This window comes from Microchirus variegatus, assembly GCF_963457635.1.
Source record: "Microchirus variegatus genome assembly, chromosome: 12".
NCBI lineage: Eukaryota > Metazoa > Chordata > Actinopteri > Pleuronectiformes > Soleidae > Microchirus > Microchirus variegatus.
This window is the reverse complement of record NC_139813.1, coordinates 3802947-3862038: the sequence shown is the minus strand read 5'-3', so window position 1 is coordinate 3862038 and position 59092 is coordinate 3802947. Positions and strand designations below refer to the sequence as shown.

At 40.5% G+C, this 59092-nt stretch overlaps 1 protein-coding gene across 1 annotated transcript; it reads left to right on the top strand.

Annotated features, from left to right (window-relative positions):
• The first annotated feature begins 1560 nt into the window (after positions 1-1560).
• Positions 1561-24823, top strand: stxbp6l (syntaxin binding protein 6 (amisyn), like). Its single transcript, XM_083899130.1, has 6 exons — positions 1561-1717; positions 15346-15476; positions 16281-16608; positions 16693-16791; positions 24544-24701; positions 24790-24823. Exons 1-6 carry the CDS (start codon positions 1564-1566, stop codon positions 24808-24810), a joined length of 891 nt encoding a protein of 296 aa, XP_083755256.1. The 5' UTR covers positions 1561-1563; the 3' UTR covers positions 24811-24823.
• The last annotated feature ends 34269 nt before the right edge of the window (positions 24824-59092 follow it).

The window sequence follows — 59092 nt, the reverse complement described above, 5'->3', positions numbered from 1 at the left end:
TCAGGCTGAAAGACAAGCATGAACATGTCAAATAAACATGGTTACGCTGTGAACTCTTAATCCTATAGAAACCCTAATACATCTCACTTTGCAGCCATGCTACAATCATATCATAATTTTATGCAGTATAATCTAATGTCTAGATTAAACCAGCCAGATGAATATTAAGTACTTAAATCTGAGCCCAAACTAATAAAGATAAAAGATAAAAGGATAAAAAGATAAAACATTAAAATTATAAAAAGAGACAGGACAAAAAGACATTCCATAAAGGCCAGTCTATAAAAATAGAAGTTCCAATTAACGCCGTTTTTAGTGTGTATCTGCGTCATTACCTTGTTTACAAAGCCCTGAAGTTTCGAAACAAACAGTTCAGCCACTGCTGAGAACGCTGTGTTTTATTGTAATCTCGGGCTCAGCGAGATCACGCTCCGAACCCGGTCCGGTTACGTAAACACCGGTTCTCCGGAACAGCAGATCCTCCTGCTCTGGGCACTAGTCCGGGCACATCCGGTTGCGTACATTGAACCGCAGAAGAATAATAACGTCCGTTGTGGAGGTGTTCTGACTCCGGGTCAAAGTCATTAAAAGGGACTGCGGCTGGGAGTCGTGACGAAGCTATTTTCAAACACTGTTAAAACAATGTTTTGATAATGAGGAGCAGTGCATCCACAGTTCCAGAGGGGGAGCTGCGCTTCTGAGAGCGGGTTAGCCGAATGTCACTTCCAGGGTACTGGCCAATCCCAACACAGTCTGTCTTCTCGGGCGAGATTTATGTCTGAAATAGCGCGGCTGACAAGTGCTTCAAAAAGGACAGATTTCTATCGGCTCATTTCCAGCAACTAGGAGGTTTTTGACCATAAAAACAAGTTAATGTATGTAAGTAGACCTCCATAATATAATATATATATACATATTATGTGCAACAGGACCACTCTATGTGAGCTTTAAAAGAAGACACTGATTCAGCAAGCCTTATGCCCGCTGGGAACAGGCTCATGTGGGGTCAGCATGTCTGAGATGTACTTAGGGGCCAGACCTTGGAACTAAGAACTGATGCCTGTGAGCATTGATCCTTTATGCACATTAGGAAGCTGTGTGAGAGGTGATGGTAGTCAGTGGTAGAGCTAGTCTTATTTTAATTCAAAGGTTGTGGATTGGATTACCAGCTCCGCTATATGAAAGTGTGAGTGAATGGATTAATGGTCATCAAGAAAAGCGCTATATAATTACAAACCATTTTAACTCTGTGGTCATTGTTAAGCAACTTGTAACATTGGCAACTTTTAAATATATAGTTTATTATTCCATTGTTATTCCATTCATCCTGTTGGTTTACAGGGACATAACATGAACAACAATGTGACATTAGCTCAGTGGTAGAGTGAGTCATCTTTCAAACTGGAGGTTGTGGGTTTGATTCCCATGTCTGGTTGTTTGCCTGATCAGCTGTTTTCATCAGCGTCTCAGTGGCTCAATTCAGGCACTGACACTGTGTGAACATTAGCTCAGTGTCTAAACAGATTGTGTCCATCCATTGCTTGTGTAGGTCACAGGACCACAATGAACATTCAGTCTGCCATCAACAAAGAAATCTTCATTCCTCATGATGAGCGGATGCTGGTGGCAGTTGAGGTGTGGAGGAGGAAAAAGAAGAGGATGTCCTTCCTGCTGAGTGGAAATAAAGCAGACTATGCAACGTTCATCTGTGTGTCAGGTAATGTCTGACCTCCAATTTTGGCCAAGCATCCATGGAATGTAATATACACAACCCATAGTTTTTTTAAATTTTTTATTTAACCTTTATTTAACCAGGAAGGTCCCATTGAGATTAAGAACCTCTTTTTCAAGGGAGTCCTGGACAAGAGGCAGCAAAAGTTACATAAAGTTACAGTAAAATTACATTTACAAAATTACATAAAATTACAGATTATAAAAAACAGTTACATGTCAAGGAGGATGTCTCAAATGCTCTCAATCTGGATTTAAACGCATCCAATGAAATAAGTTCAGGTAATTTCCAGTCTTTTTGCAACGCGTTCCATGCAGCAGGAGCAGAGTATACAAAAGCCTTTTTACTCAGCTCTGTGCGGGCAAATGGAACAGAGAGCAACAAATGGTCATTTGACCACAAACAATAAGAATCAACATTTCTCCTTGTGATTAAATTACAGATGTAAGAAGGCAGGAGACCAAGCATCACCTTATAGATAAAAGTGTACCAATGTCCTAACCTCCTGGTGGACAAAGAAAAACAAAATTTATTTCTAAAGAAGAAGCCCAATCTAAGTTTAAGCTTCTTCACAAGATTGTCAATATGGAGTTACATGAGTCATTTATGAATATTATCTTGACAGCTGACCAAATCAAGCTTATTTTACTGCCCCTACTGGTCAACATAGAGTGCAGGCTTCATGTTATGGAAATTATTGCTAAATAATTGTCTGAAAGCACTGAGAGTGGTTTTTGGGAGAGCTACACAAACATTTTTCATGAGAACATATGCCATTACACTACGTCAACTTGTTATTTTATTTAATAATGTTTGTAAAGCAAATGCTGAAGGTTAACTATGGCGTGGAAACTGAAAACCATCTCTCTCCAGTATCACATTGTGTCTAAAAATATGGCCTGCTGATGCATCAGAGCCATATATCCTCAGATGCTGTAACAATATCAAAACCCTCAACATTCCTTATCAGTTCCTTACGCATTCACTCAAGAGTACTTGCACTTACATTTCTGCTTTTGGTTTGCTTGTTAGTTGAGAGGAAATATCAGTGATTGTTTTAATGCTTGAAGATAGACAAAATATTAGAGGTATAAAATCCACATTTTGTATTGGATATATCAGTGATACATTTTAATGGTTTTCATCCACATTAAGATAACCCTTCTAACCCTTCTAGATCACATTGATGGCTAACTGACTTGTAATGAAGAGACTGGACATTAGTCACAGAGAGCACTGCTACAGTTAAATACGGAGATGAATTAAACCCAGTTTCATTCATCATTCTCACCTCTCACTTGAGTTGGCAGTTTGCCGTGTGAGATCATGTACTGTGTAACCTCTGTTGCTCGTGTAGTATACACTCACAGTAGCTCTGCACTCTTCAATTCAGCACATAGCGTGCTCTGATATTAGCACATTGTCAACTTGGTTTAACACTACACGTATTATATATATATACATATACATATATACATAAATATATATGTATATATATATATATATACATATATACATATATATATGTTAAGACCAGAAAGAATTGTAGATGATAATAACTGTTTCTTAGCATGCTACCTTCACATTGGAGATGCAGACAGGCAGTGGCGTGGCCACCGGGTGGCTGGGGGTGGCACTGGCTACCCCTGAAATATGATTGGCCACCCTGCCTGTCCCCACAGCAGAGCTGGCAATCAAGTTTGTCCGATCGACATTCAAAAAATCCAGAGTTGGTGGACAGAATCAGGTAATCAGCTATATAAGCACGTTTATAACCTGGTTCTGGTCTCTTACAGTAGGCTGGGTCCGGAGACGGAGGGAGACGGAGACTGAGATAGTGATAGAGACACAGAGAGTGAGAGATTGACAGAGAGACATTGAGAGAGAGAGGGAAAAGCAGAGAGGAGCACAGACGCAGCAAATGTGGGACTTGCTGTGAACTTTTCCCTGTGAATAAAAACTATTTTCCACAAAGCCACACCGTCACCTTGCTTCCGAAACAAGCTCTGGGCGGTAATCGCCACAAAGTCGTTAGCACAGTGCGCTAGCTTAGCATAATCAATCAATCAATCAATCAATCTTTATTTATATAGCCCACAGTTTACAAAACATAGTTTGTCTCACGGGACTTCACAGGGTTGGTAATATCCTCTGTCCTTAGACCTTCGACAAGGGTAAGGAAAAACTACCAGGACTACTGGACCGACAGACGTGCAGTAGATGTTACCCAAAACATACAATACACAATGACAAGAATAAAAAGTGAAAAAGTCTTTAAATGCCAGGATCCATCTGGATCACTGGGTTTGTCACAGCCTGTAGTGAAGACTGTTGTGGTCAGAGACTTGGGGATGACGGGGTCCTCTTTCCTGTCCTGACCTCATGTCGTTCACTGGTGTCAGCAGAACTGTAAGAGATTAAAAATCAGTTAGAGATGTGCTACATGTAGATTTATGTGCTACATCTCATGGGGGTACATCGGGTAAGTGGTGAGGGAAGAAAAATTCGAGGACGGGGTAGAGAAAGTGCGGCTCGTGCAAAGTCTGTGTGCTCATTCTAGGTGCATGATGGGAAATTCCCCCAGCAGTCTAAGCCTATGGCAGCATAAGATAAGATAAGACATACCTGATCTAGCTTCGACTATAGGCTATGTTAAAAAGGTAGGTTTTCAGTCTCACCTTAAAGGCAGAGACCGAGTCAGACTGTCTGACTGAAAGCGGAAGTTGGTTCCACAGGAGAGGAGCCTGGTAGCTAAATGTTCTACCACCGATTCTACTTCTAGTTATTTTAGTAATAACCAGTAGACCTGAGTTCAAGGAGTGCAGCGGTCTATTCGGTTGATATAAAGTGATTAAGTCACAAATGTAAGAAGGTGCCTGATTATTCAGGGCCCTGTATGTAAGTAGAAGTATTTTAAAATCGATTCTACTTTTCACTGGGAGCCAGTGAAGAGAATCCAAGACAGGAGTTATATGATCACGTCGTCTGGTTCCAGTCAGTATACGTGCTGCTGCGTTCTGGACAAGTTGAAGGCTTCTCAAGGACTTACTAGGACATCCAGACAGTAAGGAGTTACAGTAATCCAGCCTAGAGGTTATAAAGGCGTGGATAAGTTTCTCAGAGTCTTGTCTTGATATAATGTTTCTAATTGTCTTGATGTTGCGAAGGTGGAAGAAGGCTGTTCTACATATATGCTTAATGTGTTCATCCAGTGATAAATCCTGGTCAAACAGGACTCCTAGGTTCCTTACTGTAGTGCAAGGGACTGAAGTGTTACTGCCTAGGTTTAGAGCTCCAAGTGCTGCTCTTATTTCTTTTGGCCCAAGGACCATTACCTCAGTTTTTTCTGTGTTAAGCATCAGAAAGTTACGAGTCATCCACGTCTGTATGTCTATGAGACAATCCTGGAGTTTAATAGATGGGTTTGGGTCGTCCGGTCGTACAGATACATAGAGCTGGGTGTCGTCTGCATAACAATGAAAATCTATGTTGTGTTTCCTGAGAATGTTGCCTAATGGCAGCATGTACAGGGTAAAAAGAATAGGTCCAAGCACAGAACCCTGAGGGACTTCGTAGTTGACCTTAGTGAGTATGGAGGATTCCTCGTTTACACAAACTGAAATCTGTCCGATAAATAGGACTTGAACCAGACAAGTGCCGATCCTCTAATCCCAACGTCTTGTTCTAGTCTATGTAGCAGGATCTCATGATCTATCGTATCAAATGCTGCACTGAGATCCAACAGAACCAGTATAGAAGCCAGTCCTTTTTCAGAGGCCATAAGAATATCATATTTTACTCTAAGTAGTGCAGTCTCTGTACTATGGTGGGTTCTAAACCCAGACTGGAACTTTTCAAATACATTATTGCTACACAGGTGATCACACAACTGGATGGCTACAGCTTTTTCTAAAATCTTTGAAATAAAAAGAAGGTTCGAGATCGGTCTATAGTTACTCAGAATGCTGCTGTCGAGAGAAGGCTTTTTAAGTAATGGCTTAATTACTGCCATCTTAAAGGCCTTTGGGACGCAGCCGCTCAGTAAAGACATATTTACTTGATCTAGTAAAATATTACCAACTTGTGGTAGAGCTTCTCTAAGGAGTCTAGCTGGTACAGGGTCCAACTGACATGTAGTAAGTCTAGAGGAGGAGACCAGTGAGGTCAGCTCCGGGAGGCTTATAGGAATAAAATGATTCAGTACATGTAAAGCTGGAGCCGCGATTAAGTCTAGGCTCGCTGTACTAAACTGGTTGTTAATTCTATCTCTGATCATTGCTATCTTATCGTTAAAAAATGTTATAAAGTCATTACTACTCAGCGATCGAGGGATCGATGGATTCGTTGCATCGTGGCTCTCCGTCAGCCTGGCTACAGTGCTGAAAAGGAACTCTTATTTTTCTCAAGAAGTTCTTGCATGTCTAAGAGCTTTTTTATATATATCAAAACTGTTCTTCCACAAGACATAGTGACTGTCATTATGTGTGGAACGCCACATTCTTTCTAACTTCAATGAATTGAAGTCTATGGGAAACATTAGCCTGCGCCAGCAAAGGTGGAAAAAAACAAACGTGTGGTGTGTGCGTCTCCTCGCCTTTCAAACAAAAGTTACAAGCTGCTTCATAAAATAGTATGTATGGAGGTAAAGTATGGAGGCTTTTGTAGGAAGCACAGCAACGGCTGTATTTTCTGAGGAGGCTGAAGAAGTTTGGCATGTCGACAAAGATCCTCAGCAACTTCTACAGCTGTGTCGTGGAGAGCAGTCTGACCAACTGCATCACCGCGTGGTACGACAGCACTACGGCCATGGACCGCAAACGCCTGCAGAGAGTGGTAAAGACAGCAGAGAGGATCACCAGGTCTCCACTGCCCTCTCTGCACAGCATCTACCACCGCAGAGTCCACAGGAGAGCTGCCACCATCATAAAGGACAGCACCCACCCACAACATGGACTGTTTACACTCCTGCCCTCAGGACGGAGGTACAGGAGTGCCAAATGCAGGACAACCCGTCTAAAGAACTCGTTCTACCCCACTGCCATCAGAATCCTGAACAGCTGAGCAGGACTACAAGTGTCACTTTAAACCTGACACGTCACTTTAAAACTGTTGCACAACATCGTGCACAACCAGTGTGCACTTTATGTACAGTTCTTCTTACTCATGCACATGTTTATACTTATTTCATGCATATATATTATTTTAGTTTTTTGATAATATTTATTTACTATTTTTTCTTATGTATATTATACTTTTTGAAACATTTCTTTCTACTTTATGCTGGTGGACAGCAAAGTAAGAATTTCATTGTACAGGGAAACGTGTTTCTTTACTGTGCATATGACAAACATTTTGAATCTTGAATCTAGAGTGGAGGATAGCCATTTAGTGTTGGCTTCAAAAAGATTATTTCATACACATGTCAAAATATTGAGACCTTTTTCACAATCAAGAATCTATCTATCTATCTATCTATCTATCTATCTATCTATCTATCTATCTATCTATCTATCTATCTATCTATCTATCTATCTATCTATCTATCAAATAGGAAGGAGTAGCCTACAGCATAAGAAGTTTAAATGAACTGAACAGGATATGTCCACAATGTCAAGAAAGGCAGCAGGATGTCTTTAAAATTAATCACATTTCTGTCTCTGTAAGTTAACAAAGAAGTAGTCTTAGATACACATAGTGAAACCGTGAAACACATACCTCAACCTACTGTTTATTATGATCTATGACTGTGGGGCATTTAAAAAAAGAAGAAAAAAAAAAAAGTAATTTTAGTGTGCCACGCTTCCACAGTCTGTGCCCCTTGTTTGCCCCCCCAAGAAAACAATTCTAGACACACCCGTGCAGACAGGGAACAAAGTAGTGTTCATGGAAAAAGTGTATTTAATAAATTTTTTGTTCAAAGAACAGGTTATTCATCTTCTGTGTTTCATACCAGCCATCAGTACACATTACTTTTGTAAACCTAAGTCAGTTATGGATGGCTGAGCTGTCAATGACCATGTAAGAAGAAGTGTGGCACAAAATGTACATTGTAACAATAAATCTAACTGTGTACCAAGACCACTGCATTAGAGTGACAGTTCAAAAACATTAGTGATGGGATCGGCAGTTCATTTGAGCATATTGAATCACTAGAATCCGTTCATTAAAATGATTTGTTCAAAAGATTTGTTCACCGAATCGTTCAGTGCTAAGCAGGAGCCCAGTGTCCTGCTACATGACTCACCTCCTCCCTGAGTGCAGTACGTTCGCGCCGCGGGTCATTGAGTGAGTGACAGCGCGAACGGGATTCATGTCCTCATCCACAGTTCTCCAGTTCTCTGTGTGTCAGTTTGTTTGCTAATCATGACGGAGTCAGTGACTGACAGCACAAACGACTCACAGCAGCACGGCAGACACAGTTCTTCTTACTAGTCACTCTCTCCCCGCTCGGCGCACGTTGGCTGGCGTCGCTTGCTGATGATTCACAAGTGAGTGACGGTTTCGGCGAACGACTTCACGAGTGATTCACAGAACGTGGCAGTTCCACTCCCGGCCGCCACGATCGCTGCTGAGCTCAACTGAACTGAGAAAGGAACTAATCAGTTCATGAAGTGATCCCAGTCAGTTCGTTCACTCAAATGATTCGTTCGAAAGAAGGGTTAGCTACCTTATCAAAATATGAGAGGCCATGTAGGTAGAATTTGCTAGTCGACCCTCTAAGCAAAAATTTTATCTAGCTTAAGGAATGACATTAATTCATTTAACCAAGACTTATCTGCTGGGGGTTAAGGTGATTTCCAGTGTAGAAGTATACATCTGCGGGCAATCAGAGATGCAAATGCTAAAACATTTAATTTCTCTTAAAGGGACAATGTGTAGTATTTATGGGTTTATATAACCCAAAATCCACTTTTTTATACATATTATGTGCTCCTGGATTGTCTAGTCGCTGTATAATAGTTTTTGTTTCATTTTCGTAGTGTTTCAAAAAGTCATGTAAAATAACATGGTCGCGGGCCACGGTTGCATAGCCACTGTTAGCAGCGAGATGCCATGTACCTACTGGAGCCTGTAAGGACAAACGCGAGAGAACAAATCAAGCGTCTCTTTACTTGTAGCGGAAGTCCCGCCTCCACTCTCTCCGCTTCGTCTGCTACGGCCGCGGTAGCTCGCCCTCTACCTCGCCTCACGAACCTCACCTGCTGACACGGAGAAAGACAACGAGGACGACATTTGACCAGCTGCGGATACCGTAGCGCTCAGGGAAGGGAGGGGGTGAGCAGAGCAGCAGTTCTTTGTTGTAAATTTCAGCCTCTCCTCTAGATGGCACTATAAACTACTTACTTCACCTTTAAGTAAATTCAGAGTAGTTTAGGGCAATTCCAAATATAGCAATACTTGGACAAGGAGCGATATTTGTATCTAAAACCTCAGATATAATCTTAAAAAAGTTCCTCCCGAATCCTATTAGACTTGAGCACAGCCAGAAGGTATGGGCTAGGTCAGATGGAACACGGGCACATTTATTACAAGCCTGGGAAAAATCTAGCTAATTTGGCTTTACTGAAATGCATTCTATGTAGTTCTTTATACTGTATTAGACTAAGAAAGGCAGTATTTAAAGCGGACCTAGAACGGAAGTTCAAATTAACGCTGTTTTTTTTGGTGTGTATATGGTTCGAAAAAAACAGTTCAGCCACTGCTGAGAACACTGTGTTGTATTGTAATCTCGGGCTCAGCGAGATTTCTGAAAAAGCCCGGTCAAGTTACGTAAACAGCATTTCTCCTGAACAGCAGATCCTCCTGGTCCGGGCACTACTGTGGGCATATCCGGTTGCGTACATTGTACTGCAGAAGAAGAAGAACGTCCGTTGTGGAGGTTTCACTTGCGAAAGTGTCTTCTAACTCTGGGTCTGACTCCAGGTCAAAGGCGTAAAAGGGACTGCGGCGAGGAGTCGTGACAAAGCCATTTTTAATCATCCTTTTAATTTTGAAATCATCCTTGTCAGGCTTTGAGGCCTGTCAAGAATTGTTGGCAAGTCAGCAGGCAGAGATGGGAATGTGCTGCAATGGTCTTTCACAAAACTGCATACTTGAAGATAGCGGAAAAAGTTGCTTTGAGGCAATCCATGCTAATTCCAGAGGAATGGCAAGATAATTTGAGTGATTTGGCTTTAGAGTTTAATGGGAAACACATTGTTTTTTGGAAATTGATTTTGTAGCCTGAATATTTACCAAATTCCTCTAGTACCTTTATGATTTTATTAGCACAGTTGACAGGATCTGTTATATAAATGAGTACGTCATCTGCATACAGGGAGACACGATGCTCAATATATTACCGTCAAATACCCTGCAGATGTGGTATTTTTCTCAGCAGTATGGCTAACGGTTCGATAGCAAGGGTGAACAGAATGGGTGACAGTGGACACCCTTGGTGGGTTCCATGGGACAGGGGAAAGTATGTTGAGCACTGTCTATTTGTGTTAACACGGGCAAGGGGTGAAGAATAAAGCAGGCATATCCATGTTATAAATGTTTCCCCAAACCCAAACTACCATCCCACCCTGTCAAAGGCCTTTTCCGCATCCAATGAAAGCACTACTTCAGGCTTCATAGCATTGGATGGGGAAGAGATAATGTTTACTAAACGTCTTATAATTGATGACAGCTGACAACCTCTAATGATGCCAGTTTGGTCCTCAGAAATTATTCAAGGGAGAGAGGTTTTCCAATCTTCTCGCCAATGTTTTTCGCTAGTATTTTAACATCAACATTTAGCAGTGATATAGGTCGATAGGAACTGTACTCAGCAGGATTCTTATCAGGATAACTGAGATAGATGGCTCCATCAGAGTTTTTGGCAGTGTTCCTATAGACAGGGAATGGTTAAACACATCTAGTAATAAAGGGGCTACAATAATGGAGAATTCTTTTTAAAACAAAGGGCCAATTTCTATCTTAACCCTCAAGCTCAACCCTTAATCTTAACTGGCCCTCAAAACCAAGTGTTGAGGGTTATTTTGTCACTTAGAAATGGGACACCCCGTAAATGCAGATACGTCTTCAGACTGTAGGGGGCAGAATAACGCCAAAGCTGCGTCTGTCAACAGCAGTCTGTCAACTCCAAAAAAGAAGAAGAACACATTTACGTCAGGATTATTTATTACGATCCGTTTTTCAGTCAAGTTATTAGGTTGTCAGTTAGTTATAAGATGATACTCATACAAATACTACAACCACGGACATATTCAGCTGACAGTTACCACACACCACGGCTTATTGAAGGGTAAACCATAGCAAACCATCGCTTGTCCGCACCGGCCGGCTATTGACAAAAGTTACGCAACAATGACGTCAGTAATCCATAATATGGGGATAAACTAAGATAATAGAATGGTTTTCATATTTTTTATATCTCTATTAACAAAGAAAATACCTAATTTGTATCACACTCTCTTCACTGCTTTCGACGCCATCTTTCTTATGTGAAAACACGCAATGCATTCTGGGTAGCCCTAGCTCCCAAGGGTGGTCTTGGAAAATCTCAATATTGAGGGCGATACAGCCCTTAAACTTGCCCCTCAACTTAATTTTTCTGAGAATCGGGACAGCACTTGCACTAGAGGGAGCGCGCATTTTTGAGATTGAGGGTTAAGCAAGGAATTGGAATTCACCCTAAGACGGCAGCTGAGCTGAAGATGTCGTGAGAAACGCTTTGAGTTCTGCGGCCAAGCTTACTTTGTGTTTGTCAAGTTCCTGCACCAAGCTAGCAACGGTTTGCGACTCCGCCATCTCAGCTGCTGCAGATCCTTGAGTTGAAGCAGAATCCTTCTTTTCTCGCGGTTATCTCGATTATTCCAATTGAAGATTTACTTTTTTAACTAACAAATCCAATCAAATAGGGTAAATGTTATATCCACGTAAATTATGAAATATTTGAGAGCAGTCCCAAAGTGTTTCTGACTTCCTACATTGCAAAACCACAAGCCCTAATTTCAGCCTCTTAACTAAAGGTTTGTCTAATAAAATCAAAACCTGCCTAAAGGTAAAAGTGAGTTATGAGGTTAACTCACACACAATTGCTTGTGTTTATGGTCACAAATCTCTAAACCATTCTACTGCTCCTCTCACCCCCAAAATACACTGGTTGCGGAAACGGTTGTGTTGCATCTCAGATAAAGTAAAGTGGTTGCGAACGTCTGTGTAACGACTGCGTGTCTGGTCCGCTCAGTTGTGGAAGGTCAGAGTGGATACGCAGTATTTCTATTTCTGACGGATGACATATTATGTTAAAAAATACAACAAACGGATCATGAAAAAACACGCAAGAAGTACCGTGAGAATCCAGCTGTCCAGCCATGCAGAAGCGAGACGCAAGCAGCAATTTTAAAATATAATTAAAAACTCACTAGCTGGGTACCTTAAAGTTCAGTTCCCCTGTTCCAAATAAGTCAGTCTAGATAGAATGTCCAGGCAAAAGTCTTAAACGTTTCACTTTCCTGGTGGAAAAGTAGATTGAAAGTTCAGTAATTTGTTTTCTTCCGGGTGCAACCCAATACGTCAACAATGTAAATTGTGTGTATTTACATAACACACACCCTAACCCTAACCTTTCTAGTCTTCATGACCACTCAACGTTGCTTTATACTACAGTTTTGCCATTCACCTATTCACTCACACTTTCATACAGTGCATCTATTGTGCAGCATATTTTTTATCACTCCTCTTCACACGCACGTCTAGAGCAACATGAGATGAAGTGTCTCATCTAAACTAGCAGTTGAAGCCCCACTGTGGAACAGGAGGAGGAGCTGCTGTTGTGGGAGTATTGAATGCAACTTGTAGCTGGCTGTTGTAGCAGCTGCTGATTACAAAGTTCAGAGCGTTGTGCTGAGTGACGCTGTTTCAGATGGAGCCATTTTCAGTGTTGCGCATCCAAACAGTTCCGAAATCGAACTACAAGTAGAACATGCTGACACAGAAGAACTTGGACAAACGTTCAACATTGTTACCTAAAATGAAGCATCACTCCTTTTAAATTTAATAGTTCACCAGAGTGAGTTTACATCATCTCTACAGTGTACATAGTTGACTCTAGCTGTGTAAGTTTAAATGTGGTTGTGTTGAATGAGACTGCGGGTTATAAAATGTTTCATCAAAAAACATAATCCACCCATTTAAAGAATACTTTTCTTCAACAGCATGAACAACCCTTTAAACAGAATCTGAGGCACAACAAATGGTCCTTTTTCATAATCAATGCCATATTTTAGTACGCATCATCCCGACCTAAAAAAAAAATACATATAATGCATAAAAAGAGATAAATAAGACAGACTGCAATAAAATATTGCAGCATAGCCACTCTTTGTAACCCAACATCAAATGTGTAAAATGTAAAAACTAACCATATTTGATTCACTTTTGTCGATGCCATTGTCCCTTTTGTTTCCAACAGTCCTAGAGCCATTGAAAGTCCATTATTCTTTTTAGAAGTGTAGAGACATGAGGGCGGACACAGTTGTTGTTCTTCTCATGTACCTTCCCACTTCTTTGCCTGTTCCACTTTGTTGTCTTCATTCCAGTGGTTGGGTTGATCCCGATGAAGCATCTGAAGTCACACATACAATGTTTACAAGAGACAGCAGAACTCATCAAGGTGTGGAGACAAACTTATCAGTTTTCCAAATATGCAAAACTATAAAACTAAAATGTGTCCATGCAAACTGAAGCAGAAAAGTGACTTTGCAATGCAATACAATGGAAATGCAGGAAGCTGAATAGAAGTAACACCTTATGTTATTCATTATGGAAAATGTAACAAAACAGTAATCCACTAGCATCACCTTCAAGCACATACCTTTGGATGAATTCCAGCGTGCTTGATGCCTCCTCTTGGTACACCAGATTGAACATATAGTAGCATGTGAAAAACGCTGCCATTCCTGCCAGAGTATTCTGGTGTGGACCCATGACCACTAGGCCCTCGATGCTCAGCATCCAATTTGTAAGAACATGACCTAAACATAAACAGACATATAGATAGAGGTGTGGATGAGAGACTGCAGAGAAGATTGAAATATGCCTGCAAGTTAGTGCTACTGTAACTGCATGACTGTGTTTGGTCATAATGCATGCCCTAAGATGAGTATCTGACACACAACACTACTTTCAAATGAGACGATCAGTGAAAGTCGCTTTTTTGCCAATTTCAAGCTGAAACATGGTTAGGTCTGCAGTATAAGTTACCATGATGTTCTAGCCCAAAAAAGATACACAGATTGGTCACGCAGAGTCTGTACATTCGCTCACGCGGTGTGTTGAGCTCACAGTCGGGCTCTCTCTCGTCATTCTGTCTCGGGGTCTCTCGTCCCAACTATTTCGCTGTGAAAGCGTCGCCACCAAATCCATTGTTTTCTTTTAGTTCAGTGTGCCCTCCTCTACTCTGCCGCACATCACATTTTTCCAGCGGTTTGAGATGCACATAAAAGTTATATTAGAAAATATTGGAAATATTGATCCAGTGATCCTATTGATACAGTGTAGGGATCACCACAGCAGATGAGTTTTAATTGTCTTTTTATTATTATTATTATTGATGTTTTTCCAACTGGGACAGTATATTGTTCAGCCTTATTAACATCCTTATAAATAAATATGGATATATTTAATGATATAAGTAATGCCAAAAAAATAGAGAAAATGTAGTGTCAGCCATACCTTCAGTGGCTTGCTGTGATTTGTCTCTGGGGCAGCCTAAAAAGAGGCTCTAGTTCTGCAACCAACAGTGCCTTTGCCTCCTCCATTGGTCTGCTTTTTGACAACACTACATTGAAAGCATCATATTTGATTGTCCAAAAGGCATGGACAGAACTTTGCCTTTTGGACAATCAAAATATAGTGCTTTCAATGTAGTGTTGTCAAAAAGCAGACCAATGTGTTCCTTTTTAAAATGATATTACTTATAATAGCTGAGTACACCACCACTTGTGAATGGATGGCATGTCACCCTTTTGTTAAAGGGACACTGTGTAGTATTTATGGGTTTATATAACCCAAAATCCACTTTTTTATACATATTATGTGCTCCTGCATTGTCTCATCGCTGTATAATAGTTTTTGTTTCATTTTCGTAGTATTTCAAAAAGTCATGTAAAATAACATGGTCGCGGGCCGCGGTTGCATAGCCACTGTTAGCAGCGAGACGCCATGTTTCTACCGGCGCCTGTAAGGACAAACGCGAGAGAACAAATCAAGCGTCTCTTTACTTGTAGCTGAAGTCCCGCCTCCACTCTCTCCGCTTCGTCTGCTACGGCCGCGTAGCTCGCCCTCTCCCTGTCCTCATGAACCTCACCTGCTGACACGGAGAAAGATGACGAGGAAGACATTTGACCGGCTGCGGATACAGTAGCGCTCAGGGAATTGAGGGGGTGAGCAGAGCAGCAGTTCTTTGTTGTAAATTTCAGCCTCTCCTCTAGATGGCACTATAAACTACTTACTTCACCTTTAAGTATCTAAACTTTGTTTTTCACTGTCTCTTTGTGAGTGAGAGTGGGCCTCTGTCTCTGAGCTGTCTCAGCGCCTTTTTAATACTTGATCTGTTTACACAGTGACTAATACAAGACCACATCAGCTCCACATTACAAAGGTGAAGAAATTTGGTGGCTCCCCCACGTTCACCAAGAGGAGCCAGTGGACAGTGGACCAGCTCAAACAGGTCAACGGCATCAACCCCAACAAGGTCAGCAACACTGTTAAATGTATTTGGAGACAGAGCTTGTGGAAAATTCATGCCTCGGACAGTTCACAGACATGGAAGCCCAATGGCCAGTGCAGTGCAACAGTGGTTACACTGTGAGGACTTCCACCCAGCCTCATGCAGGTTTCCCAGAGCAACATCACCACTAAGCACACAGTGTGGCAACTTCAGGAAACAAAATAAATCAATGCTGAGAGGCTGATATCAGGCCCAAGGGGTTTGTATGATGTGCTAATAAAAAGTCACTGAGATCAAAAGGATATATAATAATGTATATAATACATAAAAAACATTTATTGATTAATGCCACTGTGTGGCCTCAGTCCTTTGCCTTATACGCTTGCCAATACGCATTATAATATTCAAATAATCCCCCATAAAACCTAAGTATGACACAATATTATTTAATCCAACATGGCCCCAGTATTCATCAAACAATATAATTAGCATAAAGGTTGTGTCACAAAACTACATTGCAGCATATGTTTGCCCCCTTTTTATTTTGCAGATAGAAATTGTATAGACATGCCCTTACAACTGAATTCCACCAGTGATATGGAAGCATAGCAATCGAATCAAACATCATGGAGTAAAATATGATGACAGTGACACTATTTTGGTCTCAGGTGGACTGGATGGAGTATTTTTTTCATTTGCATCTCTCTATGGCCAAAGTTTACCATCTGATCTGCATTATAATGCTTAATAGCACAGAGATCAAGTTGTTATAACTTGGATGTTAAGTGTTCAGTAAGTATACACTTTCTTCTCCTGTAACCTTTCCAGGACAGCCCAGAGTTTGACCTGGTGTTTGACAATGCTGTGGACCAGTGGGTTGCTGGGTCATCAGCAGAGAAGTGTATCTTTGTCCAGATCCTGTACAATGCATGCCAGACCCACTTGGAGGGGAAAGCTGGTCGTATGGGGAAGAATGGACAGCTGGGAAAGCTGGGCCGCCAGAGGAGAGCAGGTCAAGGTGCTCATGGTGAGGTTGGAGCTGGTTCCACTGATTCCTCACCATCCTCTAGTTCCAGAACCCTGAAGATCCGACGGAAGAGCTATGTTCCTCCAAAGCAGACAGAGTTCATCAACTGCCAGTCTAAACTCACAGGAGGTAGTGCAACGTGATATTATATGATGTATGTTAATTTCATATGTGAACCACCTGATTCATAATGTGCTTGCCTTGTTCTTTCAGATGCCTGCACGATGAATCTTGTCATCTATCGCTGCAAAGCCTTCTTGAACCATATGAAGAAAATGGTGGTTGCAAACAAAAGTCAATCTCCAGGTCGAAGTAAGGCTGCCATCAAAGTCATGTTATCATTGATTGTATGATCAATCATTGTAAGCTAGCTATGGTTCGACCTACTCAGGTTTTCATTCACCCAGGTCATACTCATTGTCAGCTGGATCAGGGCTGGAGTTGCAATTTTGAACTGAAGAAGCCTCTTGGATGAGGAGAAACCTGTCCAAACTTTACTCAAGCAAGTAATTACTCAGCCTGTGAAGCTGTTGCTTAAACAAGTATTTTAGATGGCAGATATTTTACCCCATCACAATAAGAAAACACCTGTGTTTTATCTGCTAAAATACATCAAACTGTCAGCTGTGAGAAAATGTCAACATCTGTAAAATTGGGGATGACTTTGGTGATGTCATTACACTCTAACAAATGATGTGCTGGCTCAACTTAAAAAATTGATGTAACAATTTGCATGGGTATTTTTGAGTTATTTCAACTAGCTAGTATTGAGTACATGCCACAAAACTGTTCTAGTTAGGCCAACTCAATTACTTTAGTACAAGCAACATGATTTGCCTCTTCCTCTACAAACTTATTTAAGTTGAACCAACTTAATTTTAATTGCGATAAAATTACTCCTTTTAGTTATTCTAACTCATTTCTTTTTCTTTCATTCTACTCAGAAATGTCCATGCAAATTGTTACCTTAATTTTTAGTACAAGAACTTATTTATCTAAGTCAGAATAAATCACACATTGAAATTCCAGTTTTATGATCTAACTGTTTATTCAAACACCAGTCAGCATCTTGGTTACAGTAACAGGACTGAGTGTATATTGACATTTTAATAGTAAACAAAAATGTAGCTTTCATAAAATAAATCAAATGTCTCTAATAATCGACTCAAGTTCACCCACAGTCCCAGGGAAGCCATGAGGTCAGTCAAGAATTTCTTGGTCCTGATGAATGATCCTAGCCTGTTCTGTAAGGATTATCTGTAAGAGAAAAGACATCATTTTAGTTTGACTTACACAATACATTTGCTTAACATTATGTATCAGAGGGGAATATTGACATTGATAATTGCCAGTGATATGCTGGAGACTTTTCATCAACTTTGCAATATTAACTTGTATGGGATAAGGAATTACACTGGTTATTATGTCTCTAATGATTAGCTCTCACATTTCATGTCATATACATTGTATTTCTTCTGTTTGTCAAAACTAGACACTTGCAAATCTGAGCATCCATATATCTTCTTTTAGTTTGACTAAATGTTTGAATCCTTTATTGCTAACAAACAAAGTTAAACTACTGAAAACCAGTGCCAAGTAAAACCTGCCACAATAAAACAAAACTTAACAAACACTAATGTCCGAATTAGCATTATTACTAGCTTACCCATTACCACTGCTGACCGAGAAAAAGACCTGGTGGCTGGATGTTGAAGACAGGTCAGCAATTTCAATGTGTCTAGAGTAGTAGTCAGTCACAATGAGATAATTCTGTCTCTCTAATTCACACAAATCAGCAGCAATGTGCTGCCAGGGGCCCCCAGGTAAAGGTGTGGTGAGAAGCACTTCACGAGTGGGTTTGTTTTCAATGCACAACTTACATGTTGACACAGTCTTTGTGATCTCTGCACTGATCCGAGGCCACCATACTGACATCCTGGCTCGAACACGACAACTTGTCAGACCTTGGTGTCCCTCATGAAGCTGTTTGAGCATGTCTGATCTAATTGCAGCAGGGATGACTAGTCTATCTTGATACAACACCAGTCCATTGGTCTCAGAGAGGTGAGCTCTGGCAGAATTACATCCATGCAGGGATGGAAGCAGTGATGTCTTTGGTGGCCATCTGTTCCTAATGAACTGCACTCTCTAATCTTTTGCAGCTCTTCATCCTGTAGTGTGGCTGAGCGGATTTTGTCAAGTTTTTGTGATGAGACAGGTGCATTTTCCACCACTGACTCAACATATGCTTGTACTTCCTGGTCTGTGTGTTCATCACCACTGTCAGTCAGTGGGCTCCTGGAAAGAGCATTGGCTACAACGAGCTGCTTCCCCGGGATGTGCTCAGCCACCACATTGAACCTCAGAAGGCTTTGGCACTTTGGCTTTGGCACCTTGGAGGGACTTTGTCCAAATCACAGGAGTTAATGAGGGGCACGAGTGGTTTGTGGTCCGTTTGTAGATGAAAGCATTCCATGCCTTGTACATAGTGGGCGTTCACATGCCCACACTCCTGCAACACACTCCTTTTCAATTTGGGAGTATCTCTTCTCTGCATCTGATCGCGTGCAGGAGCAGAATGCCACTGGCTTTAACTCTCCCTCATGTTTCTGCAACAATGCTGCTCTTAATCCATAGCTACTTGCATTAGCGCTGATGACAGTGTTGCGGTTGACATTGTAATATGCAAGTGCTGGGGCTGACACGAGCATCGTATTTACCTTCTCCAACGCCCCTTCTTGTGCACCACTCCACAGCCACTCACTTTCCTTCCTGAGCAGGGGAATGGCGGCATGCAGCTCAGAGGAGAGGCCGGGCAGGAACTTCCCAACATAGTTGACAAGACCCATGAACTGTTTGAGTTCTGTAACATTGGTTGGACTTGGCATCTGTGTGATGGCTTTAACTTTGTCTCCGTCACATGCCTTCCGCACTTATGATGTGGCCAAAGTACTGTATTTCTGTTTTGCCAAAATGACACTTGGCCTTGTTCAACTTTAAACCCCTATCCTTTATGGTCTTAAGCATGGCATCAAGACGTGCGTCGTGCTCTTTCCTTGTTGTTCCAGAAACAAGTATGTCATCCATTACCACTACAGCTCCATCATGATCCTTTAACAGTGTCGACATCTGTCTCTGGAAGATCTCCAGAGTTTGGGAGCAATATCCTCCAATGTAGGATCCAGCTGCCTTGTTTAATTGTTTTAGATCAATACACACTAGCACCTGCTCTTTGTTCCTCCATTGGGGCACACCAGTCTGAGGGCCCTGCAACCTCTTCAATTATGCCCAGGGCCAGCATGTGTCTGAGTTCAGCCTCAATTTCAGGCAGGAGGGGAAACGGGATGTGACGGGGCGTAGTCAGTGAGTAGGGCTCACAGTCAGCTTTTAATTAAATTTTTACAGCATTACTCTGGAGCAAACCTATATCCCCAAACACATCACTTAACATTACAGTGTCCATGCCGTCAACTCTCCTGACCAGTCCCATCCTTGTCCACTCCGTCCAATAGGCCATAAGTTGAACCCTCTTATCGTTTCATCCCGCTCCGCAGACGTGGAACTACATAATCTCCAGTAAAAAAGAACGAGTCATGCTAATCCACCAAAAAAAAGTTATTCGCTAATATTCCAGTCGATTCTTGTTGCTTTGTTTTTTTGCTGAACTAGTACCTTCACAGCATAATAAGATCTTGGTCAAAAGTGGTGCCACGGTTCGTCACGTGATCGTTCTACACCAATTGGGTGGCTGCTTTTTGTCAGAACTGAAACATGGTGGCCGCTATGGTTACCGATATCGGAGCAAATGTTATGTTAAGTAATTTAGATCAATAAAAGGCATTAATTACCAATGGCCATTGATTTATTCACTATTTATATTACTATTGATATTTACTCATTCATCCCTGCACAAATAAAAAACCATAAAAACTACATTTATTACAAGCATAAAACTATGAGATAGCAAACTGTATCTGTACCTTTCTCTTCCTCTGTTTCTTTTTTATTTGCACAATTTGAGGTGTCATCTGCACTTGGAACCAGTGTGTGTTCAGCCTTGATTGGCATTCATACATTCTCGGGGTGTCCACCAGCGCTTTCTATGGCAAAGGGAAAAGAACGACATTTGATGTTGCATGAGAGAACGATGACTACCTTAAGGCTTTTAGATGTTTAGGTACTTACTTTAACTTGGAGCAGTCAACATTTGCACTTCTTTGCCAGTATGTATGTCACTTATATGATCAGCCAGCTGCCAAAAGTGTAAATGAGGCTAGGTACAAGGCTTTCTGTATGGCATCATCGGTCTTGCCAGAATTAAGCATTCCCCAAGCTAATGATGCCCTCCATCGACACTGCAAAAGTGGAGGTTTTCATTTGTGGAGGAATTAATGAGTAAATATCAATAGTAATATCAATAGTAAATTCATTAATGGTCATTGGTATATGTAAAATAAATGGCTTTTATTGATCTAAATTACTTAACATAACAAGCTAATTTTCTTGGACGCAGCTATGTATGCAATCAAGTCATGTTTATTTTCAGAGTGCATTTCACGTGTATCCCTGCTGTTGTGAAAAGGCTGCCTGATACATCCTTATAAGTTACTCAGTTTGAGGGAATTTGTAGTAATGATGGTGCTGTGATATCAGTTATGTGTTGCTGTGTCGTTTTTGTCAACTTTGATCAAAGTGACTGAGGACATATTCAGCACCAAGGACAGCACTGATGTTACCTCAGTCAGACAGGTAAATGAGTTCTGAGTACCTATAGATCTGATTACACAGGTCATGTGTCATGTATCTGGTATAGGCTGACATCTATCAGTTGCTTTTAACATGCCTGTACATAAACGCTGTTACACACATGCCTATGTGTATGTATGTTCTGGTACAGTGCTGTTGTATAGGTTATCTGTGTTCTGGAAGCACTCCTTCATTCAGATTTACCTGATTTAAATTAAACTGAGCAGCAGTAGACCAGCAGCTCGCCACAAGCTAAAACGCTGATATTCTTGGTTTACAACAACCCATGTCTCACTTAGATAGAGCTGCTGTGTCTCAGTTACATTATCTGTGCAGACAGTCACAACAGCAGTGCCACCACAGAATACAACCACACTTCCAAACACATCACTTAAATTGGGCATATTGTCACTTTTTGAGCATTGTGAGATTCAAAGCAACACACTGTCAGATTTTCTGCTTACCTATGCTGTAGAACACCACGGTCAGGCCTTGTGTCTCTCTGGGTCATTTTTTTGTCTATTGTCCTCACTGTGTTGCAGCAGAAAGGCTTCTCTGTGATGTGGCGGTCAGATGAGAGGAAACTTTGTTTATTTTGAGGCAGTGGATACAATAGCCATTCTTTAGGAGGCACAGGGCTTTGAGACTGAGAGGGAGCACAGTGTACCATTGAACCCACTGACAGGGAGAGTGTAATGGCTGGGCGCTGTGCCAAAAATGACTCTCGATCAGTGCTTTGTGCTTTACCTCAATGAACTTGGTGTCATATGATATCGATAGTTCAGTGTGATGCTGCAGTTATACTAAAATCATATATAGACATTTGTTATTTGTATTAGGAGACTTGTCAACAGCTCTGATAATCATATTTTTTTCAACTGAACACAATGTAGTGGATATGTTCCATATTTTCTAACTGTGACGGAGACAAAAAATCACTTCCTCACAGTGTCACACTGTCAGCATGCATATCATGCAGTTTACTCAAATTAATCGTAGTTACTGCTCCATGTGGTTGTTTTAATATTCTTCCATTCAAACTTCTATAAATCAAAATCAAACTTAAAATACCTGTGGTCAATAATAGGAACAAGATAATATTATGAATGAATGTCCAAAATATCTATATTGCACATCAAGGAAGCAGTGTTTTTGATTGTTCTCGTGTAGTGAGGGTACTGACTCCCCATGGAAACAAACTATTTCTGAGCCTGTTAGTTTTGCTAGTCCTGTACCTCCTGCCAGAGGGCAGCATGCTGAACAGTTGGTGATTTGGATGGAAGTGATTGCGATAGAGTCCAGGGAGGGAAGTAGAAGGCCATCACACTCAGTCACTTTTAACACCTTCTGCAGTCTCTTCTTGTCAGCCACTGTGCAGCCAGTATACCACACATAAATTACTTACACCAGGATACTCTCAACAAGAAGGACCCTCAGGAAGTGGAGGCCTTGCTTGGCGATTTTTTAAAACGAGGGCAAATGTGTTCCCTCACCACAACAGATCCTCTGAGATGTGGGTCCCAAAGAACCCTCTCCACAAAGTCACCTTTTGTGCAGAAATGGGATGGGGGGATCTGCAACTCTGACACTATTCCCCTCTTCAAATCTAGGCTCAAAACTTACCTGTTCAAAATACCTTACTCTATAATTTTACTCAATTATCTGTTGACTGTCATCCAGTTGTCTGCTTTTTTTTATTGTTTGTCTCTGTGTCTTTGAAAGGTGCTTATAAATAAAATGCATTATTATTATTGTTATTATTATTATTATAATATTATTAGTATTATTATTTATAATAAAAAAAACTAACATTTACAATTTTGAAAACTAATGGAAGTTAATTTTGAGACCAAATACTATGACGTTGTCAAATTTTTGTGCCCCAACTCTGACCTGGGCTGAAATATGCTGTATGAAGTATGCTACACCCTGGACAGGTTGTCTGTCCAATGCAGGCCCAACACAGACATGAACAACCATTCATTGTTATGTCCACACCTACTGTCAATTTAGTGTGTCCAATTAACCTCTGCATTTTTTTGGACTGTAGTACATGGAGAACATGCAAACTCCACACAGAAAGACCCCTGGTCCGACTGGGTTATGGATTTGGGTCTTTTAGCTGCAAGGCAACAGTACTAGCCACTACCTTGACATGTGTCCCCAGAAAGCAGATTATAAATTCAAAATTAAACCTGTGAGATAAACCTAATTTATATCACGTCTTGAAATTTGTTAATATAGATCATGTGTCAAACTCAAGGCCCGGGGGCCAGATGTGGCCCGCAACGTCATTTTATGTGGCCCACGAGTGATTAATTGGTCTTAAAAATCTGTGTTAAAATAGGTCTATGCTGCTTTAAGGCGTGCGTTGACCATAAACTACATTTCCCATAATGCATGGGAAATTCTCAGGTGGATCTTTTAGTGAATAGAGGACCGCAATAGATTACGTTTCCTTTGCGGGTAACGTAATCACGTTACCCGCAAAGTGACGGCATCCCGCCACTAGATTGCAGTGTATCATTGTACGCTACGAGTGAAATTGAGATTGAGACTGTGATCCCAGCAGAATGTGTTCAGAAATGTCTCCAAAAACAATGAGGCAGTGAAAGTGAGCTTTACTGTGGCTGAAGAAATCACCCGTGCTTCAAAGTCTTTTTCTGAGGGTGTGTTTTTGAAGCAGTGCATGCTGAAGGTGTGTGAGCAGGTCTTCCCCGACCAGATACAGACTTTTAAAACTGTTAGTTTGTCAAGAAACACCATCGCGGACCGGGTTACATCTATAATACCTCATATTTGTAACTTGAATAAGTAATAAATACAGAAGGTTATTTAGCAATATGTTAAGGAGTAGTTACCTTTAGTTTACATTATATTTGGTTACATTTAGTTACATTTATTATGTATGACAGTTACATCTGGCCCTTTGAGTGTAAACAATATGCTGATGTGGCCTCAATGAAAATGAGTTTGACACACCTGATCTTGATGAATCACAATTAAAAGTTTGCTTTTCTTCCCATTACTAAATTAAGGAGTAATCAGACAGTGTGTATTTCAGACACCATTGTTTAATTGTATATATTGTTAAACTCAGAACTACACATAGAACTTTGTGATTTCAAAGAGACTCAGGTCATCATCAAGTGTCAACCAGGTCATCTTAAAATAAAAGAGGTCCTCTATTCACTAAAAGATCCACCTGAGAATTTCCTTAGAAACTCACACATTCAAATGAGGTCAAAATGTTTCATGTTTGCAGTGAATTTTTCCCAATCTCCCTGACCTCTCTCCACTTACACTTTGTGTGTGTAGGTCAGCTTGGCCAACGTGTCACAGGCAGCACTGAGGGTAATGTAGTTCAGAGGATGAACGTGGCTCTGGGAGAGCGTGGAGACAGACTGACACGAGCTGAGGACAAAACTTTGTACCTGATGAACAAGGCTCAGCAGTTTGCAGACACTGCTCACAAGGTGACGTGAACACAGCTATAACACTATAGGTTTTTACAAATAATGTATGGTCATATTCAATTATGTATCTGTGATTCCTCTTATGCAGCTGGCCCTGAAGTACAAGTAGACTCTGCTGGAGGACAAGGATGGATTCTTGATGATGATGAAGATGGATCCTGTAACATAAAAACTAACACTGTTTGATGACGTCTGTCTCTGAGGAACGTCTCTCTTCTGTGGGCTGTCCCTATACTGCGTAAAAAAATGTAATTCTCTGAGAGAAGTTTAATATTTACATCACAGCTCTGCTCCTCACACTCTCAGCTCAGTTTCAGTGTGTTTCTCCTGTTTTCAGAATAATATCGTTATAGAAAAGAGGAGCTGTTTGTTTTTGGTCTATAACTTTCTGAACACTGCTGACATTAAAATTCAAAAAGGTCTCTCCTAAGTAACAGACTACAGAAGAGGAAAATGAGGCACCCTGATTTAAAAAAGAAGAAAATTTTTTATTTTTTATTTATTTTTCACTATTAAAGGTCTGGTGTGTGAAATGTAAGTAAAATGATTCTTATTTGGCCGGAATTCAAAATATATTTTTTAATTTTTTAATTTATCAGGAGCCGGGTCAGCACTGTAGATGCAGGCCATTTTGACCCACCATGTTTTTACAATAGCCCACAATTTGTTGCTCAATGAAGGCAACCTACAGTCGGTCTTCCAACACTCTTGGAAGGTTAGGGTGAGGAGAGCAATATTCAGCTACAACATGCAAGTTCACCAGTAACTGTTGCTAATACTTTTTACACTGTACCTATAACATCTCCATGATTTAATATGGATTTTTATATTGCCTCAGATGCTCTTAAGATTAAACAGAACAATGACATTTGTATATTTTACATATACTGCTGATATCATCCTTGCTGAGAATCTTACAAACCTTGTTCAACTCATGTAGCACTGCTGACATTTATTTTGAAGCCAGTCATTTACTGGTTACTTCCTGTCTCACCTGACATATGACTGACAGGTAACACTGTGCAGAGGGAATAGTAGATTTAACAAAACTCCAGTGTTTGGACTACTGATGATTGATTGCATGCATCATCACTTGTCATTATTCGTTTGCCATTTATATTAATTTATCATTTCAGTTGTGAAAATCGATTGTCATTGTCAAACCTGTGTTGTCCTCGTTCATATCACCGTGTCCTGAGTGTTAAACTGTCACTTTGTTGACCTCCACCAGTAGGTATATGTTTTCGCCAGAGTTTGTCTGTCTGTCTGTCTGTCTGTTAGCAACATAAATCCAAAAGTCGTGGACGGATTTGGATGGGTGTCGATCCTTAGATGATATCACTATTTTTATCGCTATTTTGTCTGGGGCTGAGCTGCCTTGGTGGAGGTCTGCGCTTTCCGAGTGCTTTGGTAGTTTTTACTGTGTCGTCTCTTCAATGTCTCGCCTCCATGTTGAGTTTGTGTTGTAGGTCTGTGTTTGAGGAGTCATCTGTTCACATGGAATGAGAGCAATGTAAAGTTGTAAAGAAGTAACTGAAGTCATTTAGTGTGTGTAGGCTAATAATTATTGTAATTGTCTCTGATCTATTAACTTACTGATTTGACTAACTGTTTCCTATTCCTCAATTAAATAAAAGTGGATCTGAGCTTTTTCTTTGTTTGTACTCATGCATGATACAGCCTGTCGAGGCTGTGACCACCAGGTGGTGCTGCCGCCATGAAGAAGAAGCATCTGCTACAATGATAGCTGAAAGGCATTTTCTGACTCTTGTGTTCATTTGAAACATGTTATATTTGAAACAAAACCAGTCTTTTTCAGCACTACAATAAGATCACAGACAACACTAAATAATAAAATATAAATAAAGAGGGAGGGTCTACACAGTTGGGATGCTATTAGGTTGTTATTTTGAAGGACTACATGGACTGTAAAGCCCCTTGACTCTCAAATGAGTCCACCATATTATATATTTATATATTTACCACCATATACAGTACCGCATACAAAGTGAACATAAGTTCACTTCTGCAATAACATACCATAAAATGTAAGGTTTACATAAAATTACTGGTTTAGATTACAACTGTCTTTTTTCAAGAAAATGACAGTGAAATTGATTAATCGATTAAACTGATTTATATTACTGCTGAGATTTTGAAAATGATAGTAAAAGGGTTTATGATTGACATGTTTTGTGATAGAAAAGTACTGTTTAAAAAAAAAAAAAAAAAATTGTAACTGTTAATACATTCTCACCTTATTGTTTTACGATGAGGTTCTGGCAACCATAGCTGCCAGTATTTTACCGTAAATTATTAACAGTTGTAGATGGAGATGCATATTTTCCAAGTGGCATAATCCGCCACTTTTGAGCTACTGTAAAAATATTTTGCACAATAATTCCTGGCTATGGATGGTATCTCTATCTTCTACATTTAAGACTACACACAGAGAAATTCTACTTTAAATATCCATGTTTGTTAAGTTTTAATCCATCCATAAATGCATCTAGTTTAAAAAGGGATTTACATAACAACATGGAATTATATAATTACATTATCATCTCTCGCTATATATAAATATTATATAATATTATATATATATAATGCATATATATAATTATACTGCATTGACGTTTGAGTATGTGCTGCCTGATCTCCGCCACCAGATGTCACTTGCGCTGAATCACTCGCGCTGAATCAAACGTTTAGCGGGCGGAGTCAAACGTTTAGCTCCACCCACGTTGAGCCACTCCCCGATCTGCGTACTGCAGTCAGGTGCACTTGTCTCCCTCACCTCACGAACCTCATCTGCTGACACGGAGAAAGACAACGAGGACGACATTTGACCAGCTGCGGATACCGTATCGCTCAGGGAAGGGAGGGGGTGAGCAGAGCAACAGGTCTTTGTTGTAAATTTCAGCCTCTCCTCTAGATGGCAGTATAAACTACTTATTTCCCCTTTAAGTGGTGATATGAAAATGATGGCTTTTTTAAGTGCATATGAGGAACAGAGTACCATGTAGACTACACCACTACAGTTCATAGTTCAACTTGGTTGTGCTCACATAGACCTGTTGGGTGTGTTCCAAATATGTGCTGTTTAAAGACCTGATCTGAGTCTATTGCAGATTATTTCTTGTCTTCTTCACCTTCCTATATTGTGCATTGGTGAATCCTGATGAAGAGACTGGGGAGCACAAAGACTAAATAGAGGAGGCATGGGTAATTGTACGGTGGTCGACGCGGGCAAACGCACTGCAAACCCCAAAACACCAGCAAATGAGAAAACACCGGCAAACAAGAAAACACCGGCAAGTAACAAAACGCCAGCAAGTAAAAAAACGCCAGCAAATAAGAAAACACCAGCAAATAACAAAACGCCAGCAAATAACAAAACACCAGCAAGTAACAAAACGCCAGCAAGTAACAAAACGGCAGCAAATAAGAAAACACCAGCAAACAAGAAAACACCGGCAAGTAACAAAACACCAGCAAGTAACAAAACGCCAGCAAATAAGAAAACACCAGCAAATAACAAAACGCCAGCAAGTAACAAAACGCCAGCAAGTAACAAAACGCCAGCAAATAACAAAACGCCAGCAAGTAACAAAACGCCAGTAAGTAACAAAACGCCAGCAAATAATAAAACACCAGCAAGTAACAAAACACCAGCAAGTAACAAAACGCCAGCAAATAAGAAAACACCAGCAAGTAACAAAACACCAGCAAGTAACAAAACGCCAGCAAATAAGAAAACACCAGCAAGTAACAAAACGCCAGCAAGTAACAAAACGCCAGCAAATAACAAAACACCAGCAAGTAACAAAACGCCAGCAAATAACAAAACGCCAGCAAGTAACAAAACGCCAGCAAATAAGAAAACACCAGCAAGTAACAAAACACCAGCAAATAACAAAACGCCAGCAAATAACAAAACGCCAGCAAATAAGAAAACACTGGCAAATAAGGAGACATCGGCAAATAAGGAGACACCGGCATGTAAGAAAAAAACGGCAAGTAAGAAAACACGGGCAAATAAGAAAACACGGGCAAATAAGAAAACACCAGCTAGTAACAAAACGGAAGTGCTCCAGGTCTGTGGGGGCGCTGTCGTGCAGGTCTTTGACCAACCTGTTGCCTCGCAGTGTTGGAGTAGCATCCAGCTGCAGCCCCGGAGACCAACACCCTGGCGTGACAACAACACCCTGGCGTGATAATAGTGGTTTAATGTACGTGATTTTTTTTCTAAAAACTTTATATACACACCGAAACGACGGGAGTGGTTTGACGGAAGTGATTTTTATCTTAAACAAGAACGAAGGAAGAATATAAAAGTACGTTAAGGCTGTCCATATATTGAGCGCCACAGCTGGGACAACGACCACCACCTAACCGCCTCCCTGGAGCCCCAGAGCAGATACAACAAGCACCACATACACACACCCCCTGGAGCTCCGCTGTTATACTTTTTTCACCGTTTTACACATTTTTCACATTATTAACCAATAAAACCTTGTCAGATATCAATGTTTCTTCCCTTTACTACGACTCACTGTTTATTTGTAAAACTAACTAAACTAAATCTTAAAAATAAAATGTAAAAAATTGTCATGTCATAATTTTACAATAAAGGTTTCTATTTTTTATTGTTTGAACGGTGATTATTGTTGTAAGTTTGTTTGTAAAACTTAACAAAATCTGTCACGAGGGTGTTGGTCTCCATGGCTGCAGCTGGGTACAATCGCAGTGTTGGGTCAACACTTTTTTTTTTTTACAAACTTTATTTAAACTTTTCCAGTACACATATACACATATACAAAATACCTCAAAGAGAATATAAAATTGCATCTCGTCATTTAGAAAGGATACCTCGAGTGTAAACTTGCCTTTATTGCCTTGTTGTGATTGATTTGTTTTCACTGTTGTATTTATTCTCAACAAAGCCTTGTAGATTTAATTTATTTAATTTTATTTTTGATATAAATAGATCGACGAGATGCAATGTTATATTCCCTTTGAGGTATTTTGTATATGTGTATATGTGTACTGGAAAAGTTTAAATAAAGTTTGTAAAAAAAAAGTGTTGACCCAACACTGCGATTGTACCCAGCTACAGCCACGGAGACCAACACCCTCGTGACAGATTTTGTTTAGTTAGTTTTACAAACAAACCTACAACAATAATCACCGTTCAAACAATAAAAAATAGAAACCTTTATTGTAAAATTATGACATGACAATTTTTAAAATTTTATTTTTAAGATTTAGTTTAGTTAGTTTTACAAATAAACATTGAGTAGTAGTAAAGGGAAGAAACATTGATATCTGACAAGGTTTTATTAGTTAATAGTGTGAAAAATGTGTAAAACGGTGAAAAAACTATAACAGCGGAGCTGGGGGGTGTGTGTATGTGGTGCTTGTTGTATCCGCTCTGCGGTTCCAGGGAGGCGGTTAGGTGGTGGTCGTTGTCCCCGCTGTGGCGCTCAATATATGGAAAGCCTAACGTACTTTTATATTCTTCCTTCGTTCTTGTTTAAGATAAAAATCACTTCCGTCAAACCACTCCCGTCGTTTCGGTGTGTATATAAAGTTTTTAGAAAAAAAATCACGTACATTAAACCACTATTATCACGCCAGGGTGTTGGTCTCCGGGGCTGCAGCTGGATGCTACTCCAACACTGTGAGTCAACAGGTTGGTCAAAGACCTGCACGACAGCGCCCCCACAGACCCGGAGCACTTCCGTTTTGTTACTTGCTGGTGTTTTCTTATTTGCTGGTGTTTTCTTACTTGCCGGTGTTTTCTTACTTGCCGGTGTTTTCTTATTTGCCGGTGTTTTGTTATTTGCTGGCGTTTTGTTACTTGCTGGCGTTTTCTTATTTACTGGCGTTTTGTTACTTGCTGGTGTTTTCTTATTTGCTGGCGTTTTGTTACCTGCTGGCGTTTTGTTATTTGCTGGCGTTTTGTTATTTGCTGGCATTTTGTTACTTGCTGGTGTTTTCTTATTTGCTGGCGTTTTGTTACTTGCTGGCGTTTTGTTACTTGCTGGCGTTTTGTTATTTGCTGGCGTTTTGTTACTTGCTGGCGTTTTGTTATTTGCTGGTGTTTTCTTACTTGCTGGCATTTTGTTACTTGCTGGCGTTTTGTTACTTGCTGGTGTTTTCTTATTTGCTGGCGTTTTGTTACTTGCTGGCGTTTTGTTATTTGCTGGTGTTTTCTTACTTGCTGGCATTTTGTTACTTGCTGGCGTTTTGTTACTTGCTGGTGTTTTCTTATTTGCTGGCGTTTTGTTACTTGCTGGCGTTTTGTTACTTGCTGGCCTCTGTTACTTGCTGGTGTTTTCTTATTTGCTGGTGTTTTGTTACTTGCTGGTGTTTTCTTGTTTGCCGGTGTTTTCTCATTTGCTGGTGTTTTGGGGTTTGCAGTGCGTTTGCCCCTGTCGGCCACTGTATAATTGCACTCTGGTGAAACACAGGGTGGGAGATACTCTATAATCTAAATGGTGGGAAATCTGACAATGTCAGGAAGTCAAACCAAACACTCTTGGAACAGACAACAAAATTAAGACAAGATACAAGGAAAACTGAGAACATGTTGGGGTGCGAGTCTGGATTTATTCAGAGTCTTTTTTTTAACAAATTGAAAGTTAGATTTTTGTTTACAAAGGAGGGAACACAATCCTTCCACACCCAGACACACATTGCAAACTGCCCTTGGGACATGACAAGTCCTGGACCCATCACTGGCTGCAGCTCCATCTCTGTGTGGAATGTTGCAAATGATGACAAATTCCTTCATCTCTCATCATGCGTGTGCAGCTAATCGGTGTAACACACAGCAATGGGTATGTCGTGGCACTTGGCTAAGGGGCTAAGCTGCCTGATTGAATCATTCTGAAGTAGCTTGTTATCAGAGAGCTGTCAAGAAGCTCAGTCCTCTCCTCTGACCGGGTCCTCTGTTCACTTGCATTCAGAAACACTGTTCTGTGAACTTGTCAATTCCATTCAGTTCCCACACATGTCAATGTCTGGTTGAGGACTGTGCATTTCATATTTCCATAGCTAGAAGACAGTTTGATGGGAAATGTATTTTTTTATGTTCCTAACGGTTAGGGACACACACATTTTTTTTTTTTAATAGTTTGGTTAGGGTCAGGGTTATTAAATGTAGGGTTATTATTTTGTCATGTGTTTTGTTTACTTAAGTATAAAATATCCCTGCAGAAAATTCACAGTCTGATGTTAATCACATATGATCAAACTTAGGTGGTGTTTCAGTATTGTTTGTCACATGTAGAGACATTAATAATATTATTTTTGAAACAGTGTGATAAGTTTCTCTACCTGACAGAGCCTGACACAATCCACAAATTGTCATGGCAGCTTGAGAGTTTGCACTGCGATCCGCAAAGTTTCACACCAAGTATATTCATGCTGTCATGGATGAATGAATATGGAAGCCCATTTCGGCCAGTGTAAAAAAAATTAAAAAAGATCTCAAAAACAATATCTCAAAATAATAAGATAGTATCTCGAAATATCTCATTATATTGACTTAGTATCTCAAAATAATGAGATAGTATCTCAATATTTTCACTAAGTATCTCAATATATTGACTTAGTATCTCAAAATAATGAGATAGTATCTCAATATATTGACTTAGTATATAAATATATTGATTGTAATGTAAGTATAGGTTGGTCAGGATCACTATTAACTATTTAAAAATCTTGTTGTTTATTTGTTGTGGCACCATTAATATTTGTTTGTGTACTGAAGAAGCATATCACATGGTAAAGATACACCTGGTTGACAGCTTCAAGTACCTGGGTGTTCACCTCAATAACAAACTGAACTGGAACACTCACATCGACGCCCTGTACAAGAAGGGCCAAAGTCGCCTCCACCTCCAGAGGAGACTGAGGTCCTTCGGTGTGTGCAGACCTCTACTACAGACTTTTTATGACTCTGTGGTGGCCTCTGTCATCCATTACGCTGTGGTTTGCTGGGGAGCCGGCAGCACGGACAGTGACAGAAAGAAACTGAACAGGCTGGTCAGGAGGGCCGGCTCTGTCCTGGGCCGCTCGCTGGTCTCGGTGGAGGAGGTGGGACAGAGGAGGACATTATCCAGACTGTCCTCCATCATGGACAACACACTCCACCCACTGCACCTGACTGTGGAGGGGCTCAGCAGCTCCTTCAGCGGCAGGCTCCGGCACCCTCAGGGTAAGACAGAGCGCTACCGAAAGTCCTTCATCCCCACTGGTGTTCGGATATTTAACTCCTCGTTTTAAATGTCCGCCCATTTACATATTTACATCTGCTTATGGTGTAAAATTCAAATTCAGTTTCTTTATTCAGGATTTCTCTTCTGTACTGAGTGCACATCTCGGTTTAGTTCCTTTCTACACTGTGTGTACTACTTGGATATTGTGCACTCTTGTCTTATTTTTATTCTTATCTCAACTGAATTACTTACCCTACATTAGAGTGTGTAATTTAATTAAAAAAATATTTTTTTACCATATTGTATTTTATTTTTTACCCTATTTTTACTCTTATCTTTACGTTGTCTTTCTTCCTACTTATTATGCCCTTGCCCATTTCTGCACCTCTTGTCGCCTTAATTGAGCTGTTGTAAATGTGTGTTTCCCCCCCGGGGGAGGAATAAAGTCATTCAATTCATTCAATTCAATACTCCCAAAAAGCTCAGGATATTCGACAAGAACATCCGTATGAAAAGTTCATGCTACAGTGATATTCTACCACTGAACAATTGGACATGTGCATTCAAACGTTTAGAGAAGGATACTATCTCATTATTTCGAGTCACAATCTCATTATTTCGAGATAGTGAGATCTTTTTTTTTTACACTGGCGGAAATGGGCTTCCATAGTCATGTGCCTCAAAGCAAGTGTGTGCCCCCTTTTCGTGCGTATACACTGTTTATACATGAGAGAGCGAGAGAGAGAGAGAGAGAGAGAGAGAGAGAGAGAGAGAGAGAGAGAGAGAGAGAGATTATTTAACATAATATTAAAAAATGTTTTTCACACATTTTAAAACAATTCAATAATTCCTGGGAAAAGATTAAAGAATTCAGTGATGTTTATGTGTTACCTGCACAGAGACATAGTAAAACATGCAGTGAAATAAGAGGGACTAAAATAAAGACATGTATTAGATTACATTTAATTAAATTCAAAGGATGGAGGTCACATGTTCTCCCTGTGTGTGCACCGTTTTCTCCAGGTTCTCTTATTTCCAAAAACATGGGGGAAAATATGGAGATCAGGCAAATTGGACACCCGTAGGTGTAAATGGTTGTTTGTCTCTATATGTGTCCCTGTGATGGACTGGTGAATTGTCCAGGGTGTGACCCCGCTGATCGCCCTATGTCAGCTAAGATTGACACAGCCCCCCTGCAACCCTTATGTGGAGGATAACACAGTAAAAGATGTCTGGACGGATATGTAAGGATGTTAAATATATACTATACTAAATATAACATATAAAAAACAATATGAAGTATATATGAATCCAAGTTAGAGTTGCAAAATTAGAATTTTCTGCAAACTCCATGCAGGAAGGCCATTGTTCCAGACTGGGTCACAAACCCCTGTCTTCTAGTTGCAAAGGTAAGAATACTAACCACCACACCAACCGTGTGGCCCATGAACTGTAATACAGTGTTAAACTGTTTCCTTGTAGTGCAGAATGGAGGCACAGTACCCAATCATGTGCTGTGGTGGCAGGTTTTATCACTAGAGGGCAGTAGAACATCACAGGGCACTTCAATGGACTGAATCCTTTAAATCACACAAAAGACTCTTGATTTTGTCTTGATTTTGTGGTGAGGAAGCAAAGCAATAGTCTCACGACTTTCCATAATAGCAACATTTAGAAAATGTGTCATCCTATGAAAAATATTCCTTCCATTTACAACACAAATAAACCGGGTCTATATGAAAAAGTAATTTCTGAAGAGATTTGGTCCTTAAAGCACCCAATACACTTTACTCATCTGCAAGTTTGGGGTCTTTTCCACTGCGGCCAAGAGGACACTGTCTCAATCTCATCACCTCGTTCTTGTCCTTCCAATTAATTCTTACCCATGACCTGTCTCATCTCTTACGACATGGCAGGACAGTGGGCGGCCATGATGGATGTGACATTAACGGGAAATGAATCCGGGGAGATGCGACGCCCCAGTCCAACAGTGGCATTTGTCACTACCTCGGTCATGCAGATTGGACCAGCCTTGCCCACTGACTAAGATTAATGATGACGGTGGCCTTGTCTTTGTCTCCTTGTGTCTTCTAACATGACCCATCTCATATTAACCCCACGCAGATGGCAGACACAACACGCACCCTGACGTGTAAATATTGGCTCCTATTGTATCACCTTTCATATTCATTATGGTCGAATGTTGCTTTTAATTATTTCACTGAAAAATATCTGATGACATGGAAATGATGCCTGAGTGAAACCTTAAATACATACAGCTTGGTTACAGATGCTGTATGGAGCAGCTTGTATTTGTATTGAGACTGGTATACAGTACATTGGGAGGGCCACACCCCATGGTTTGTAATGAAGAAATGGAATAACCTTAAGCACCATGCACGGTTGCACAGAAAATGGCTTTTCCCTGACAGATGAGGTAGCTGGGGCAGGCTCAGATGGATGGGGAATTGGGCTGGTTGTATAAGACTTCAGGGATGCAGCACATTCCCCTGGTCATCCATCATTTGCTGACACATCCACTTATATCTGCACCACACATACATACAGATGTAATCCTCTGTTTGATCAGAAATCTGGCAATTCCTACACAGCACACGTTCAGGTCTGCTCTTTCTGAGTTCTGTGTCTGCATGCACGTATGCTTTCATATAAATTAAAGCAATAAAACACAGAGCGTGTTTAGATGGGGACTCAGATGCCAGTGAATTTGTTTTGTTCATCATCATCATCATCATTATTATTATTATACAATTATTAACATCATTATTACTAAATAGCTTTTGGGGCATGATCTTTTCCCAGATACTGGGCTGTTGTTTGTATGCTGGCAGGATATGTGAAAAAGGAAGGGCTCTTATTGGTCAGAACACAGGTGTTGGCAGAATTTAAATTCAGAAGAATTCAGTCGTTGGCTAAGATATGAGCCTGTGGACATGCAAAAATGAAACTGCGCATCTTGAAAGTGTAAATGTGCTTGCGACTTGCTTAAGGACTAGAACAGGTGATATTGTTTTTGTCGTGGAAAAACTCATCACAAGACTCATTTGAGACAGAAGACGGTCTGAGTCTGAGGACAACGATTGGTTGTGTGGTTACATGAGATGAAAACCCACATTTTTGCAAATATATACATATATATACACATATACACTACCGTTCAAAAGTTTGGGGTCATCGATACAATTTGTTTGTTTATCCACTAAAAGTCATACTTTTATTCATCAAAAGAGTTGCAAAATGAATAGAAAATATAGTCAAGACATTGACAAGATTAGAAATAATGAGTTTTATTCAAAATAATAATTTTGCGCTTCATACTTTGCTTTGGTCAAAGGACCAGCAAAACCTTTTTTTTTGTTTTCAGCTGTGCGAACATAATTGCACAAGGGTTTTCAAGGGTTTTCTAATCATCCAATAGCCTTGTAACGCGATTAGCAAAGACAATGTACAATTAGAACACTGGAGAGATGGTTGCTGGAAATGGGCCTCTATACACCTATGTACATATTCCATTAAAAACCAGACATTTGCAACTAGAATAGTTGTTTACCACATTAACAATGTATAGGGTGTCTTTGTGATTAATTTAATAATTCATCAATTAATAATTAGTTATGTTCATTGAAAAAAAAGTGATTTTCCTCAAAAAATAAGGACATTTCAAAGTGACCCAAACTTTTGAACAGTAGTATATGTATATGTATATGTATTAGTATATGTATATATATATACTATATACTATTATATATACTATAATATATATATATGTATATGTATAAAACCAGTTTAAGTCTACATTTCTGAAGATTTGTTGTAGATTACATTTACAGTGTTAGACCCAAGCAGACGGTAAAGAATGACAACCAGAAACATTTCCCCAGATTGACGTGTCAAAGAAATTACACCCACCCATTCACAGCTGACAAGCACACAACACATACATTCTGCACATGTGTAAGAGAAAATGACTTTCTTTTCAAAGATAGTATGTATTCACAGTGATCTCTCTCATTGACAGGTGCTGATGCAGATTTGACCATGACACAGACAAGCACTCCTGTCCACATTGATAACCAACAGTGCTACCACACACACAACCGATATGAGGGCTGGATTGGTCATCCAATGCCCTGCAAACAACTGTTAAGTCATTGAATTTTTATGTTGCAACACTGTGTTTTTATCCATCTTAAATTTACAATGAAGAACTTGGTCCAGACCAAACATGCTGTACGTTTTATAGACATACACTTAGTTTTGATCCCTGCCACGTGGTATTGAATGCTGGCTGCTATGAGGAACTGTTTTGGATCTCAACCGTTTTAAAGACTGAGTTGGTTACCACTTCCCCTCTGTCACACTGCATACATAAATTAGCTAACTCATCACTGGCTCTGGAGCAGCACATCTCCCACTGCTTCATCCAAACTGCTATTGACCCCCTACCTTGGCTGATGAACTCCATCAGGTCATGTCAGTGAAAGGAAGAGCCAAAAGGTGCACTGTCAGAGCTGTTGCTATTGTCCTCCTGACCCCCTATGTAGCAGGTGGATTGATCTCTTGCTCCCCAACAAAGAGTCCCCCATGAGGTTGGTTTGGCTCGCCATGTGCAGAGCAGGACCGAGGAGGAGGAGGCAAGAGGGGTGGGGGGAGTAGGACACCGTCTCCAGAGGAGTTTGGAAGAAGGTAAACAGTAATGCCTGCCAAGAGGGCCCAGGGGAATGGACCTAATGTGGCTGGGGTGGTGGAGCAGTGAGCTTGCACTCTGTCCCTGGGGAATATGAATGTTGATTAAACATGTACTCAGCCTTGGATATTGAGTAATTGGACATGGTGCAAATGTCAAGCGTTTGTTAATTTCAGTGTTATGTGGCGGTTTATAGTCTGCCATCAGTGGAGTCGAGCATAGAGGTGATGAGGCATGACCAAAAAGTTGAGGGCTGAGGGGGCTGACAAACACACCCTCACTTTTAAAAGGCAGATTGCTGTGTCCTTGGTCATTAAAAATGCAATAATAGTTTAATGATACTTGATGAATAAGAAGTAGCTGGTGTGACTCTGCAGAACCTCCATGCTTTAGTTAAGAAAGCCTAAACTAAAACTGACTGTTGGTAAGAATTTTGACTTTACAGTGTCACCTACCTGAGTCACATGACCTTCTCTGACCAGGGACTTGGCATTTTGGTAATACTGCACATTTGGCTCTTGCCTCAAAGTCACTAGATTCCGGAAAAAGTTATGATAGGCCAGTAATTTCTGACCTATTCAAAATAATGACACATTTTGATAGGTTCTGATTGAAACATTACATTTGATTGGTCTTTAAGGGCCCACGGTTGGTGTAGTGGTTAGCACTCTTGCCTTTCCTGGGTTCGAGCCCCGTTTGGAACAACTTCGGAACAAGGGCCTTTCTGCAAGGAGTTTGCATGTTCTGCCCGTGTGTGCGTGGGTTTTCTCCGGGTTCTCCGGCTTCCTCCCACAGTCCAAAAACATGCGATATGGGGATTAGGTGAATTGGTCACTCTTAATTGACTGTAGGTGTGAGAGTGTGAGTGAATGGTTGTTTGTCTCTATATGTGGCCCTGTGATGGACTGGCGAACTGTCCAGGGTGTACCCCGCCTATCGCCCAATGTCTGCTGAGATAGGCACAGCACCCCCCGCGACCCTCTGGTGGAGGATGAAGTGGTAGATAATGGATGGATGGATGGTCTTTAAGGAAAAAAGGGAAGTTTTAAAACCATACAATTATAAAACACTACAAAACAAGAATAACTTTTTCATGACATTTTCTGAACAGGTTTGCATGGAATATTGTATAGAAAGTAAAGTTGGTCATCTTTCAAAAAGACAGTGTTTGTCTTTATTTCTGATGAAGTATTTAACTGACTGACATTAACCCCACACTCTGTTTAACTTCCTGTTAATGACTGCATATATCGAGGACTACACCATTTATACAATAATTACCTGAATTAATAAACATTTAGTCTAACTTTAGTTGTCTAGTCTATACTAAAATTATTATATTTTTAAAATCAAAATGGTTTTACAGTAGCCAATAATCACAACAAGGGAGAAAAGTAGAAATAAGCTAAGGAAACGACAGCCTCAGGCAATACAAGAAGTTATTTGAATCATGTGGCACCCTCTGGCTCCCAGATTTTTTTGTGATGAAGAAAAGCAAAGCTTTGCTCATGTGCGTCATCTGCATGCACCTCACATTTTTATCGTCTGTATTGTTTATGTGCTGTGTTCTCTAATGTGAATCCAGGGCATGTTTTATTTCTCCCAGTACAATCTAATGAGCATCATCTCTGTCTCGGGATGCTGGCCGAGGCTCTCCACTCCTTTGTGAGGCTGGACAGGTGTCTAAGAGAATGATGAATGATCCTGCTTCTCTGCACATAATTGGCTCCTTGCTGCTTGGCCTTAGACTGGCTACATGTCTGCCGGGCGGCCACCTCCATCTGTCAATCACCAACCTGCTGCTGCCTGGCTGGACCTCTGATAGCTATGCTAATACACCATCCCTGTGCCCCATTGGCTGAACCTGAACTGGTCCAAGCTAATCCATTAAAGCTGTGACAGTAATAATCTCCCCCCAAACACAGGGTTCCCAGTGTGCTAAACGTTATTTGACCGTTCCTGTCACGTTGGCGGTGTCAGGCGCACCGGTGAGGTGATGGATGAGCGCGGCCTCAGCACACTCATTCATCACCAGATGACTCTTGTTTGTGTGCTGCTTCAATAATTTAAAGGTTTCTGTGATTTTTTATTAGTTTCAGTAGAGATATATCCTCCCACTTTCACTTTAAGTTTGGAACTATCAAGTCATTTTTTAGATGGAGGCCACTTTTTTCCCTGTAACACTCATATACTGTAGGAATATTATTTTTGATTGGAGATGATTATGTGATGATGCAATAATACCAAGCGGTGTGGCTGGCATGTTTATTTTTGGAAGTAACTGTGCTGCCTCACTATGATAGATGTAATCAGCATCAACAGTCTCAGCTGACAAGCCCATATACACAGCCTGTGCACTCTGCAGCACCCCCATTAACTCCACTGGTTTATTTTGCTTTCTCTTTCAGCAGCTGTAGAGGACATTTTCCTCCACTCACAAGCTCCCACCTTCAGAAGGAGAAACAAGATGAAAAGCCTATAAATATATAGACTACTTGAATTATTGCATTTGATCTATTATAGGGGAAATAAGTAGTTTATAGTGCAATCTAGAGGAGAGGCTGATATTTACAACAAAGACCTGCTGCTCTGCTCACACCCTCCCTTCCCTGAGCGCTACGGTATCCTCAGCTGGTCAAATGTCGTCCTCGTCGTCTTTCTCCGTGTCAGCAGATGAGGTTCGTGAGGCGAGGGAGAGGGCGAGCTACCGCGGCCGTAGCAGACGAAGTGGAGAGAGTGGAGGCGGGACTTCCGCTACAATTAAAGAGACGCTTGATTTGTTTTCTCGCGTTTGTCCTTACAGGCTCCGGTAGAAACATGGTGTCGTGGCAATGCAGTAGCGACCCGCGACCATGTTATTTTACATGACTTTTTGAAACACTACGAAAATGAAACAAAAACTAGTATACAGCGACTAGACAATGCAGGAGCACATAATATGTATAAAAAAGTGGATTTTGGGTTATATAAACCCTTAAAATACTACACATTGTCCCTTTAAATTAAACGTTTTTTGTCTTTACTCTTGTATTGTGAAGTCAATGTTGATTAACTACAACAAGACAAACTCTATGGGAGCTTTAAATGGGACATTTTTGGGATTTTTAAACTGATTAAACAGCAACTACATGCGAATCAAAACAGATGAGGAAAAATGTGAGAAACATAACTGATCAATAAATGTGAATCTCAAATTTATCAATTTGTCAACATTGTAATTAATGTTTGCATTAGACTACAGTTTTTTAAATAATCCAACATTATGGTACATTGGGATGAATGTGCCTTTCCAACACATTCCTATTTCACTATGGTGTGGCCATACAACTGAAACTCATTTCTGCAACCAGTCTGTGATTAAGTGTATGTTAGGACAGAACTTTTAGCTACCAGTGAGAAAGTTAATTTAGTCTCATGTTTACCAATAGGACTCAGCCCTGACTCTACAAGTTAAAGTTCACTTTTATTAATCCCCATGGGGAAATTATTCTCTGCATTTTACCCATTCTAGGAATCGCTCTAGAATTAGGAGCAGTGGGCAGCCACTGAGCAGCCATATCACATGTTTGGTTGGTTGGAGGAAACTGGATTATCCCAGAGAAAACATGAACACAGAGAGAACATGCTAACAGCGCTAACCACTTATTACAGACACATACACCTGTGGCGGTTGCTGGTCTTTCAAACAGGGGGAAGCTCATTTCAAGCCCAGTTATTTATACATATATTCTTACATAAATTCTGCAAATGAACAACTAGAACAAGATACGATGAGCAAATAACACACAAAGACCAGTTATTAATTTTGTCTACATACTCCTCTCGCAAGATTCATACAGGACTGAGGCAGAAAAGAGGCTGCCTTATTCAACAATGCTGTCAATCAAAAACTTTCAGACAGAGATAGATATAGCAATATTCTCATGAAGAGGTATTTAAAATCCAGTCCAGTCCAATTCAGAGTGTCTAATTAACCCCTGATTGTTTTTGGGCTGTGAGAACATGCAAATACCGTACAGAAAGACCCTTAGTCAAAGCAGGGTTCCAATTGGTGAACTGTGTGAGGTTTGTGGACTATAATACACTGGTATGTTGAGGTGTATTTTATTTCTACGGAAAAATGCAACTATTGAGTGATGAGTGCAGGCATAAGTCAAAAGTGTAACATATGTGGAGGTGAACAGAGTGAGAAAAGAGTGAGAAAAGGTTTGATCCTCGTCTATCTACTGTATGTATGAAACTCCAGAGCAATCTACTCTCCAAAAAAACAGTGTTATTTTACTTTTCTGCAGCAAATCACAGGGGTGTTACACGTATAGTTTCTGTATACAATTACAACATCTCAAAGAGAGTCCTAAAAGTTTCATACAGAGGACGCAATATTGGCTGTATAGAGATGTCCATCAAGCAGCAGACCACAGTTCAAGACCAGGTCAGGAGCAAATGCTGTGTTATCCTGGTTTTGTTGTAATACTGTGACACTGTGTATTTTGATGGGGTAATAGAGCATTTTGGTGTGTTTATCCCTGTGATGTGTTTTTTCCCTCGCCATGAGGTACTAGTCCTAACCAGCTTCTTTGTCCCTAAATGTAACACAGGCTACTCACTGTGCCTAAAAATAACATATTCATAACCAGAGAATATCCTGTATAATATACTCTGTATAGTGTTTATCATTTCCCTGAGTTCAGCAATATCACCACAAGCCATGAAACCTGTGATATGAAATGATATGGTATGTAATGTAATTTTGGTGCAGAATTGTGAGCTCACACACTGTATATCTGTGGTTTGAAGAAATGTTCAATAATGCAACACATGGGTTGTCCCGTGTGTCATTAAATCTCTAAGTTTAAAATTAAATATCTTTCCACGCCTTTCCGAAAGGCCTTGTCAGTGTAAGGAAGCCTCCACCTTGAACTCTTGAAACATTCAGTGGTTTGTTCATCATGGAGAGGGTGACACTGTGCCTAAACAAGCCCTCAGTCAAGTCCTTGAGCCTACGTGTGATTGAATAGGAAGTCTGACTGTTTGTGACACATACAGCAAAACACAGCCGCCTGATAATCAAAGTCATGTGTGTGTGTGTGTGTGTTTTCAGAGTTTGGCTTCAACTCTGACCTTTAATTTCTCATTAATTTATGCTTACATATGATAACTATTATTTTAGCACTTATTCAGTGCACAGCATTCCACATGTGGGAGTAATTAGGTTATGTTAGATTCTAATTTCAAACCCAGAACTGTGCTCTGTTAAGTGTATTCTTTAAAATATGCCTCACTCACTGAATACATGTCCATATACTTTTATAAAATGTCCTGTTGTGCAGTTAAAATTTTGATCATGCTCCAAATTGATGCTTTATGAACAACTTAAACTAGATGCATGTCCTACAACAAGACACTTTAGTTTTATTTCTGATGTCTGATCGTCAAAGCATCATCTTGTAAATCAGGAAATTGAGGAAATGCAATAATTCACCTTTTTTATTTACAATTTTTTTTGTTTTGTTTCCACACACTTCGTAGTCTTTATTAAAGTAGATATATTTGCACAGTCTCAGTGTCTCAGGTCTGCTACAGCTCAAGTTTGAGGTCTTCCCTGTGTGACTCTCCATGAATCCAGAACCGTGAGAAAAGTTCTGTGGTCTAGAAGGCACACACCCATTACACATCATGCAGTTGCACTCTGTGGAAAAGCAGTCCAGGGTGGCTGTGATGGGATTTTGCACATGGCTGTTCCCACAGTTGGCTGACAGGTGTAAGACATGCTCCGACATCACCTGTGGTGCCACATGCATTGTTTGTTTGTTTGTTTGTTTCACTATTAGTTCAAACTAGTCCAAACATTTGCTACAATCTTGTCAAGCACTGACTCCATGTGGTGATTTGAAGATTGGGCATTCATCGATGATGTGTTCAACAGTCTGTGGTTGTCCGCATTCACAGAGATCAGTGGCAGACACTCATATCATAAGATAGATATGCAGATAGATTTTGGTCTTTGCTACTCCAGAGCAAAGTTTGTTGAGTTTGACACAGGCATTCCGTGGCAGGTCACACCCAGGTGGGTTGGTTGAAGGAGGGTTGATGAACTTCCTCAACATGGATGTTGACTTGGACCATTGCTTGTCCCAGCAGTCAATGATCCATCCAGGGTGGGGTGGGCTCGTGGTAAGGACGAAAACTCAAAAAGGTTTTAGTCTAGTTTTAGTCTAAAAAAGAAGTATAGTCTTTTAACAAATTTATTTAGGTCAATAAGTATTGGAGATTGTTGTTGGGCAGTGTCGCACATAAGTTGTGAAAATAGCAGCAGACCTATAAGTTCAACACACTGCAACACACTGTGAGCTTGCAGATTGGCTATTATAACACACAATGAGATGACCACGCCGTCACTGAATGTAAACATGGCTAAACATGCTGCTAAAGAAACACACACATAATAAATTGACGTTAGCGTAACAAAAAAATACTTTTGCCACTACTACTAACTACTGTGTCCAGTTATTGTCATGTCCTGCTTTCTTAATGCCGCTTAATAATCCATCTGTTTCTTGTTTATTAACACGTTAGCATAAAGATCGCTAGCTTAAAATGCTAACGAGCCCACTCACCGAGCACTGTGTCTGTCTCTGTCTTTGTTAAGAAGTACAGCCACAGTGCAGTCCTTCTGTGGGTTTCTGTCACGATCTCACCTGCACCTTCCTCTCATTTTTATTGTTAGTGTTTTTGTTTTGCTGCTGCTGCTTCTTTCCTCCCTCACTCTGACTCAGCAGGGGGCGTGGCTGACCTACTTCCTCCAAGACGCCGGTGATTGACTACACCTGCTCGGCTCCGCCTCACCTGCTCCAGATGAGCAATCAACTGGGCTTAAAAGCGGAGCCTTTCCTCGTCACCGGCGTCAGATCGTTTTTCATGCTACATGGTACAAGTCATGCTAGAAGTCAACTCGCTGTACTTACCTGCTTTGAATACTCACCTGCCTTTCCCCGCTCCAGGTTGCCACGTCTCCTGCTGCTCCACGAGCTCACTGGTCTTGCTCCTGTTTCCCTATGCTCCTGGGATCCTCGTCTCCAACTGTGGACAATTTTCCCCCTGTCTCTATATCTGTCCCCTATCGCTTCCGCTAGTTCTTCGGCCAAATCATTTGCTACCTCTCTCAAGGATTGAGAGGGAGGGTCAGCGGGTACACAATGTGCGAGGTGGTGCCAAACTGCTCGTACCTTACCTTTTACATGGACAGTGTGTTAGGCGCATTCAGTTTCCTCCCGCGGTCCAGTCAAACCGGGATCCACCCACTATCACTTGTGGACTTTTACCCGTAACCCAGTCACCCAGTTTTACCTGTGCAGAAGTCTCTGTCTGGCTGTTTCTGGCCTGTTGTTCAGCATTTGCCTGGAACTGTGTGGACAGGACTTGGGTGAGGTCAGTCAGTGCTGTCATGTACTGCTCACAGGCATTGGCAGGCCTGTGAGCAACTCATGTGGCGAGGTGTTTCGCAGAGCTGGATGAACCGCGCATTGACATTAGTGCCTGTGGTAGGGCGTCCACCCACGTAAGTTTTGTGTTGTGACATGCCCTTTGTGATCTTTCTCTTCAGGGTCTGATTTGCTCTCACTACCAAACCTTGTGATAGTGGGTGGTACACTGAGCCATAACTATGTGTAATTCCAAGGGAAGCCTCTACCTTGGCTAAATGGCAGTTGTCATAGTTTAAAATGTTGTCTGATCTGATGGTTTGGGGAACCCCATACCTAGGAATAAGTTAATTCTTTAGCCATTTTACCACGGTTTCTGCTGGCTCTGCTAAGTGAAAATTCATGCAGCTTTCAGCTTCTAGGTTAGTTTGGGCATAAAGCAAATGCCAGTGTATTTAGTGTTAGTGTATAAAAGATATGTTCCCACATCCCCCACCTCTCCTCTGTCCAGGGTCTCTGCAGGTTTCAACAAGTCACATTTAAGACTTTTAAAGACTTTTTTAAGACCACAATGAATACAATTTAAGTTTCCCCTTTCAAATGCTAGTGGTGGGGTGCTCGATAAATTCCCACCGTGCAGCACAGGTGGACTACTTTAGTTCCGTGTTGTAGTTATGTTATCGCATCCTCAAAAATAGAAACATTTCAAAGCGAGACTAAAGTTTATTCACATTTTAAATAAAAGTAACGTTAATAGATTTTTAAGACCTTTCAAAATTCTATTTAAGACCTTTTATGAGATTTTAGGAGAATTGAAGTCATTTTAAGGACTTAAATTCAAATGATTTTTAAAACTTTTTAAGACTTTTTAAGACTCCGCGGATACCCTGTCTGTCCCCCATTTTTCCTTTCACCCCAACCGCTTGAGGCAGCTTGATGGCTGCACATCTTTGAGTCTGGTTCTGTCAGAGATTTCTTCCTATTAAAAGGGAGTGATTTCTCTCAGGTCTCATTTATTACTGAGTTTAAATCAGGCCTATGCCAGGTCTCAGTTTGAGTTTGATGTTGAGTGTGAGGTTACCTTTTGCTGGGGAGAACGCTGGAATCCACTTCAGGTTTTCCACCTCTCCTGGTCTATGGCTGAGGAGTGTTTTCAGGTCCCTTGGTGACACCGCTCAGATGACGTATTTGAGCTGCGACGGAGCTGTTGGTGCTGACCACAGGGTACCGATGTAAACAAACCTGCCGACTGGAACCCCTATGGATGTAGTGGGGGCAACGAAGCAGCTATTGATGACTGTCAGTTCGGATGGAAGGCCATGGATGTTGAGCTCCAGCAGCTGTGATGGTGTATACTGGAGCATGGCACCAGGTGAATGAGATGTGGTCCCAGTGTTGACAGTCAGCTGTAGTCCCTGCACAGTTTGGCAGCTTTGGTGCACATTATGGAGGACCACCTCAGAAAGACCACAGCAAACAGCCCCAGCAGCTAATGCTAGTTCTAGCCGAGCACACGTAGGGTGGGGCGAGCAGGTATGATTCGTCCACAAAACAGTGATGTCAAAATCAAGTCTTTTCAGCCGCTAAATGTTCTAGTTCCATGTGAAATTCCGTGTGAAGTTCAGAATGAAGCTGACAGGGCACATCAGCTAAATAGCAGTAAGAAATACGCGGTGAACCGCCAGCGCCTGCGTCCTCTCCCACTCTCATCTCATCAATAGTATAGAGGTCTTTTCCAGTACAACGCTGGATGTAGAGAGAGCAGGGGTGCAACTCTGACGATCGCAGCCGTACTTAGAGAGTTAGATGGCAGAAGCCTAGAAGCAGTTTGAGAGGAAGAGGAAGAAGTAGAGCGGTTGTATTCATGGATTTTAGCCAGTGAGGGTTGTTGTCCAGCATGTGCGGCCAATGAGGTATCAGGATTCTGCTTTTGGAATTTCACAGGTAGGTGTCCTTTGAGCATGAAAAAGACTCTTTCTTTGTCTGAAACTCTCACATGGTGTTTAGGCTGTTTCAGTATACAACTGAATCTAAAGGCTCACATTCATTGTAATTCTTTAATACTACAGTTGAGCTCTTCTGGAAATGCATACTGCTCCTGTAAATCAAACAACTTGTTCTGAATTAATCCACATGAGAAAGATGGTGAGAATCCTTGGATTGGTGGGAAGGGACAGCAGGGTCGGAGGTTGCAGAGATGTGCCAACAATCATGTAAGGGGCTGTCACACAGGCTGGCAACAAAATGTCAGGTGAGGGACCTAGGACGACATGTGTCACTTTGATTCCAGCACAGAAGCCAGTGCTGCAAGTTCAGTGGCCAAAGTGGTCGCTCCCAGACTCTCCTCTGTCCCCCCTAATCTGAAGAAAAACACTCATACCAGAGCCAGATGGACATAGCTGCAGGGAGAGAAAGACCCAGCTGACAGAAAATGATTTTAAGTGTAAGTGTAAAACTAAGGGAATGGGACACTGATGGACTGCATCTGTTGAGCATACCCTCCATTGCAAAGGCAATGATACTGATGGACTTATTTATTTTATGTTTGAGGAAATTTTAATTGATCCAGTAATTGTTCAAGTTAAATATCACTTAAAGTCAATTTTCAGTGTGTGTGTATGTACGTATATCGTTTAAACGATACGAACTGTCCTTGTTGAACATGTGGAAATAGCTGTCGAACCTTGATTGTTGTTTGTCACAGAACCACAACATTGGGTGAATGAATAGGTTAACATTGTTTTCGCTACCACCAGTTTGTTATTGTACCGACGGCAACTGATGTGGAACATTTATCATGAATAGGGTGTTGAACCATCATCATATGTTTGCAGATTAATGCATGTGCAAGTCAGAGTTTGTCTAACATGATTTCAAGGCAGACATCAAGAGTGAGGGCACCTTCGTATCTCATCACTGCATAAGCAACCATATGCAACAGTGTATAGCCTAGTGTTTAGGTCACATCATATTGTGGAATTAAAACATATTGCCTATTTTTATTGTGAATATAAAGATCCATAAAAGTCTTTATATTCATAGAGTTTCATATTTGTAAATCCATCCTAAAGGTATTAGTACCAATCAGTATCTGTTACTCTGAAGTTCTGCTGCCTGGGAGTAACAGGGCCAACTAACAGGAATACTTCATACTAAGCTGCAAGGAATTGTTTTGGGAAAGCGATTCTGACTTGAATATATCCCAAGTAGGGCACAGGGTGACCATTGGCTCCTTCAACTTCTAAAGGTTATATCGTTGTTCAGTCGGGTATTGCTCTTGGAGGACTTGATGACTGTTGTCACTTGTGAACCCGTATTAAGGAGACAGCTGAACTGTTTGTCTTAGATTATAACTTGGCCTGCACTTTTTGGTGCCTAAAAGCTTCTGGGGAACAATAGTGGGGTTTGGATCACCACTGCAAGCTGCACGTGAAGCAGCACCAGGGTCTTGGCTGGGTGCTTGGCTTTGAGTTGTTAGGTTTCCAGCTTGGTGCTCAAGGATCAAGTTTCGATGGTGCTGGTCGGCTACTTGTTGTTTAAGCTCTGTCAGTGAGGGGGACTCAGGCTGGAAACCTGCTCGCTGACTGCAGACGCATACACTCTGGCAATTTGCCACAGCTCACTGCCAGTTTGAGCCAAGATGCTTCTTCATACATGCGGCTTTAGCTGCTCGCCTATCCTCTTGATGGGAAAGTGTGAATGTGTTTTTCGTTCTTTCCTTACGATGAACTTGGTGGATTCAGGTCGCTCTCCACAATGGACTGATGGACACATCAGCGGGTGGGTGAGCACCATCATGACCAAAGCCCACCCAGGTTTTGGTGACACGGCAACTTTAGCATAAACATTTGCCAGCGCTTGAATGTAGTACTTTACACTTAGATTGTCCTTAAGTTCATGTGGCAAAAGAAAGGCTAAAGCTTCAATAACTATACCATCTTGAGACTCAATAATCAGATTTTTATAAACTCATTTTCTGGTGATTCAATCAACCCACTCTCAATTGCATTGGGGATTTGACACCTGAGCTCATTATGAACTCCATCTTTAGCTAAGTTTAGCTAAGAGATTCATACACTTAAAAAACTGGTTTATACACTTCATAGATGTTTCACTGCTGACATGTAACAGCAGTGAAACAGCAGTGTTACAATTGGCTTGCCAATTGTAACACTTCTTACAACTACAGAGGAAATGAATGTCAGTTGACAAAGAGACCACACAGTTAACAATTGAATATGAAATTTATTGTACGCAACATTGACTCCCTTCTCACTGTTATTTTGTGATTTCCACCAGGCCATCCATTATCTACCACTTTATCCTCCAGCAGAGGGTCCTGTGCCTATCTCAGCTGACATAGGGCAATAGGCAGGGTACACCCTGGAAACTCTCACACCTACAGTCAATTTAGAGTGACCAATACATCTAATCCCCAAATCTGCATATGTTTTCGAACTGTTAGAGGAAGCCAGAGAACCCAGATAAAACCAATGCACACACGGGAAGAAGATGCATAGGCCCTGTTTTGTGATTTAAGATAACAAAATGATAACAATTACAATCATCAATCCTTTACATCTTCATGTTACCACTGTTTAAATTGTGGTCCTCTTTCAAATATTTTGAGGGCCTCTGATACACATTATGTAAAATATGACAGTTTGTTGTTTTTTTGAGTAAAGTAAGCATTTGAGTAAAATGTGAAGTAACATGCGATGGTAATTCTCATGTTTTACTAAATGTAAATAACCCGTCAGCTTGTTACTGAGTAAAGTTAGCGAATGTATTTTGTTATTGTGTATTTTTGTTTTTGTCCTTTCCCGATTAGCAGGAAGTTTGTTTTAAAAGGGTGTGCACATGTAATTGATGTAACTTAACAGAAGTAAAACATCAGAGGCCCTCAAAAGAGAATAGTTTAAAAAAATGGACTTTTACAAATCCAAAGCTAAATGTCTCATTTAATAATGGAATCTCAAAATGTAGTGACTGGCTGATAGCTGTCCTCTGAACGTCATCATACATTGTTTTCCCCTCCCATTTTAACCAAAAAGAGCTACCAAACTTGATTAAAAAAACCCCCACTTAATTAATTATTTAAAATAACAATATAGTTTAAGGTCAAGAACGATACAGGATCCAAAATATGCCCGACTGGCTTATCACACGTTCAACAAATCCGGTTGGGTTGAATTAAACACTTAATTCTCGAAATTAACAATGCCAAAGAGTTAGGTGGTTTTAGCAAGTGTGTTATGGTGGTTCTTTTTAAATTAAAATGGCAGAAAAGATTAGCCTACTTTACAACAAAATGCTTTAAGCACACTTAGAATAGCTAATATAAACTTTCCCTTGTTAATTCGAGCATTCGTGTTTTTAAAAATTCCGTGCTATACTCACACTGTCGTTGGTGTCATCTGGTCTAAAACTGCAAGAATTGAAGCGATGTCTTTCGTGTTCAACAGGTAGCACTGTTAAGAAATGTTTTACCCTTAAACCTGGGTTGCACCTCTCGAGCATGCTGATTCTGTTGGCTTCAGATGGTCAATCTGTGGCCTGTTGGTACAATTGATAAAAAGAAAATAAATGAGTTGTTTGATATACTGTATGAACCCGCCACATTTTCCAAAATAGACCAGGTACACCCAGGTATATTGGAAAACCAGTAACACATAGTTTTACTATGATAAATAAATAAATAAATAAAAAAGTTACCTTACTTACCTGCGTATGGAAACATTACTGCAATGTTTTTCAGACAATTCAAATTCAAATTCAATGGGTGTGAGTGGTTTGTATTTGCATCCTAAAACCTCACGCCAACAAGAGGAGATGACAATTCAAATAAAATAGCCCAGACTTTCCACCATGATCACTTTATGTATTATATGAATATGCTGCTTTCTTTAATTTTATTGTAATTTATTATAATAATAATACATTTTATTTAAAAGTGCGTTTCTGTCACTCAAGGTCACTTTAAAAATAAAATATGCAGATGGTTAAAAATGGACACAAACTCAAAGATTCAGTAAAGATAGACACATAAAAATGTACTCTTTGCTTAACTTCATTTTATCTGTAAAAGGTGCTGTACAAATATAAAACAAATACATAATAAACCAACACAATTCACAGCCATCGGTGAAAATAGCCTAATGTGGTCTAGATGCAGACAAATCTGTAAAATATCCCTTTTTTTTTTAACTTTCCACGCTAACAATCTTCATTTTAGATTCTATTGTTTAAAGCTTCTTAATTTTAGAGCCATTAAAAGCCACTTGAAAGACACAGTAAAAAAGTAAACAATATTTTATTATGAAAGTGCAAGGAAATACCACTTATATGAGGGAAAAACTAGTAACAAAAACAAGGTATAAATCTAACAAACAAAACCACTCTTTCAAGGGAAAAAACTACTTGAAAAAGAGAGCAGACCATAATATACACACGGTAAAGGGGAAAAGGTGGAAACAATCAGAGCGAGCTAATAGTATACGTGAGCCAATACTATACGTGATGTCATGAATATCGTCCCTGGATGAGGCATGAGCACGACATCTGACACAAGAATCAAACCAATCAAAGTGTAGATCATTTAAAAAGACATGAAAATCCTGAAAATGTTTAGCACGGAAATGTCTAAGATCTCATCATTTAACAGGAGTCTGGTCTATTTAGCGACAGAACTGCTGAAAGCCAGCAATCAAGAGCCGCATCACAACACATGCCGCTGTATTTCAGTTCAGTGACTGTGTCAGACAAGGTCTGTGTTCTGGTCATGCAGGAAGTACTAAAAGATTCTGTGAACAAATCTTTTTAATTGATTGATTCTAATGATTCAGTTACACTGAAAACAACTGCTTTGACTGTCACTAGTCACTATTTGTGTGTGTCTAATACCAAGTCATGGCAGTTTTCCATTACTATCGTACCTAACCCTCAAGGAGTCTCACATTAAGGAAGTACTATAATAATGGAAAACGTGCTAATCTAGGAATGATCCACGTCCAAATATAGGATTTCAATTATGCATATTGTGTTAGAAATATGTTTATCTACTGTCTATTGCATTTTAATAACTAACTGTCCTCTTCTGGCCAACCCCCTCCCACCAGTAATATCAAAAATTCAAAGTTATGGAGAATAGAGAGCTTAGATAGAAAGCATTGTGTTGAGTAGAGATTGGATTGAGTTGCCTAGAATCAGGGGAGAAAAGTCTTTTTGTGGCTTTATTTAGTTAGTATTGCTTCAGCTCGCTTGGAACCTTGCCAGACCAGGTACTAAACAAAGTACAGGTGCTATTTTAAATGGAAGTGCGAGGTGAGCCACGCTAGTGGAAAAGGGGCTTTAAAGAATGTGAGCTCGATGATAACACCATAGAAGCATGGGGCAGTATATGCAATTAGATTTGTGTCAATATTTTCACGAATCAAACATCACTATTATTTTCAACCAACAATTTTCACGAAGCAAAAAATAAAAATAAAGAGGTGTTTGTCATTAAGCAATTGTGATCCTGCACTGATTTGGGGCCAGCAGCTGAAATAACATGGAAGCTATTGAGCTAAAACGCTATTTTTACTGTATTTTGTGTATTAAAAATTCATAAAAATTAAGAAAAGCATTAAAATGTGTTCTAAAGAGGTGTAGCTCTACTGTCCTACACTGATTTTTAGCCAATAAGAAGATCATGAGGTAATGTTGATATTATAATTTATTAGAGGTAATTAATTTGTTAATTTCTAATAAATTATAATGACAATATTACCTCATGAGCTTTCTATCATTTTTTTATACATAAAAAATAAAAATACAGTAAATATGAGCATTAAATAGCTTCCAGGTTATTTCACCTGGTGGCTCAAAATCAGTGCAGGCATACACTTGTTTAATGAGATACACCTGTTCATTTATTTATTTTAAAAATACAAAACAAATCTTAACACTCATATTTTTCAAATACACTTTTTACACAATACCCAATTTTATTTCGAAAACCGGGAGTTTCCACACGCTGCAGTGAGCTCGCAAACGTATTTGACATAAAGTTGGCAATAAAGGCGCATTTGAAATCGAGGGACGACTGGTTTGACCGCAGTGCTGACTGACAGAAATTTACTCAACCAAAATAGTTTTAATGTCGGCTCAATGGGAAGAAATCAACAGTGTTTAACTGATTCATTGACTTTATTTCTTTGCCATTCTGAACTGATCCATCAATACATACGGTTCATATGTTTTAAACACATAATCAGCAGGGGAAAGAATGGAAATTTACTGTGACTTTTTTTCTCGTATAATTGCCACTTTTAATCTAGTAAGTCTCGAAATATTACCCCCCACAATTTCTTCTTTTTTTCTTCATACATGTGTTAACCGTTCCTGTTCGGCTCTCTGACCGTAGCCGGGAAGCACAGGGGAGAGTTTCCTCCAGGGCCGAAGTTGATGCTAACTTCAGGGCTATCCCCCTTCACTTTAAAGGGGCAAACAACTCACACAGAAGCTCCACTTTGTGCTTGAGAAAGCGACTGTTTTATTTCACCCAACAGCTGTGACATCCACTGTAACTGTATTATAAACTCATTGCACTCCTGCTGACCAGTCTCTCGCTGTCCCTCCATTCACTGTCTCACTCGTACACACAACAGCAACTCTCTCACGCTCTCGACTGCACAAACCTTACGCTCGCATATGCGCACTGATCCACCACCTTAACGGAGCCACGATACTCTTATATACTCTTATACTACACTTGGCCCTAATACGCCGTCGTAAAAAACATGCCAAATCATGCCAGAATAATCCTCCAGTCCCGCCATAGTTCTTCTTCTTCTTTGGTTTGTTTTGCAGTCCCTCTGATTGTTCTAGTACAGGTCACTTCCGGGTCATCCAACTAGCATTTATCAAAATTGGATTAAACGGGAAACCCCTGTTATCCGTTTTTTGCCATTTTTTTTCATTGGAAATTGGAAAAACTTTTTTTTATTTTGATTTTGAAAGCAAATATTGAGAAAACAAGTCGTTTTTTTGCAAATACGAATGTACGGATGATACACGGATTGATAACCTGCCGTCACCTGCTGACTGACAGACATTTACTAAACCAGAATAGTTTAATGTCGGCTCCATGGTAAGAAATCAACAGTGTTTAACTGATTCATTGACTTTATGGCTTCACCCAGTGCAGCGAGGCAGCCAGGAGCAGGTGACACACACAGACTGAACTGATATAGATACCGTGTGAGACGATATATTTAATAAAATGGAAATGTACTTTTAATTTAATAAATCTGCAACTTTACTTTCTCATGTATTTGACACTTTTAATCTACTGAATCTGTGACGCCGAGCCCGTGGCGACTTCCTTCCATTGAGCTGTCACTCAAAAATCAGCAGCCAGTTTCCTAAGGCCCGCCCGCAAACCAAAAACCACGGAGCAAAGAACACTTCAGGGAGGGCAAACAACAAATGTATTTTCAAACAATAAAATAACATATTTTTGAATGATTACATAAAAGTGTTGTTTGATTCGTGAAAAGTATTGACACAAATCTAATTCCATAGCAGTACGACAGAAAATGCAAAAGCTGCTCTTGATGAGAAGAACCATTTCGTTTGGGATCCCATAAGCTCGTTATATTTGCCAAAGACCATCTCCGTGGATGAAAGGCCTTTTCGAAGTCCACAAAGTTAATGTATATCTGCCTTTGCCATTCTGTACACTGTTCAATGATGTTGCATAGTGTGAATATTTGGTGAATACACGGGGCGGACGGTGTATAGGGGTGATTTGGGCGACGCCCTCCCAACTAGGAGGAGAAAGATCATTTTTTCCAAAGATCCTTAGTACTAATATTCCTTTCAGCAGTCTCTGCCAGCAAAGGTAGTTATTATCAGTGTTCTAGAAATATTATCTGTCATTGTCCAATCAGAATCATCAGATTCAAGTCACGTTTTATGGTTCTGCCTCTTCTGGGGCGATTTGATAGACGTGGAGAATCGCCTGAAAATTATTCCATTAGTTCTCATGTTAAAAAAGTTTTTTTCGAAATACCTCCAATTTATGTGCATGCACTAACGTGCTTGCGTCATATGTAAATTGAGCAAAGAGAGCAGGGAATAACTTCTCTTCACATCACGTCTCCCGGTAAGTTGTTCGCCTCTCTGATAGCGGCGCTCTGAGCGAAGCGAAGCTCACCGTTTTAAAAATACACGGACTATTGTGCCGTTTAATCGGTCCAGGCACTAACTGATAAGTACGCGTTTTACCAGTGCCAAGGAGTTCACGCTTTCATACGCGTTTCATCGCAGCAGCGGACAGCAGTCATTTGAAGCTACGTTCATTAGCTTGTTTGCTAACATGTTGATGTTTGTATTGCTCTGCTCAGGGTTTAACTGCAGGTTAAACTTCACGCAAATCAGACAATCGGACTGTTTTGTGTAAGAGAGTATTATTCTAAAATGCCTTTAGCAACACATCTAAAGATCCAATTCTGCACTTTATACTTAATGAATAATTAGACTGCGCTATCTTGTCATATGATTGTTGTATGTATCTGGTAAAGGTTGTGAAAGCTCTTGATCCTTGGTCAGTTAATAAATACTTGACTTAATATGCTGCCCCTGTCTTTATGTGGTTGCTGGACACATCTTGTGTCCTGTTTAGCTGTTTTACATCATACATTAGATTCATGTAAATAATATTTGTTTATCAAGTTGCCATCTAGTGGACACAAGGAGGACTGTTAATCATCTAACAACAAATTGATACTGTCTTGCTTTATGCACCTATTGAATGGGTCACCTTATCATTATCAGAAAAAAATGCCCCCCCCCCCTGAAATTTTCTTCAGGAGCCGCCACTGGTCAATACACTCTCTACCTTTCCGGAACCCTGCTTGCTTTTTTCTTAGCCGGTCATCTATTGCACCTGATATTCTCTGTACAATGATTTTGGCAAGGATTTTACTAGGGCTAGACAAAAGAAGGATGCCGCGCCAGTTGTTGCAGTTGCTCAGGGCACCTTTCTTTGGTATTCACAATGATGCCTTTTGTCCAGTCCTCAGGTATATTCCTCTTCACTCATATGGCTGTGAACAGTGGCTTCAGCACTTTAGCTGCCAGGCATGGGTCTGCCTTGAACAGCTCAGCATTTAGACTGTCTTGTCCAGGTGCTTTCCCATTTTTGTAATTGGGGCATCGATGTTTCGGGGATACTTTCCAAAGATCGTATTGGTGATCCTGTACACAATCCCCTGCTCCCCTCGTCTGCAGCCAGACGAGGGGAGCCAGACTTCTTTTGTCTGCGCTTACCTTCTTTTCAGTCAAGACGGGAGTGAGGCAAGGCTGTGTGATGTCTGCAGTACTGTTTAACGTGGTCATGGACTGGGTGATGTGGAGAACCACTGATGACCAACCAAGAGGCATCAGATGGACTCTCAATTGGAAGATCTGGACTTCAGCAACGATGAGCTTTGGTCTCGCACACCGATCAGCATATGAAAGACAAAACCAGTCGTCTTAACAACTTTGCACAGCAAGTAGGTCTTAAGATCAACCAGAAGACAGAGCTGATGATGCTAAACATTCCAAACCCCCCACATATACAAATAGAAGGCACAAACCTACCTATGACCAACCATTTCACTTACCCAGACAGTATTGTCAGCCATGAAGGAGGAGCAGGCGACGACATCACAAGCCGACTCAGCAAGGCCCGAAACACTGAACATAAACTTAACAACGTCTGGAAATCTGCCCAGTACAGCACCAGTGTTGTTTTCGTCAACGATGACGATGACGAAATATTTTCATTGACGCCACTGTTATGCTAACGTGAATTCATTATGTGTGTGTTTCTTTAGCAGCATGTTTAGCCATGTTTACATTCAGTGACGGTGTGGTCATCTCATTGTGTGGAATTATAGCCAATCCGCAAGCTCACAGTGTTGCAGTGTGTTGAACTTATAGGTCTGCTGCTATTTTCTTTTATTCTTTTATGTCGCTGCTTATGTGCGACACTGCCCAACAACAATCTCCAATACTTATTGACCTTTGAGACATTTGATAAAAGACTATACTTTTTTCGACTAAAACTAGACTAAAACCCTTTTGAGTTTTCGTTGACTAAAACTGGACTAAAACTATCACATATAGTAATGACTAAAATGTGACTAAAACTAATAAGCATTTTAGTCCAAAAGACTAAGACTAAGACTAAATCGAAGATGGTTGTCAAAAACAACACTGTACAGCACCAACACCAGCAGTGTCCTGTCTACCCTGCTATATGGCTCTGAGTACTGGGCGAACAACCGAAAACCACAAACTGTCGACCTTCCACACCAAAAGCCTACGTAGAATAAATAGAATATTCTGGCCCAACACCATCTCCAATCAACTTCTACTTAGCCCGTGCAAATATGACAACATGGCTACCATCATTATGAGAAGGCGATGGAAATGGAATGGACATGTACTACGTAGAGAGCAAGGAATCATCACACAGACTGCCCTTCACTGGACCCCAGATGGTAAATGTAAAAGAGGCCAACCCAAAAACACTTGGCGCAAGACAGTGAAGGGAGAGTTGAAGACCCTACACCACACCTGGGGCTCTATAAAGACACTGGCCCAAAACAGACAGGAGTGGAAATCCTTTGTTGCTGCCCTACATGCCAGTAGGCATAAAGGGCACCAACTAAACTAATGAAAGAAAATACAAAGCAGACATTTGCCTCTAAATAGTAATGATAAATGGTATGATGACCACTCAAAGCTGGGTGAATTCACCCATTCACACCCATTCACACTTTCATACAGCAAATCCCCATCTTGCAGGTTGCAGGATCCAGATCCAGTTCTGAGACTACAACTATTATTATTATTATCATATATGTCATCACCATTATTATTATGCTATAATTAAAAGTCGATATCAGTAAAAAAAATTATAATAAAAAAATCAACAATTTCTCCTGCAGCTTATATAAATGATTAATCACTGACTCTAACTTTCCTGTAAAAACGTATAACTTGATACATTTATGTCTTCTCCTGGTCTTCTTCTTCTGTCTCTACCTCATCTCCCTCTTGTCCTTCTCTCCTCTGCCCCCCATTTTTCTTTTCACCCCAACTGGCCGATGCTGCACATCTTTGAGTCTGGTTCTGTCAGAGATTTCTTCTTCTGTTAAAAGAGTTTTTCTCTCCACTGATGCCTTTTGTTTGCTCATTGTGTGAATTGTTGGATTTCTCTGTTCTGCATGATGTTGTATATGTACAGTGCATTGAGATGATGTATGTTGTGATTTGGCACTATACAAATACAATTGTAAAATAGTTGACTTGAATTGAATATATGTGCAGCACATTTCCAATCACTCATCTTTCATAGCAGTTCAAAGCCGTCAGGAGCCACGTGACCCAGGGACACATTGACATGTAGACTAGCAGAGCCGGGAATCGAACCCACCACCTTTGAGTTGAAAGATGACCCGCTGTACCACCTTAGCAGTATAGTATGAGAGCTCCTATGATCTGATTATAAAACAAGTTACACTACAGTAACAATTAAGGATGCAGCGGTATTCTGTATTTTACCGAACCGTTCGGTACACCCGGTTCGGTTCAATACACAACGGCACACAACGGTATTTCAGTACGTTTCAGTCCGTCAAAATGTATTAAAATACACAATGCTGCGTGATTAGATCCACTCAGGAGCAGAGACATGAGCGCAGTTGCGCACTCAGCGCTGCTCACGCTGCCTTCAGTGTCAATCAGCACGAGTGAACGAGACTCTGAAAAAAGGAAGTTTGAAGCGGCACCGTCTTCGTATAAGTCCGCTGTGTGAGATCATTTAGGATTCAGAGTAGACTACGATGAGAATGAGAAAATAAATGTCAACGAACAAACCACGGTGTGCAAGCATCTGTTATGCAGCGCAGTGAAGTTGGTTTGAAGTTGGATATTAGACAGACACTCGCTCTACAGCGCCACCCAGAGCAAGCGTCATCACCGTCTCTTTCACTT

Excerpts from the sequence above, each read along its gene's own strand:
- stxbp6l (XM_083899130.1), top strand. The coding sequence starts at position 1,564 with ATGAACATTCAGTCTGCCATCAACAAAGAAATCTTCATTCCTCATGAT. Across the intron at positions 16,609-16,692 it reads CCAGTCTAAACTCACAGGAG|ATGCCTGCACGATGAATCTT; the intron begins GTAGTGCAACGT and ends TTGTTCTTTCAG. Across the intron at positions 24,702-24,789 it reads TTGCAGACACTGCTCACAAG|CTGGCCCTGAAGTACAAGTA; the intron begins GTGACGTGAACA and ends CCTCTTATGCAG.